General features: G+C 40.6%; 1 protein-coding gene across 1 annotated transcript; it reads right to left on the bottom strand.

Annotated features, from left to right (window-relative positions):
• Positions 1-26,106: 26,106 nt before the first annotated feature.
• On the bottom strand, positions 26,107-60,023 carry LOC131248947 (NADH dehydrogenase [ubiquinone] flavoprotein 2, mitochondrial). The gene is made up of 10 exons (XM_058249477.1): positions 59,776-60,023; positions 59,629-59,676; positions 59,479-59,544; positions 39,243-39,359; positions 28,229-28,306; positions 27,955-28,060; positions 27,747-27,793; positions 27,170-27,247; positions 27,002-27,067; positions 26,107-26,490 (listed from the first exon to the last, which is right to left on the bottom strand). The coding sequence occupies exons 1-10, from the start codon at positions 59,854-59,856 to the stop codon at positions 26,383-26,385; spliced, it is 795 nt and encodes a 264-aa protein (XP_058105460.1). The 5' UTR covers positions 59,857-60,023; the 3' UTR covers positions 26,107-26,382.
• Positions 60,024-71,980: the final 11,957 nt, after the last annotated feature.

A 71,980-nucleotide genomic window follows, 5' to 3' on the forward strand; every position in this document is an offset into this window, starting at 1 on the left:
AGGCTTCACGTTCTCGCTTTCCATTCCTCAGCTTTTTCTTCTTTTCTTCTTTTTTTCTTCCGTTCCTTCAAAGCCAACCCAGACGTCCAACCCAAACCACCCCTTGACAGCAGCCAAAACCAAGCCCTCCTGCTCCAGCGCTCAGCAGCAACCAAGGTGCCTCCACGGCTGCCCTTCCTCTCCCCGTCTCTCTTCCCGTTTCTCTTCCTCTTTTTTTATAGCACCCTCGTCGGCACCCAATTTCCGACCTCCATGCGGAAGTTTTTCGCATCAGAGACTGTGTTGGAGTCGGAATAGAAGAGCTTTCGCAGCAACTGAGTTCGTTTGCGCAGTAAAAACGCAAAACGACTTGCGTTTGGAGTGTCTTTGCGGCGTGATATCGACCTACCTGACAATTCTGAAAGCTTGGCTAGGGTATTGGCCTTCCTGTGGACACAATGGACGGTATGGATCACTAAAATTATCGATGACCGTGGCCCACTATCGTCCGCAAATCCCGGTTTTCCCGAACGTGCGTAAGGCGTACGCAGAGGCGCTGACGTGTTCGGTGGGCCCCACAGAGGTATTTTCGGAGAAATCCACCCCGTCCATTGGATTCAGGACGAAATTTCGGTCAAGAATGGGTAGTTTTGAACGTCCATTGACGCGGAATCAGAGAAGAAATCACCCAAACATCAATTTGAACGTTGCAGGGCAGTCCACTTATGGCCTCTGTATCGTGCACGTGTGCTTGCATGGGTCCAAAAGTTTAGCATGGGTTTGAAGAACTCATGGCCCTCTACAAGATGGACGGCTTGGATCATTCACGAGGACAATGTGTGGGGCCCACTAGCGTCCGCAAAAACGGACCGTGTCCGTTCGTCTCGCCGCGTGAAACGGAAGTTCCGTTTTTGGGAAGAAGATGCGGGTCAGCGCTGCTGACCCGCTTTAGCTTGTTTGGTGCGGCTCGGGTACGTGTGTACCTCGTATACACACGTTGTATATGTGGGGCCCATTGTGATGTTCTATCAAAATCCAAACCATCCATTTGTTTCCTCATCTTATTTAAACCGCCGAGACCAAAGTTGAGACAGTTCCAGATATCAGGTGGGCCCAGAATCAATGGTTTATGGGCTGATCTGTCAGTTGGGGCACTTCCATAGTGATCCGATGGCTGAAATTTGATATGTACGGCTAATTTATGGCCCTCAGGCCATGTATAAAGTTTTGAGCCAATCAGATGGCGGGAACTATGTGATCTTGCATTCTTCACCAATTTCGGGCCTCTTTAATGTGAATGGCCCGATTTCCTCGGATCCTTGATGCATAATTCCATCGATCTTCGTCCCCTGGAGTCCGTCCCTTGCCTTGGGTATCATCAGAGCGTTAAATTCATGGTTTAAGCACCATTTTTCAGTTCATGCTTGTAAATACACTCTGCATCACAAATACAATTAAATCAGGCTATTAAACGGTATCATGCTTGTAAATCCATGCAATAAATGGGTCTGATATGCAATATTTGACCCTCAACACAACCCCCAACCAGCATTTTGCTAGTCCCGAGCAAAGTATGCGAAAAGTAAGTTGAGAATTACAGAACAATTTCTACAAACTCGAGAAATTTATGAAAAACAATTCAGATATTCGAATTCTAAGATTTATGAATGTTGGCATTACTTTCTCCTAGAATCAAACTCACGGTACTTCATAATCAAGCTCAAATATTAATCCATTAATTAGAACAATGCTAAATATTGAATTCCATGGATGTATAGTCTAATCTCGACTTGTCAACATTAAGTTTTACCTCGATATTTAAGGATATCATTGGTAACAACTAAGAGAATTCACGATAACCCAACTTGGCTTACACATTAGCTCTTTATTCTTTTATTTTTGATTTTTTTTTTTTTTTTTTCATTAGAAGTAACGCCAAGAAGAGGGATCAGATCCTCACCTATAGGGAGCAAACCTAAGGTAAAGACTGTACACCCAACTTTTTCACATATCATTCATGGGGAATCAAATCCTCACTTATAGGGAGCAAACCTATGGTAAAGACTGTTCGCCCAATCTATTCAATTTCTCAAGTTGGTTCCTTTCATGTTTAGTGATTACCAAGTTAATCCTTTAATATCAAACTGAAACCTTAATATGCAAGTGAGATGTGTCCTGCGAATTCATGACTCAATCAATGTTTACAAATTCTAATAATGGATTAATAATTCAAACTTAGCTGTGAAATTTAATAGATAACTGAATCCAAGAGTCATGAAGTACCAACATCACGCATCTTGAAATTCTAAATGCCCTAGATGGCCGTCAAAATCACTTCGAATTCATCAGAAAGCCTGAAAAATTAAAAATTTTCACAACTTTTGCTCAAGACCAAGAAATACTGATTAGGAAACCTAATCTCCCACCCCAAACCAAAAATCTACATTGTCCTCAATGTAAAAGAAATAAACATGCAATGCACATGGGACAAAATAAGTAAATGAGAAGTGATAGGAAGATAATACCTGAAAAAATCAAGAGGCTTTCCATAGCTATTTACGTAAAAGGGGGTCAGTACAAGAGAGAAACCAACAACAGTAAAGACAAAATCCTACCTATACCACTTTCGCAGGTGCTCTCGATTGCATTTAGCATATGCAACAAGCCTTTAAACTCCTAGGTTGCCTCTAGTGGACGAGTTGTAGTCTCGTGAGGGTTTGCAGTAATGTTACCCACAAACATTGAACTAACTAATGATAAAAATGAAATGAAATGAAGAGCTAGGTTGCCTCCCAGGAGCGCTAAGTTTACCGTCTTCAGCCAGACAAATAAAGCAACTATCCTAATCCTAAGAAAGCAAGGAAAAACTACTGAGTCAAGCCGCAAGGTTCCTCTTTCGGCCAGTATCTTGATAAGTTTCTCAGTAAGTTCCTCAATAGGATCATCCAAAAGCCCTTTTTGCAATAGGCTTGGACGCCTTGGAGCATGACCTTCCATAGAAACTTATGTACCTCGTTAAAGTTTTGCTGTTGATTCGCTTGAGGTATCCAAAATATATATGATTCACCTGTGTCAGAAAAAGTTGCAAAGTTAGTATCCCATGGTGAATCAGAGACTACAGGTAGATCAAATTGAGAAAAATTTTCAGGAAGTGGTGTAGTCTCAACACATTCCAAAGTAGCAAACTTCAGTTCAATTTTCAGCTCCTCCTCCCCTAATGGTAAACATTCAGGGTCTGTGGAAGAAGGGGCTTCAAAGTAAGGGTTCTCTCGGTCAGTGATGACTACCGAGATGTTGTCTTGCAAGGCATTCACTATGTCTCTTATCATGGGATCATTTGAATCTGCAAAGTGTGCCAAACAATCATCAAAAGAGTTGGGACATTCAGCTGAGGGTGATTCATTTTTCACATTAAAGCTTGTGATGATCTGCCCAATGAATCCATTGTCTTTAAAGGTAAACGGAGGTGTGCTCTCTTGCTCCAGCCTTGCACAGATAGATTGAAAATCAATAAGGGAAGCATCGATGTGATCACTTTGTTCATTGAAACTACTCAATCGAGGTATTGAATTGTCAAACGTGTACAGCTCAAATGGTGGCCTCAACTTAGTGGTTTCAATTTCCAAGGTCGTAGCGAGCAACTCGTCCTTCTCCCGAATCACATCATCATTTAATTCAGAGGAGTGGTCCAAACATGTTTCACAAGAGTTAGAAGGGTCTATTGTAAGGGGCTCATCCTCCACCTTAAAATCAGACATGTCAGGTGAGGGGAGTGGCTCATTATGACCGACCACTTCATGTACGTCTTGATCATTGACCTGGACCAAACTTGAGATTGATTCTAGGGGACTTTGGGCTGTATATTCATGATCATCATCCCAATAAGCATCATTGTCTAATTTCGTGCAGTACACACTTGGGATAGGGTTGCTCTCCTCACATTCTACACCTAAGTTCGGTTGAGGTTTGAAAAAACTAACCTCTACGTCATCATTGAGATCCTGTGTGTCATGTGATGAAAGTGTGTCATCATCACTGTATTTGAAAGATACCCAAGCATCTTGACCATTCCTTTGAACAGTCATCGAGATCAACTCATCGAAAAATTGAACCATATGCTCATTCATAGAATCCAACTCCTCATTTGTAATTCCAGAGTTCTTCCAAAGCGAGTTAGGATAACTTTTCTCGCATTGTATTTCTGGAATGAATTGTGGTTGAGATAACCGAGCCTTCTCTATCTTATCAAGGCGCGAATTAAGCGCTTCCAACGATTTTCTCATTTCCGTGAGATAGGCAAGGCTACGCTGAGCTAAATCCTCTTGAATTGTTTCTGGTTGGATATCAATGGTAGGGTATCCAAGAGGATAATCATTATAACATATAGTTGGTTCATCTTCCAAATTTTGATGTTTCCCCTGGTAATAGTCATACTGATCATACATGGGAGAATATGATGGTTGATAATAATCCTCATTTCCATAATTACGATCATATACGGCCCTATTAACAGATGGAACATAACGTTTTAGTCGGTTCTCAATGTCTGTTCTTGATGGAGAAAAATCTTGAGGTATACGTTGAATTCCACAACCCTCAGGCATTCCCCAATATCTCTTATCCATCTCGGCATATGCATGTACCCACGCTTCCATGGTAGAACCCTAACTCTGAGTCTAATTCTGAGAAAAAAAAAAGAAGAAAAGATCCTACAGAAGTATGGAAAGTAAGAGAAGGGGAAGTTAGAAAGAAGGTACCAAATGAGAAGTTCCTATGTTAAGATCCTATAAAAGAAAACAATAGAAAATTAGTTTCTAAAAAGGAGACCTAGAATTAGAAAGTTTTTAAAATAGAAAATCGAAGCATAAAAATAAAATAAATGAAAGATGAGTTAGTTTCTAAAATTAGAAAGAATTTCTAAAAAGGGTAATAATTAACCTAGTTTCTAAAAACAAAAGATGAAAGTTTAAAAATAACTAGTTCCTAAAAATAGAAAAATACTAGAAAATAGAAAATTTTCAAAACTCAAATCCTAATTCTAAAAATAGAAAAAGTAGAGGAATTAGAAAGGGATTACCAGTTTAGAAGTTATTTCAGGATCCTACAAAACAGGAAAACAGGTTAGTTTCTAAAATAAAATAATAGTTTCTAAAAAAAATAAAATAAAATAAAAACCTTTAACCTAAAGTTAGTAAAATCCTAATCCTAACCTAATTCTAAACTAATTAATTTCAAAAAAACGTAACCGTCAGTCCCCGGCAACGGCGCCAAAAACTTGTTCACTCCCCAAGTATAGGGTTGTGATGTAGTAATAAACTCGGTAAGACCGAGGTCGAATCCACAGGGACTGATACCTGTACGTTATCTGAAACCAAGTAGAACTAGAACTAGACTAAGATGTAATCTAAACCAAATAGAATTTAAGAAATAATTGTGGAATAATTATCTAAAACTTTAAGGAATTCAGAGGAAGAAACTAGGGATTCAGAGGATCCACTTGTAGAGATCAGGGAGAAATTATGCCTGCTTCAGGAATCATGGAAATCAAACTGAACTTACTTGATCTGGTTTTCAAGAGATGAAAGGTATATGAATTAGAATGGATTCCATCATCTAACCATGCCCAGGAGACAAAGCAAATAACAGGATTAAACTAATTACCAACCAATCAAAAGTACATGAAAGTTAGGAAGGGTACGATCATCCAACCATGCCCAGGAGACGATGGTGAACAACAGGGCTTCCTGACGTCATAAACATCAAAAGAGAAAAAGAGATATTTAAAGCCATTGCAAACCCATTGTAATTTCAGTCACAACAGACCATTAAAGACTGAGAAAATATTCTTTTAATAATCAACTCAAAACCAAGTTCAGTTCAAAAATTTAAATGAAAAGCAGGAAATAGTGTCTCCCATCTCGCTACAGGCTTCACCTCTTAGCCCTAGCTAAGAGGTTTAGCCTAACATAATTATGATTAGGCTAAATCTCAAAAAGAAAAGAAAAGAAGAAGAAGAAAACAAAAAAAAAACTAAAGAGAACAAACAAACTCTCTCTCCCGTGAAGGCTTCACGTTCTCGCTTTCCATTCCTCAGCTTTTTCTTCTTTTCTTCTTTTTTTCTTCCGTTCCTTCAAAGCCAACCCAGACGTCCAACCCAAACCACCCCTTGACAGCAGCCAAAACCAAGCCCTCCTGCTCCAGCGCTCAGCAGCAGCCAAGGTGCCTCCACGGCTGCCCTTCCTCTCCCCGTTTCTCCTTCTTTTGTACACTTTCTCTCTCTCTTTTTTTATAGCACCCTCGTCGGTACCCAATTTTCGACCTCCATGCGGAAGTTTTTCGCATCAGAGACTGTGTTGGAGTCGGAATAGAAGAGCTTTCGCAGCAACTGAGTTCGTTTGCGCAGTAAAAACGCAAAACGACTTGCGTTTGGAGTGTCTTTGCGGCGTGATATCGACCTACCTGACAATTCTGAAAGCTTGGCTAGGGTATTGGCCTTCCTGTGGACACAATGGACGGTATGGATCACTAAAATTATCGATGACCGTGGCCCACTATCGTCCGCAAATCCCAGTTTTCCCGAACGCGCGTAAGGCGTACGCAGAGGCGCTGACGTGTTCGGTGGGCCCCACAGAGGTATTTTCGGAGAAATCCACCCCGTCCATTGGATTCAGGACGAAATTTCGGTCAAGAATGGGTAGTTTTGAACGTCCATTGACGCGAAATCAGAGAAGAAATCACCCAAACATCAATTTGAACGTTGCAGGGCAGTCCACTTATGGCCTCTGTATCGTGCACGTGTGCTTGCATGGGTCCAAAAGTTTAGCATGGGTTTGAAGAACTCATGGCCCTCTACAAGATGGACGGTTTGGATTTCCTACTGGGACAATGTGTGGGGCCCACTAGCGTCCGCAAAAACGGACCGCGTCCGTTCGTCTCGCCGCGTGAAACGGAAGTTCCATTTTTGGGAAGAAGATGCGGGTCAGCGCTGCTGACCCGCTTTAGCTTGTTTGGTGCGGCTCGGGTACGTGTGTACCTCGTATACACACGTTGTATATGTGGGGCCCATTGTGATGTTCTATCAAAATCCAAACCATCCATTTGTTTCCTCATCTTATTTAAACCGCCGAGACCAAAGTTGAGACAGTTCCAGATATCAGGTGGGCCCAGAATCAATGGTTTATGGGCTGATCTGTCAGTTGGGGCACTTCCATAGTGATCCGATGGCTGAAATTTGATATGTACGGCTAATTTATGGCCCTCAGGCCATGTATAAAGTTTTGAGCCAATCAGATGGCGGGAACTATGTGATCTTGCATTCTTCACCAATTTCGGGCCTCTTTAATGTGAATGGCCTGATTTCCTCGGATCCTTGATGCATAATTCCATCGATCTTCGTCCCCTGGAGTCCGTCCCTTGCCTTGGGTATCATCAGAGCGTTAAATCCATGGTTTAAGCACCATTTTTCAGTTCATGCTTGTAAATACACTCTGCATCACAAATACAATTAAATCAGGCTATTAAACGGTATCATGCTTGTAAATCCATGCAATAAATGGGTCTGATATGCAATATTTGACCCTCAACATTAAGCAATGTTGGCCTTTCAAATGACTTCAAAGTAGAAGCAATAAATATAAAACATTTATCAACAGGTCACTTAGCACAACAATATAGTTGAAAACTCCAAAAGATTATGGTCTGGTCACCCTCTCAAGTACTTTGATTTGCATATATTCAGTTGTCTTGTTTATGTTCATGTGAATATTGATAAATTAGAATCGAGGACAAAGAAGTGTAATTTAGTTGGTTATGTGACGGGTGGTAAAGGTTATAGATAATAATATTTTAGTGTTGAAAAGCCTAAATTCATTATATGAATGTTCGGTTTGATGAGTCTTTTTTGGAGAAAACAACAAAATGGGATGGGCAAGATAACATTTAGTTGGAGTTTGCTGTTAATGATCAATTAGATAGTAATACTTTGATAGATGATACAGAAAAATCAATAGATGAATCTAATCATAGGTTAAATATGAGAATGGGGAAAAGTTACGAACATATAAGAATTGAAAATCCAAAAGAATCAAAAGCCCAAGGTAATGCTGGATATGGTTACATATGCTTTATTAATAGAGCATGGAAATTCATCTGCGATAGAGATTCTAGTGAGTGGAAAGTTGTTACAGAGAATAAAATGAAATCTCTTCATAAAAATCAGACATTAGATATGGTTGAGTTGCCTAAAGGAAAAAATAATAATATTCGTTGCAAGTGGGTCCTCAGAACAAAAAGAGGAACATTTCTTTAATTTTGGAGATGTTGTGTACAAGGAAAAATTGATAGTGAAAGGCTATGCACAAAAAAAAAAGTACTGGCTTCGATGAAATCTTCTCACCCATTGTAAAGTATTCTTCTATTCGGATCCTACTATTCATTGATGCATTATTTGGCTTTGAACTAGAGCAGTTTGATGTTAAAATATTGTTCTTACATGGAAAGTTAAAAGAGAATATCTATATACATCAACCAAAAGAATTTTTGGTAAAAGGCAAGGAAGACCATATATGCAAATTCACAAAAGTCTTTGTACAGTTTGAAGCAATCCCTAAAGCAACGCTACGAACATTTTAACATGTTTATGGGCAAATAGGGTTACAGTAGAAACATGTATAATTAGTTTTGTTATTTTAAGAAGCTTCTTAATGATTCTTTTATTTACTTGATGATATATGTTAATATATGTTGTTAGCAAATTAATAGTTACAAAAGATATCTGAAATCAATGAGTTGAAGTCTCAACTTAGCAGAGAATTTAAGATAAAACATTTGAAGTTGGGAGGAAAATTCTTGGTATGAAAATGCATAGATATAGAAAGGTGGGCAGGTTGTGTTTATAACAAAACAAGTATATTAAGAGGGTTTTGACCTGGAGAATTCTAACTCACTTACTATTCCTTTTGTTGCTCATTTCAAGTATTATGCCAACCAATCACAAAGTACAGATGATAAAAGGAACGACATGTTACAGGTTCCCTACTCTAATGCAGTTGGTAGGATGATTTATGCCATGTATGCACACAGTCATATATTTCATATACAATTAGTATGGTAAGCAGGTATAGGCAAATCCAATAAAGATACACTGACAAGCTGTGAAATTGGTTATACACTACTTAAAGAACACTCAAGGTGCTATGTTAGTATTTGATAAGACAATGATTTTTATTTTTTATTTTTTTTAAAGACAATGTCATTAAAATGTGAATATTGATTTTGCGAGTGATTTAGACAAGAGAAGATCTAATGCTGGCTATATTTTCACTCTTACAAATAATTCGGTTAGTTTGAAATCAATGTTCCAATCGACGATTGCTCTATTTACCGTTGAGGCAAAGCATATGACTACTATAAAAGCTGTGAAAGAAGCTTTATGGTTAAAAGCCCCGGTCAATAAACTTGGTTTAAGGAAAAGAATATGTGTCTATTATGATAGCTAAAATGCTTTCCATTTGGCTGAAAATCAAGTATACTATGCAATGTCCAAACACACAAATGTTCAGTATCATTATATTTGAAAGGTGATGGGGACATCTCGCGCACACGCACGCCTCCCCTAACGCACATACGCAAGGAGGAGGAGGGCCCCACCATTGATTTGGATCAATGACGACGTCCAGGGAAGGCCTCCTAGTTAGAGGACTGTATTTTGGTTCCTTGGAGTGGACCCGATCATCATGTGAATCTCACCATTGGATCTCATGATCATGGCTCACTACTCTAAATGATCTAAGATTTTGAGTTTTGATTATTATTATTATTAGGAACATCATGAACGGTTTAGATTACATTGATTAGTTGTTATTTTTGTTACTTCGTCTCTAAGTAATAGGTGCGCACATGGCGTGGCTTTTAGGGTATAGGGTTTTCTTATAAATAGGCAACTTTTTATAGGATTTTTTCTCATTGAAGATTAATAAAATTCTGTGTTTTCCTGCTTCTCTAATTTTCTGAATTGTAGAAACCTAATTGGGTGTGAAACCCTCCCTCTTTAAATGGCTAACTACCATGGTGCGAAGCCACACCCATCCCAATTCGCCCCACCTCCTATCATCTATATTCATCATCTCCCACAGCCATCCACTCTTCAAATCTACCTTTATTTTGCATCCAATCCTTCTCTACAACAGATTTTCGAAATAGGCCCTGTAGGAGGGCCAAAATTTCGGCGGAGCACCGTACTCAAACCAGTCATCCGATTGCCCTGAAACTTGGAGTGTGGGTGGTTCATCCCTGGTCGACTAACCCCTAGTTGGCCCTTTTTGGGTTCGTGGGCCCCACACATGTGCAGGCAGCAACCCACGCATGTGCGTCAGGCCAGCTTGTTGTCCACATATGTGGACTGATTACAGGTTCTCTCTCTTCTCTCTCACTCCTCTCTCACTTTATTTCCCTAACCCTAACCCTAGATATCCTAAATCCCAAGTCCTATTCCACTTTTGCAAACCCTAGTTTTCCCAATTTGAAACATGTGAATCCTTTGGATTGGAAAATAATCTTTTGCATGTGTGGATGAATCTACTCTCCTTTGATCATTGTTTGGTCTATAATTTTAATTGATCCAACCCTAGTATGTATATGCTTAGACCCTTGTAGATCCCCCTTGTTGAATGCTTAACTTTATGTGGGATATGGAATTTTTGTGAATGTTTCTAAATTATTATGATCTAAAGTCTGAAATCTTGCATATCATATTTAATTTTCATGTCCTACATCAAATTTAGTATTAGAGCCTACATTTTTCATAGGGAACTGTTTTGCATGTTTAGGGTTTAGTCTACTCACGTTTATTTTACATTAAATCTCATCGTATATGGCTGTTTAGGACCCATCATTCACAACATAGACTGCTGAATTTTCTGTTGTTAGAAAATCTCTAATTTTCATGGCTGAATTTTCTGTTAACAAGCTATTTAGGCAGTTATGTTGCTCGAATTTTAGTAGTATTGTATAGTTTCCCTCATATAAAGTCTCGTAGGATCATTTAGCCCCATTTAGGCACATATTGTTACATTAGAGGATCTTTGAGTGAGTGGTTGTATGCCCACGCGTACTGGTCATGGTTTTAGTTTGCACCCGTGAACGATTGCAAGAATCCGTGAACGACCTAACTGGGTAGTTTAAGACTTTGGGTAGGCGCCTGGAACAATGTATTGACTAATGTTTGGATCAGCTTAATGTGTGCATTACCCAACTAGAAACCACCATTAAGGTAGATGTCCAATCACAAGTAGTCAAGAGGACAGACCATGCAATGGAGGTGGCCAAAGAAAAGGTCATGGACGCACACCCGTGCACCCACCCTGCAAGGGACATCAGGATCATTATGACCCAGATGTGCAACTCCTCAAGGAAGCTAGAGTAGATGCTCTTATGTTTGATGGCCACTTGGACCCTAAGGCTTTTTTAGATTGGCTAACGGATATGGATCACTATTTTGAGTGGTATGACATGTCTGATGCTCGTCGAGTCCGATTCGCCAAGATGAAGCTTGTGGGCCAAGAAAAGAGGTTTTGTGCTACTATTGAGTGAAAGAAAGAAAGGTCGAGGGAGCCCCTAATAGTCCATTGGGAAGAAATGAAAGAAACTCTTAAGGAGAAGTACTTCCCTTTCTCTTATCACTTGAGGTTAGTTGAGGAATAGCAATCTCTTCCACAAGGTTCTATGGGTGTTGCTGAATACAGTGAAAGGTTTGAAGAGTACTTGACCCGATGTGAAGTAGATGAGGACCCCGTACTCACTCTTGCTCGATTTAAGACGGGCCTTCGTTCTGAAATTAGGAGAGAATTGCTCACCAAGGACATAGACACTCTTGAACAGTTGTATTAAGTAATGTTGGAGGTTGAGCAATACCTCAAAGCATATGTAGGAAGGCGGTTTGAGTTTTGCGATTCTAATGCTAAGGCCAACCCTTTTGGGGCTAAGCCTAGCGCTAGATACCAAAACAAACCTTCCAGTAGTTCTCAGTTTAAGCCCAAGGACGCTGAGGGTAAAGGAATTGTAGGGTCTAGCTCCCACAGAAGTAATGCAACTAGGTGTTTTAGATGCTAGGGGTTTGGCCAATTTGCCCACTAGTCCGATACGAAAGAGGGCACCAAGGTGCTCCTTATTAATGAGCAAGTGGAAGTAGTGCCCCCAGAAGTGACGATAAGGAAGAAGAGTATGAGCCAACAGAGACCCCTAGTGATGAGGAAGAGGGAGCGCAAGAGTCTATAACCTTAACAGTTGTGCATTGCGCCTTTGCCAAGCAAAGAATACCGACGATTGGCGCCGCAACATGATCTTTTATACCTATGCAAAGTGTGGTGATAAGAGTTGCAAGATGATCGTGGATAATGGTAGTTGTGTCAATGTGGCATCAACTGGCACTGTGAGCAGTTTGAGCTTGAAACTCGAAGCCCATGCTCAACCCTATAGAGTGTCTTGGGTTGATAAAACTTCCATTCTAGTCTCGCACCATTGTCTTGTTCCTATTTAGTTTAAATCATATAAAGACACACTTTGGTGTGATGTTGTTCTCAAGGATGTTGGCCATATTATTTTGGGTAGGCCCTGGCTCTATGACAGAGATGTCACTATATTTGGTCTTTCAAATGTGTGTACATTCTGGTTTGAGGGCAAGAAAGTCAAGATAAATCCACTTTCACCCAAGAACATGACTGGAAAGGAGTCCACCACAAAGAATGGTGTGAGTGGCTTAAAGAAATTGAAGGAGTTGAAGTCCAAGTCTAAGCCTCTCAATATTCTAAATGCCAAAGACTTTGAGCGAGAGACTGAGTCGGACTCGGTGGTGTACGCCCTTTTTAGCTAGGGAGAGTGCACCGGAGGCTGGTATAGAGTTACCCACTGAAGCCATTTCGGTAGTGCATGAGTTCCGTGATGTCTTTCCTAAGGATTTACCGAATGAGCTTCTCCTATGAGGGATATACAGCATGTCATTGATTTAGTCCCTAAGGCGACTCTACCAAACCTCCCTCGTTACAGAATGAACCCAAAGGAGCATGCAGAGTTGAAAAGACAGATTAATGAGCTCCTAAAAAAGAGTTTCATTCGAGAGAGCATGAGCCCGTGTGTCGTGCCCGCCCTTCTTACACATAAGAAAGATGACACATGGAGGATGTGTGTTGATAGTAAGGCCGTTAATAAAATCAGTCAAGTATCGGTTTTTCATACTACGTCTTGATGACATGTTGGATATGATGGCCAACACTACCATCTTCTCAAAAATTGACCTCAAAAGTGGTTATCACCAAATTCGTGTACAACCTGGTGATGAGTGGAAGACAGCCTTCAAGATGAAGGATGGGCTATACGAGTGGCTAATCATGCCTTTTGGGTTGACTAATGCCCCAAGTACTTCATGCGTGTGATGACCTAAGTGTTGAGACCTTTCATAGGGAAGTTCATGGTTGTCTACTTTGACGATATTTTAATTTATAGCATGACCAAGGAACAACACCTCAACCATTCGAGGCAAGTTTGTGGGATCCTTAAAGTCGAGAAATTATACGCCAACCTAAAGAAGTATGTGTTTATGTCTAATAGTGTTATTTTCTTAGTTTTTGTTATGGTAGCTGAGGGTGTGTCGGCGGATCCAGAGAAGATCAAAGTCATTATCAATTGGCCTGAACCCCGCAATATTTACAAGGTGCGCAGCTTTCACGGCTCGGCTACCATTTATAAGCGGATCATTTGAAGTTTTAGTTCTATAAGACCCGTATCCTAGACCGTACCATTCCATAGACTCCCGCAGTCCTCCCGATCGAATTTCAATGACCCACGACCTGTAATTGGCATTTGCATGTGATCCTAAGTCGCATCTCGTATATCTAAGTCAGCTCGACTCGAAACTTGTACCCTAGCGACCGCGCCGTCATCGCAGTTTCAGCACCATGTCTCGCAAGCCGATGCGACACCCAGGCCAGGAGCTATGGGCCCACATTTATGTCACGTCCCAAACCCAAAAATCGGACTCACAAAATTTTTGATCGCCGAATTCGGTGCCGATAACCTCCGTATTACCCCATTCTCAGCTCCTAGCATCCATACATCAGATTCCGATCCTAAGATCTTACAAGGAGGAGTTTCCAATGTACATTTAACTCGTAATAAGCATAACCGCAAGTATACCCAAACCGTGAAGGCAACAACATCACATATCCACTAATATAAACATTTGAATACAATGCTAAAAGAAAAATACATATATCGAAATCAAAGCTCCAAAAGTCAGCTACATGCTCCAAGCTCCACGCTACTAGAACCTAATGCCACCTGCACGCATCTATCATACATAAGCTTATAGAAAGCTTAGAGGGTGGTGAAAGTGTGTGCACAAGGTAAGTGTCAAGCATATAAATATCAGAGTAAGCGAAAATATGCTGGTAAGTCCATAAATACCATCAGTTGTATCTAAGCTACACGATGTGAAAACATAATAAGCTAATATCATATGCTGAAGAAGCAATGTAGATCAGCTATGCAATGCGGAGACATAGTAAGCCAAATATCAAATACCGAGTCCATAAATACTGTCAACCTTAATCAGGTTATGTAATACAGAAGCCCAATAAACTAAATGTTATGTGCTGAGGATGCAATGCAATATGCGATGCAAATGAAATGACCAAGCTAGAGTGTGAAGTCGGGATGATAGTACGTAATATCACAGGCTACGGGGTTCACCATAAGGGACTTCTATCCAAACCAGTCTCATACCTAAATTTGGATGGTCAGACTCAATGTGGTAAACTCCTGATCTCAGGTTAGTCGCGCGTCCCAACCGAAATCCTGGCCATTGCGAAGGCACATGTAATAAATAGTTGCGCACCACCAGCCCAAGTGGATAGTGAATGAATAAATGAATGAGTATGTAACGCCTACTCAATAAGTCCACATATCAGTACTGTACATATTTGGGATCATCACCGGGGTCTAGTACACTCTACATGCAATCGCTGCCCACTGACTTGCGACCATGCAGTAGAAGAGACCTCACTATTCGCCTGGCCAGTAGTCAGCCAATATTTACCCGGCACGTCGATAGCGGACCCATTCACGAGCTGGTCAAACTCAGTCTAGCTGTGCCTCCTACACTCGGCAGGTAAGGCCACACCCCCTCCCAACCGACCACGACACAGTGGGACACGTGGCCTCTTGGTATTCGGTACTCGGGCGCTCATGTATCCACTCAGTCTCAACATTGGAGCGTCCTCTGGTACCAAGAGGGTTTAGGGATTTTTACCCAGGGCCATCTATGGCGACCCGATACTGAAACAGATTTTCGGTGTCCTATCTAGCCATCCACGATATGCCTGTGGAGGCTACGGCCCTGATGTCGCTATGGTGTACAGTAATCACAGCACATAATACAAAATGCATGAGTCATACAATCCAATCATGCATCAATCATGTGCATATCGTGTGCGCATGTGAGACAATCTCCGCCTATCAGGGAGTCTCATAATAACCGGCACTATGGCATATGCAATGGTCAATCATATCTCATAACAAACATGCAAATGATGTGTTTGGGCATGTATCATGATGCTATGCTGTCACATACTCATAATCGGTATCAATAACCGGCATCGACAATCGACCTCGACAATGTGGATATTTAACCAACATTGTCTCCAAGGAATGGTTCACATAGATCCTAACATATAGTGGACCCATGGCCTCACACAAGGGCCAAATATACAACACCATAGGCCTCACTCAAGATAATACACATCACGATAGGCCTTTCACATGGGCCTAACATACATCACAATGGGCTCCATCGCCTGGCCCTCAAATACATCACAATGGGCTTCATCACATTGGGCCTTAAACATGGGCTAAATACACATCACAACGGGCCTCGAATACGGGCCGCATATACATCACATTGGGCCTCGAACAATCGGCTGAATGCACATCACAATGGGCCTCAAATACAGGCCGCATATACATCTTACTGGGCCTCGACAATCGGAATTGGAATTGGAATCGGCCTCAACAATTGGCCTCGATAATCGGAATCGGCCTCGACACTCAGAATCAGAATTGGCCTCAACAATTGGCCTCGATAATAGGCCTCAACAATCGAAATCGATATCAACAATTAGAATTAGTCTCGACAATTGGAATCGGAATCGGTCTCAACAATCGGAATCGGCATTGATAATCGGCCTCGACAATCGGAATTGGAATCGGCCTCAACAATCGGCCTTAACAATAGAAATCGGAATCAGCCTCGACAATCGGAATCGGTATCGACAATCGGAATCAGCCTCTATAATCAGAATCGGCATTGGCCTCGATAATCGGAATCAACCTCATAATCGGCTTCGACAATCGGAATCAGAATCAGCCTTAACAATCGGCCTCGACAATCGAAATCATCCTCGACAATTGGAATCGAAATCGGCCTCAACAATCGGCCTCGATAATCAGAATCAGAATCCGTCTCAACAATCTGCCTCGACAATTAGAATCGGTATTTACAATCAGAATCGGCCTCTATAATTGGAATCAGAATCGGAATCGGCCTCAACAATCAGTTTCGACAATCGAAATCAGAATCGACAATAGGAATCGGCCTCGATAATCGGCCTCAATAATCAAAATCGAAATCGGCCTCAACAATCGGCCTCGACAATCGAAATCGACCTAACAAATGGCCTAAAGGGAGGTCACAATGTGGACATTTAACCATCATCGCCCATCAATGTGGACATTTAACCATCATTGCTCCCAAGGAGTGTCCCACATAGTGCCAAGCGTATCGTGGGCCCATGGCCTCACACAAGGGCCTAACATATATATCACAATGGGCCTCGCTCAAGGGCCATAAAAACATTACATCGGGCTTCACCCAAGGGCCGCATATACATCAAGTGGGTCGCATCAATGGGCCGCACCAATGGTCCTCATAAACATCAGGTGGGCCACACCAATGGGCCACACCAATGACCCTCATAAACATCAAGTGGGCCACATCAAAGGGCCGCACCAATGGCCCTCATAAACATCAGGTGCGTCGCATCAATGGGCCGCACCAATGGCCCTCATAAACATCAAGTGGGCCGCATCAAAGGGCCAGACCAATGGCCCTTATAAACATCAGGTGGGCCGCATCAATGGGCCGCACCAATGGCCCTCATAAACATCGGGTGGGCCATATTAATGGACCGCACTAATGAGCCTCATACACATCAAGTGGGCTGCATCAATGGGCCGCACTGATGGGCCGGGAATACATCACAATGGGCCTCGGCATATGGGCCGAAATTACATTACAATGGGCCTCGCTAAACGGGCCATAAATACAAAATAGGTGGGCCCTGCACATAGACCTCATATACATCACAGGTGGGCCCTGTACATGGGCCTCATATACATTAATTCGGTCACATTACATGGGCTGCATTAATAGGCCGTATATACATCACAGGTGGGCCCACGCAGCACCGTCCAGAGATGGAGGTGCAGGTACAGAATACATATATCAAGGTGGACCCCACCCCCACACGTGCAACACGTGTGGGGTGGGTCCCACGGCCTGTCCAAAAACAGGTGGACAGCATGGGCGTGCAGATACATCACGGCAGGGCATGCACACACAGCACCATCCAGATGGACGGTGCAAATATAGGATGCATACATCAAGGTGGTCCCACCTCCACACGCGCAACACATGTGGAGTGGGCCCCATGTCCTGGACGGACGGTAACTAAAACACATATATCACGCTGGCCCACTGAGCCTACTGACGCTGCACAGTAGCTACAGCTACTGGCCCAATCAGATGAACGGTTTGGATATACAGATGAACGGCGTGGGATAAACACATATCATCAAGGTGGGCCTGCACAGCACAATCCAAATGGACGATGCAAATAACACACATCACGTGGGTCTGCACAACACCGTCAGATGGACGGTGTAGATAACATATACATCACAGAGGGGCCCACGTGGTAGTGGTCCACAAGTCCTAAAAAAATGGATGGTATGGATAAAAACCATACATCATGGTGAGGCAGGTCCTACCTTCCCAGATAGTGGACGGTGAGGATGAAGGCATACATCATGGGTCCCACGTGAGGCCCACATGATATAATATTATATTATTAAATAATATAATATAATATATATACCACCGTCTAGCATCCAGAAACGATGGACGGATGGCCTGGAGGTTGCACAAGTGTAACGAGTGGGGGGGCCGCAAATGGACAAACGGTTTGGAGTATAACACATATCTCATGAAGGGACCCCCTGAGCATGCTGAGGTGAATGCAGCAGCAGCAACTGCATGCTGCATGGGACCCACAACGGGTGGACGGTCTGGATTTCATGCACGTGGCCTGTGGGCCCCACAGCCGCTGACAAGCATGGGTAAAGCACATAGATCAAACGGCCCCTCCACCGTCCAAGGTCTGGACGATGGAGATGCAAGGAACATACATCAGGCGGGTCCCATTGTGGGCAGCAAGGTGGCTGCCATAATGGACGATGTGGATCTAATTCATCAATCAAGGTGGGCCGCAAAAGGAAAAATAAAGAGAGACGGTATGATGGAGGGACCCCGCCACTATGGGCCCCTCTTTATAATGCATACATCAAGATGGGTGCCACCATATGTGGGCCCTCTAATCATCAAAATCATACAAAAATCACCCACCTCAAGATCCCTTCTTCGTTCTTCCATAAACGCGTTCTATAGCTCCAAAGAATGTGATTCAACGGTTGAGATGAGGATTGGAGGGTGGAGATGTGAGGTAGGAAGGTGGGCCACATTAGGCTCTCATCTCCTTGGAAGCCATGGACGTTCACTCTCCCTTGGTTGCTTGGGAGATGGAGTTTTGAAATGAGAGAGAAAGAGGATGGGATGTAAGAGAGAGAGGGATGGGTGAGTGAGTGATGGGTGATGGGAAGAGTTGACTTTAGGGATGGGTAGTTGTACTTAGGGATGGGTGTCAGTGATGGGAGTGATGTGTACTTAATTGATATGATTGATGAGATTGATGTGATGGATTCTCTTGGGAGTCCATCTAGGACTTATTTGGGCCCCCTAGGGCATCTAGCGGGCCATATGATAGTATGGCGAAAGAAGCCCACTCCGGATCCTTAGGAATATAGGTAGGCCACCTAGGCCCAACCTTGATATGAGGAGAGTACAACATCACCGTAGACGGAAGGATCCGTGTTATTTGATTTGGTATATTCACTGTCGAAGACCGATCCTCATATTATGAATTAGATCTGCTGTCCTTCTATGGACCCCGTCATATATATAGGCCGATCATTAATTACGACTATGTTGGTATACGCACTGAGTATGCGTTAGCATAACAATGTTATTATATGAGGCCCATTGTAATTACCTGAGGCCCATTGTAACCGTGTGAGGCCCATTGTATTTGTATAAAGCCCATCCTGACCATGTAAGGCGCATTGTGATGGTACGAGGCCTATTGTGTATGTATGAGGCCCATTATGATGTATGAGGACCATTGTGTTGTGATGGTATGAGGCCTATTGTGTATGCATAAGGCTCATTATAATGTGTGAGGACCATTGTGTTTTGATAGTATGAGGCCTATTGTGAATGTATGAGGCCCATTGCGATGTGTGAAGACCATTGTGTTGTGATGGTATGAGGCCCATTGTGATTGTATAGGACCCGTTGTGACTAGATAAGGCCCATTGCGATGTGAGAGGCCCATTGTGATTGTGTGAGATCTATCATTATTATGTTTAATCATGCATAGCATCATGTTGCATGCCCATACTCATCATCTGCATGTTTAATATGAGATGCGATTGATCCTTTACATATGCCATTGGGCAGGATGTTTATGGGACTCCCTGATAGGTGGAGTTGCCCCATATGAGTGCGTAGTACGCGCAGATTTGATGCATGACTAGATGGTATGATTCATACATCTCGCATTTTATGATATGACAACCGTACTCCCTAGCGACATCAGGGTCGTAGCCTCCACAGGCATATCGTGGATGGCCAGATGGGACACTGAAAATCTTTTCTACATAGGGTGTCATGATGTCCCTAGGTGAAAGTCTCTAAACCCTCTTGGTACCAGAGGACTCCCCAATGTCTACACTGAGTGGATATATATGAGCGCATGAGGGCCGTATACCAGAAGGCCGCATCTCCCACTATGTCGTGCTCAGTTGGGAGGGGGTGTAGCCTTACCCGCCTGAGGGAGTAGGCAATGTTAGACTGAATCTGACCAGCTCATAAATGGGTCCGCTATTGACGAGTCAGGCCCGATATTGGTAGGCGGATAGTGAGGCCTCTTCTACTTACCCAGTTGTGCGCTTGATGGGGCGGCAGGTGGCGTAGAGTGTACTAGACCCCGGTGATTATCCCAAATATGTACGGCACTGATATGTGGACTTATTTAGCAGGAGTTGCATACTCAACATTTTACTTACTCATTCATTCATTCATTCACTATCCACTCGGGCTGGTGGTGCGCAACAAATTTGATATGTGTACCTTTGAAATGGTCAGGATTTCGGTTAGGCACGTGACTAACCTGAGATCAGGAGTTTACCACATTGAGTCTAACTATCCAAATTTAGGTATGGGACTGGTTTGGATAGAAGTCCCTTGTGATGGACCCCATGGCTTGTGATACTACGTACTATCACCCGACTTCACGCTCTAGCTTGGTCATTTTATTCGCACTTCATATTGCATTACATCTGCAGCATATGTCATTTTGGTCGCTATGTTTCTGTATTATATGGCCTAAATGAGACTAGTAGTATTCGTGGACTCGTCAGGATTTGCATATTGCATTGCATCCTCAGTATATGATATTTGGCTTACTATGTCGCCGCATTGCATAGCTGATCTACATTACTTCCTCAGTATATGATATTGGCTTATTATATTTTTGCATCGCATAGCCTAGATAAGGCTGATAGTACTTATGGACTTACCGGCATGTTTCTGCATTACTCTGATATTGAATGACTTATAGCCTTGCCAGTATTCCGATTACGCTAATATTTGTGTGTTTGTCACTTATCTTACGCACACAGATACACCACCCTCTAAGCTTTCTATAAGCTAATGCACGATAGATGCGTGCAGGTGATGATAGGACGCGGTCGAGCTGAGGTAGGAGCGTGCGGCAGAGCTTCGGGAGCTTTTGACATTTACCTTGTATTTCCCTTTCAGCACTGTATTCAACTGTTTATATTAGTGGATATGTGATGATGATGTTGTCTTTGCGATTTGGATAAACTTGTGGTTATGCTTCTTACAAAATAAATCTACGTTGAAAAATCCTCCTTGTAGGATCCCAGGATCGGAATGTGGCATATAGGCGCTAGGAGCCGAGAATGGGGTACTACGGAGGATGTCGGTACCGGTTTCGGCGATTGAAAATTCTGTGAGTCCGATTTTCGAGTTTGGGGCGTGACAAGTTCCATTATAGCTCCCATTAAAGATTGTATAAAAAAAGGAGAGTTTCAATAGACGAAGGCTGCCTTGAAAGCCTTCAAGGAGATAAAGGTCAGGATGACCAAAGCTCCAGTCACACGACTTTTAGATTTTTCAAAAGCTTTTGAAGTCGCTTGTGACGCGTCAGGAGTCAGCATAGGAGGAGTACGTAGTTAGGAAGGGCATCCTGTCGCCTTTTTAGTGAGAAGCTGAATGAGGTGAAGAAAAAATACTCCACCTATGACAAAGAATTCTATGCGGTAGTGCAATCATTGTGCCACTGGCGTCATTATCTATTGCCACGAGAATTCATCTTGTTATCAGATCACGAGGCCTTAAGATATCCTTCAAGAGTATACTTTTGTGCTTAAGCACAAGGCCAGTGTAGAGAATAAGCCAACCGACGCGTTAAGTCGTCAAGTCGCGTTACTCAATTTAATGAGTGTCGAAGTCATGGGCCTCGAGCGCGTTAGAGAGGATTATTCTGAGTACCCAAATTTTGGAGTTGTGTACGTGTCATTGTTAGAGAGTCCGTCAAGAGCGAGCAATGAGTACTTGATTTTAAACGGATACTTGTTAAAGAGTGATCGCTATGCATACCGCGCACCTCCCTCCGCGATTTTCTTATCTGGGAGTTACATTCAGGAGGGGTCACGAGTCATTTTGGTCGAGACAAGACCATTGCCTTATGGAAGATAGGTTTTATTGGCCAAGTCTCAAGCGAGACGTGGTCAAAATTATACGGCGCTGTCGTACTTGTCAACTGGGAAAGCAAAAAAAGTAAAATACAGGACTATACACACCTTTACCAGTTCCATTCAACCCTTTGCAGGACATCAGTATGGACTTCGCGCTTGGACTCCCCAAGACTATTCAGAAACACGATTCCATATTTATCGTCGTGGACCATTTTTCTAAAATAGCCCACTTCATTCATTGTTCTAAGACCTTTGACGCATCTCATGTTGTCAAGTTGTTCTTTAGTGAGGTCGTCAAACTTCACGGGTTACCAAAAACCATAGCGTCTGACCTTGACATGCGATTCATGAGTTATTTTTAGAAGACACTATGGCATAGGATGAATACTAGGATTCAATTTTCTTCTGCCTACCACCCTCAGACCAATGGTCAGACTGAGGTGGTCAATAGGAGCCTAGGGAGTTTGCTCAGATGTTTAGTGGTGGAGCACACCAAGATGTGGGACACTATACTACCTATAACTAAGTTTGCATTTAATAGTTCTGTCAATAGGTCCACAGGTTTAAATCATTTTGAAGTCATTACTGGTTATAAACCTATGAAGCCTATTGATCTTGTCCCTATGTCATTGTCTCATAGACCATCAGAATTTGCAGAGTCCTTTGTGCATCACATTCATTCATTACATCAGGAAATCAGACGAAAGATCACTACTAGTAATGAACATTACAAACTTTATGCAGACCAACATAAAAATATTTCAAGGAATTCGGTGTAGGGGACTCTGTGATGCTCCGGATTAGGCCAGAGTGGTACCCTCAGGGAGCCATTTGTAAATTACACACGCATAGCGCTGGACCATTCAAAATTATACAACGAAACAATCTTAATGCGTATGTGGTAGATCTTCCACCTTCCATGGGAATTAGTTCTACATTCAATGTGGAAGATCTAGTTGCATTTCAGGGAACCCCTGATGCCTTGTCCAGCCCCTCACCTAACCATCCTGATTCCCTGAACCTTTTCCTTAATTCATGACCTCTTCCCAACCCTTCTTCTCAGCCTCTACCTCACATACCTACCCTTCCCACACCCAGGGAGGAGATAGAGGATATTCTGAACCATCAAATAGTATCAACGTCGGACAGCGGGTTTCAAAAGTACCTGGTCAAGTGAAAGTCACGCTCAACTTCAGAAAGTACGTGGCTCACTGAGGAGGACCTTCAACGAGTTGATCCTGACAATTTGGAGTGGTTCAGGAATTTTATTTCACTAGTGGCAAAATCTTCGTAGCCGGGGAGAATTGATGAGAACATCTCGCGCACACGCACACCCCCCTACGCAAGTACGCAAGGAGGAGGGTCTCACCATTGATCTGGATCAATGACGACGTCTAGGGAGGGCCTCCTAGTTAGAAAACTGTATTTTGGTTCCTTGTAGTGGACCCGATCATCATGTAGATCCCACCATTGGATCTCATGATCGTGGCTCACTACTCTAGATGATATAGGATTTTGAGTTTTATTTATCATTGTTATTAAAAACATCATGAACGGTTTAGATTGCATTGATTAGTTGTTACTTTTTGTTATTTCGTCCCTAAGTAATAGGCGTGCACGTGGTACGGCTTTTGGGGTATAGGGTTTTCTTATAAATAGGCAACCCCTTGTAGGGTTTTTTCTTATTGAAGATTAATAAAATTCCGACGATAGTGACTGAGTGGATGAATGAAGACCTTCTAAAGCCTCTTTCAATCGAAGAAGTTAAGGTAGCAGCTACCTCAATCCCGATCGATAGCTGGGCTGGATGGTTTTGGAGTAGCCTTTTACTCTTCCTGCTGGGAAGTGATTGGCAACGACATCTTTGAAGCAAGAAAAGATTTCTTTGTAGGAGGGCCTCTCCTCAGATCATTCCAATGCACCCAAATTTGTCTCATCCCAAAGAAGAGCAATCCTGAAACCATTACAGACTACAGACTTATTAGCCTTTGCAACGGCATTATGAAGATCTTCTCTAAGATTATAGCATCCAGGTTGGCCTATTTTCTCCCCTCCATTATCTCGGAAGAACAAGGAGGATTTGTGAAAGGTAGATCTATAGCGAAAAACATCTCCATCGCTAGAGAGATGATTCACGAGCTGGACTGCAAAGTATTTGGAGGCAATATGATTCTTAAGTTTGATATGGAAAAAGCATATGACCGGGTTGAATGGAGTTTTCTTGCTCAAGTGCTTAAGAAGTTTGGATTCGACCAGAGATGGATCCTTCAAGTGCAACGCTGCTAGATAGGGAGCTGGTTTTCTATTCTTATCAATGGTAGAGCTTTCAGTTTCTTCCAATCTACCAGGGGATTAAGACAGGGGCACCCTCTCTCTCCATCCCTATTCATTCTTACAGCTGAAGTTCTTAGTCGAGGCATCCGAAACTTATTCACTACAGGGTCTTGCCAAGCGTTCAAGCTTCCCCAAAACTGCATTTTCCTGCTTCTCTAATTTTCGCATTGAAGATTAATAAAATTCTGCATTTTCCTGCTTCTCTAATTTTCTTAGTTGTAGAAACTTAATTGGGTGCGAAACCCTCCCTTCTTCGAAGGGTTAACTACCGTGGTGTGAAGCCACAAACATCCTAATTCGCCCTTACCTCCTACCATTTATATTCATCATCTCCTACAATCATCCACTCTTCAAATCCACCTTTATTTTACAGTCAATCCTTCTCTACAACAAATTTCTGGAATCAGGCCCTACAGGAGGGTCGAAACTTCAGCGGAGCACCGTGCTCAAACTAATCATCCGATTGCCCTGAAACTTGGGGTGTGGGTACCTCATCCCTAGCGGGCCAACCCCTAGTTGGCCTTTTTTGGGTTCGTGAGAAATTAGTCTTCACGTGTACTAGTGTAGTGGCATCTCTTGTTGGGGGTAACATCTACACTAGGAAATATCTCTCATGTGGTGAAGCCTTCAAGCTTTTTTAAGTGAAAGATTCTTATGTGGTGAAAGATTTCTTATGCAGTGAAAAAATGCGAGCAAGTAATCCTTGTATTTCTAATTTCTATTGTTTTAATGATGAAGAAAGTTCTTTATGTTATCCATGGACAGAACAGCCATATTGCCTTAACCAAGTAAATTCATGTCTTGTACATGTACATGTAAATTTATGTGCCTTGCCTCTTGCCTTTTGTTTGACCTCTTGGGTTATGTTTTAGATATTTTCTATTGTCGTTTTGCAGAGTATAGCTGTGGACCATGACCATCTAATCATTGTATTGGTCCGATTTTTGCCCCAGGTTATCCTTATAGGGCAGCCTATCCTTCACATGTCTCAGATGTTCAACACAAGAGACACATTAGCAGAAACTTTCATACATTCTTTATTGAGTGGACCAGCCTAATTCCTGCACCTGGGATATACATATTGGAGCCCATCTGTTGAATGATTTGGATCTTGATCCAAATCATTCAACAGATGGGTTCCAACATGTACATCCCAGGTGCAGGAATTTGATTGGTCCACTCAACAAATGAGCCACAAATATATGAACACAGTTGGGCAACTGAAGAAAAGATGGCCAACCATTCAAATTCCATGCAAATGCCTACCCCACCTTTATAAGAGGGCCGGCCTGATTCTCGTTACAGGACATTGATGCCACCCCAACCTACGGGCTTATTCACACAAAAAGCCCAGTATAATTTTGACAGATGAACTAGAAACTGAAAGGACCAAAGTTCAGTGGCGGCACATCGTCGATGTTAGCATGCCCCAACATGCGGACAACCAAATGACCGTTCTGGACCATCTATTTAGTTTCACCCAACTTTCCTGGGCACTGAATGCATTTCAAAATACGGGTTTTTCAAAAAAGGCAGAAACCTGGCCCGCCAACATCTTCAAAGGTGATGTGTACACAATCCTCCCACTTTATTTCATGATCCCGAATTTCTGGTAAATTTCACCATATTTTCCGTCACTGATCTTTCACCGAAGGAATTCCCAAACTTGGGTCACCAAAAGAAAATTTCACAGAATTTCAATTAATCTCTCTACCTAAAGCCATGCTGGTAGGGAACCGAAAGCAGGGGTCCAGCACAAACACTACCAGAGCTTCCAGAACAGGGAAGCAAAGCCAAAAAATATTCCAAGTTTTGGATTATTGGAGACACATTTCCTGCAGTGCTCTAGCAGGCATCAAGGTCACGGCATGGAGGCGGCTTCGGCTCCCCCAGCAAAGTGGTGTTCCCTCCTTCAGGGCCGCTCATTATACGCTGTGGATTCTGTGTGCCAACCTGCAATATAGAAAAAGGAGTCACTGATGGTTCCATTAAAACCATAGTTTAAAAACACAAACTTGATATTCATCCAGGTTGGTCAACTTGAAGACTCAACCCGACTCTACTCGATAGTCAATAAATATAAATTAAACTTTAGAAATAATAATGAATACTTAAATAATTGCATATGGTGTAAGTATTAAAAAATCCGAAATAAGAAAGTCATTATTAGCTTGCTGGTGGAGCGTATATCCATTAATAAATAGAGGTCGTCGGTTTGAATTCCACGTTCCTTACAGTAGTTTTTTTCTTTTCAATTAAAAACCAATTTCGCAGGGCGAGTGACTTGGCCCAAAGCTCCACAAGTCAGGGCCAAGCCGGTGCCATAATTGAGTTTCTTAAAGATAGGGCTCAAAATCTCGCCAATTTGAGTTGACTCGGCCGAGTTTCGAGTCGTGAACTATGATTAAAACAACGTGTGATGAGAAATAAACTGAGGTTGACCAGACGTGCTCAGCCAACCTACCGGAGGGGCCTCTCCCTTTCTCAGCATCTCTACGATCTCGATAACTCTCTTCGGAGTCACATCTTCCTGTATTGCATGGAAGAAATGAGTTATGTTCAGTGAAGGCGATCACCAGAGAGGACTGGAATCCCCAAATTTGCTACAAAAGAGATTAAATTGAGGACCAACATAGTAGTTATAAGTGTATCCTTCTGAACTCTTGGAGTAGTCAGCCACGGTAATCATAGGAGCATTTACACAAGATCCCTGCAAAAACAAGAAACCAGAAGAAAAAAAAAAAACCACCAAGGTTAAAAGTGCATATGTCATTTTTCACCTATCTATGCCAAACCAGCTAGATTAGTCATTGAATACTTGGAACTTAGTTCACAAGGCCAACATGAGAGGCTAACACCAAATTACAACTGGCATATGTTAGTACATTGTCCCACTTGCATCTTGGAGTGGAAAAAAGATGTAACCAGCTAAATGCTGGTTCTTTTTTCAACACACCAAATGCAAGCCTACCATGTTGGATATGGCGCCTCACCTACCGCAGTTTGGCGCTACATCCAAACACACCATTGGAAAACATTTAAAGCAATGCCCTTTAGGAAAAAACCCATTTTCAGTGTCATCTGGGCAAATGGACCAAGCTGACCAGTATCATTGGAAAAGCTGGCTAGCTTCAGACTAAAAGGAGGTGGTTTTTTGAATTTCTATACAAAGAAAAAGCATCATGATGATGCTAGTGAAAAGTTCTTACCATGCACTCCATCTCCCCAACAGAGAACAACCCGTCCTTTGTTACCTCTGTACAGAAGAAATAACATGGGAGTTGGCACACAATCAAAGTTCAAACTTCATCCTATTTTCTAGTTACACCCATTGAGAAGTTGTGGAAGTCAAAGATGACTATGGTAATGCATTTCGATAGGTAGAAAAGGGTGTCCGCTGCATAAAAAATGACTCACCATTGCGCTTCACTCCCAGGTGCTTTAGCAAAGCTTCTTCTATTTCACGCGAACCACGTATCATACAAGGTGTCGTTCCACAAACCAATAGGTGATACTTGCCTACCTGGCCAGCACATGGACAAATTGAAAAAAACAAGCCAACAGATGCATGTACATGCATGCATAAATAAATGTGCACAACATCCTTTACTTGCAGCTTAAAGCAACCCAATTGATCATACTGACAAATACAACTGAAGCACAAAGGGAAGGGTCAAAAGAGAACGCGCACCTTTGTTCGGTTAAACATTGAATAAAATGTGGCGACCTCATATACACGAATAGGGGCAACTTCAATAATTTTAGCTACCTGGATGCGTCATAGTAACTTAAATTACATAGCATCCAAATGACCACAAAATAAGTAGAGATTGTTAGAAAATGGACAAAAAAGAGTGGCAATAAAATTCAAAGCAATTTTTCATGCAAAAGTCATCTAAACAACTAGTGGCTCGATTTACAAGAAAATCTCCAATATCATAGACATGGTTTCTAGACTTTGATGAACTCATTCGGTCTCGAGGTGAGTCGCGACTTGCCCCAACTCAGGGGGGCCTATCCGCCCAACTTGCCCAAGTTAGGGGTGACTTCAGGGAGCAATTCGTGGTATCGAACGGGATCGGGTAGCGCCAAATCCAAGTCAACTAGTCTGAGTCACACCCAACTCGGACGAGTCTTAAAACCATGATCATGGTTCGCGGGGTTTTGGAAAAGAAATGAGTGAATGAGCTAATATCATTCTAGAATAAGGAGCAGAACATGCTGTTTCTTTTTGAACCAACCATTACACCAACCTGATGGTGCTTTTTCTACATTAGTTCATGTAAGATGCACCAGAAGATGCTTACGAAACTCTGACAAATGTGGTGGGAAGGTGGAAACAGTCATGTTTTCACATGGCGTCCTTAGGATGTATCTTACAGCCTATCCAACAACAATATAAGCGCCCCATTTTTATTGAAGATCCTTCACCCTTCTCTAAGAGCATGAACCTCCACAGCTCCACCTCATTCACCTCCCACCACCCAGCCAGACCAGGAACACCCTGTGCACACTGCCCTTATCATCTCTATGGATGTTGTCAATGCCACAATAACCCTTTCCCAAAAGAGTCGTCGTCAAAATTTAACTCCAAACACCTATCGGAGGACACAACCACTTAAATGTTTCCACTCTTTTCCTTCACTATTAATAATAATGTAACACCAAAAAAGGTTGCTCAATGTATACACCCATAAATGAAAGTGTTCATTCTGTAAGTCTCTCTCTTTCCAAACCCTAACACAAGGCGTAGTTTGGCAAAGATGCCACAAGATTCTACCTGTTCCCTTAAAAGGACCCCCTACTCAACTTTGGAATCTAACAAAGAATCTTGCAAAAAGACGATGATTCCAAAACAACCAAGGCCAATAGTCTTCTGTACTAAATGGGTACATCCTAGCACCCACCCCTTGTGCGAACGTCCAACCACCCAAATGAGGTTTCTACTCTACAGATCCAACCTGCATCTTTCCACCCACTATGGGCACACTATTGTTGGCATCTTCACACTCTCATTGTGGCCACCCTGGTTAGTTTGCACTATTGTTGGGTTGCACCTCTCCATATTAGACATCCTTGATTTTGAACCCTTCGATTAAAGCACCTTTTAGAGTAGGTAACGTTTTCGCTCTCCAGACGTGCCACTCTTCTTCTGGCCATCCTAGGCTCCTAGCTGCACTCTTATGGGCCAATGGCTTGGTTCGTAGTGTATGCAACGTACACTACATTTTTTTTAGAAATGATAATTGTATTTTGTATTTTGTACTTAATACTCTCAACCAATGGGATTTTAATTTCTTTTCATACTCATAACTTGTGGTTTCAGTTAGACATTATTAATTAAAGTGGTTCACTTAGAAAGTTGTTGATGTGATAATGATTTCATTTGGTTTATATTTGTGGATTGGCTTTTGATATATGATAATTAGTAACTTGTTTGAACATGCTTATACTTGGAAAAAAAAAAAATCACCTTTTAGGGCTTTTTGTCTTACTATTTATCATATTTTTTTATATTTTTAAACTAAAAAATAGAAGTATCGTGTAGCTTACACTACATGCTACAGGCTGCAGCTACACAACACACTACCGCTATTTAAAACAATGGATCCAGAAAACCTAACATTCAGACATAGCTGATGTTGCTGCTCTCCAGGCCTAGTGCACATTTTTTATGGGCCAAAACTGCTACTCTCCAAACCTGATGGCCATCATTCTTCCACCGATCCGAGTTGCACTGTTATTTGGTTGTTACTCTCTAGATCCGACAACCCTGAAACTACAACAGGGCCGATGTCACTGGTTTTGAGACCAAAGGCACAAGCCCAACAGGGTAGAAATTGCCATTGAAGACCTGGCGCAATCCTTTCTCCAAAGACCCTCAACTCAAAGTGGTTGAAAGAAGAGTTCTGAGCATTTTCTTAAAGGAGTAAATAACATCATTTCTTTTCAGCAGTCTAATGTTGCTTGCCACTTTGCATGCAAACTGGCAGAGCATAGACCATAAGTTTGGTACGACATTTCTCATGGAAGCTTCCATCCATTAGAGTAGTCCCCTTCAAGCGTCATCATATGCATACCAGCATTAGCGGGATCTAAACTCTCATTGGTCCAACTGGCATACCAGTTTGTCTGCCATCTACAAGGGGACAACCCCATCATGTCTCTAAAGTGTCAGCATCCCATTTGTTTTATCCGAACATACTGGCAGTTATGCGGTTCACTTAGATTTGCCCAGCACCAACAGGCCCTCTCTGGTTATAAATAGCGGGATGCTCAGCTCTTCAGCAGCTTATCCTCTGGCACGAAAGGGGAGGCCCTGCTCATTTTACAGCAAACTCCACCACACCATTTCTTTTTTGCTCTCTATTGGCCAACAGGTCTACCTTCTAGCCTGCTCCTTTTGGCCAACCAACTTGTATCTTGCATCAGCGTGCTCTGTTAAGCCTGCATGTTTCCAGCAACAGTTTCTTAAGTTCTATCAGTTAGCCTATAATCTGTAAGTCAACCAGAGAGTAGAGTCGTCTCTCACAGCCTAGCCCAAGGAACGGAAACTGCAGTAATCCACCATCCTGATAATAAACCCACTCAGAGCAGGGTGCTTTGCCCAAATTGTTATTGTGTAACCAGCATCACTTCCGCACAACACCCTCTGCAACTTATCTCTCAAGGCCAGCGCAAGCACAGGAAAAATTTATGCTTGGGAGACTGTTCACTATGATGGAGGCAATCAAGCATCTTCTTGCCATTAGCCATCCAGTTGAATGGCCAACTGGGGAGAAGCTAAGAAACAAAAGGCTTTCAAGAGAAGATTCCTTGAGGAGACAACTACCACACTCTAGAATCCTCACCCACTCGAATGAATGAAAACCTCGGCAAGAGAACGAAGTAGCACAACGCCCAATAAATAAATTGCCCTTAAAACCTCGGCAAGAGAATGAAGTAGCACAACACATAGGTGTTAAGGAGAAGAGGATCGGAAAGCTGCCATGAGAAAGAAAAAGAGTTAGAAGAGGGAAAAGGATCGGAAAGCCGCCCTCCGCTGCATGTGGACCGGGTTTTGAGATCTTTGAGACCCTCCTCTAGGGCCTCCAAACGATCGTCAGCCCGCCATTCCCTTTCTCAATCCCACTGTAGCGATGAGAGTTTAAATGGAGATTTTGTGTGGGAATACCGCACACGCAAGAGCTCCAATCCCCATTCTAATAGAAGGTATGTTTGTAACCCTACCCTGCCTGTGGGTGATGGTGCTAAGGTAGACGGATCTGCCATCTACTATGGGCGTCACTCTGATCGAAGACAATCCTTTCCTTGGGGATTTGCAACCCCGGTGGAGGAGTGGACTATAGTGTGCTCGAAGAAGAGGTCTAAGCAGAGTCCCTATGGGAACCCCATCGGTCCTTTTCGGGTTCTCCGTACGCTGTATGTTGCAAACTTTTCGGAAGAATGGATGGAAATTCACTTCCAAAGGGTTTTTGGAAATTTTGGCACAGTTAGGAAGGTTGTGATTCCAAAGGAGAAAGAGACGGGTATCTATAGGGAATTTGCGTTTGTGAGATTCAACTCCGACGATGAGGTGCACTCGGCTATGGCTAAAATGACAAGTCAAATGTTCTATGGGAAGGAGATTCAGGTTAATGTGGCTCATTTTAGGCCAGTGAAGGCTAACCTTGAAACGGCCAAGGTGGCAGGTCCACTGCCTCCTTGTCGGTCGTTGCACCGTGTCCATTTTGCTACCACTTCACCAAGGTTGGAGAAGGGGTCTTTGCCTCTCTAGCTCACCGTGGGAGGCCTTTCAAGGAAGCCTTAATAGAAGAGGACCTTAATAATTCCTCAACTACAGTGTTGCAACCACAAGGTCCTAGCCTTACTCCCTTTGCCCATATTTCTTTTGATCCTACCTGCATTATCATCCCTTCTATGCCCGCGACATCTATGCCCCATCCGTCTCCTCCAACCAATTTGCATCCTATCTCTCCTTGCCCAAACTTTGTCTGCGAACTTGATCTCCCTAGGAGGTTTCCTTCCATTAGGGTGTCGGATTATGTTATCCTCAAAGTGGAGTACTTCGAATGGTCTGTGGTGGTATCCATTCACCGAGGAACCTCCATTCAATATCTCCTCATGTGGTTCCAGTACTTCTATTCGTTTGGTCCTAATAATGTTGTCATCTAGCCTTTGTTGGAAGATGTTATTTGGGTTTCCATTTTCCCAGGTGTTGATATTGATCAAGTCATTCCAATCAGTAAGCTCCACAAGGTGGTGCCTATGAACGAGATCTACAAGTGGTCGGAATGGTCGCCCCTTGGGTCTGAGATAACCCGGTTTGTCTTCCATAATATTACGATCGAATTTTGGCTTCCGGAGTTTTCGCCATTTTGGGGTCTTGTTTGGGGGAACTGATTTAGATCGATCGAGTCATTGAGATGTGGGAGAATCTCCACTTTATCCAGCTTCTCATCAAGGTGAAGAAGATGATCAATGCTCCTTCTTTCTTTATCAAGGTGGGACTTAAATCCCTTGAGATCCTAGTTAGTCACGAGTGCTCGGAAGGACCGAGCGAGGGATTCACGTCTGGCCAACCGCCGCATCCTCCACCCCTTCATCCGCCCCAGCCTTGAGTCCTAACCGCCATGGAAGAGGGATCACCAAGGTCGATGTCCTGTAGTCCACCAAAGGAGGATACTCATGCATGCGAAAGTCTTCCTCGCGTGTGCCATGATGTTGGCTATCCGGATGAAGGACACATACCTCTGCCCCTGAGTATACGGCCTCCCCTCTCGTCATGTGTGCACGAAAGCCTGGACAATTTTATCTGGAACCGCTAGCCTTCCCGTGAGAAAATGATGTACGTTTCGCCTGGCCATATGTTAGCTGTCGATATTTCAAGCGTTTTCAATTCAAATGTCCTGATAAAGTCAGAACCCTTCAATGTTAGTTTTTCTCGAGAAGATTTGGGGGTTACCTCGATGGATGAGCTGAAGACGTGTCAATCGGTTACACTGGCCTCATGCCCGATACGTGGTTGTATCCTATTGTTTTCCAGTCATCTCTACTAGCAGCTTCGGACATGTGGCAAGTCAAGACAAGGGCGATCAATGACGCTATTATTGTCGACTCCGATTCTTCTGAAATAGACATTTCTCAAGCTCTGGGACCTTTTGTTGAAGCAGTTGACTTGTTGAGGAAGGAAAAGGATCTAGTTGAGGGATCGATCTTCAGTTCAGAAGAAGAAAATTGGTTTGAGTCCTAGAGGAAGCCCCAACACATGGGTGTTCTTGACCCAGTTGAGTATGTAGATCCAAAGAGGTTCCAAGACCAGGTCCCTAGTGAATCCAGTCGAGTAACCCTAGAGAAGTTTGTTTTGAGCAGGGATTCCCCCTCTAGTAGCACAAGCAATCCCCCATGGACCTTGATGCTTGTCACCCCCAAAAAAAGAAAAATAAATAAAATAAAATTCGCTAACCCTTATGACTCTTTCCGATCCTTTGCTTGTCGACAAGGATAGCTCCCTGGCCTTAGTTCCAATGCAACAGGATCTGCTCCACTTTCAAGGGGACAACGATTTGTCGCAATTGTCAGCCGAGGAAATTTTGGTCATTTCTCCTATTCGGGCTTCCTATGTTTATGACAATCCCAGGGGTGATCAGAGTGTGGATACCCCTCCCTCCATCCTTACATAGACCTTGAAAGGTCTTCATAAAGAAGAAAGGATGGGTTAGGGAGGTAGTGGGCCATGTTGGGAGATCGTTGGGAGTGGTGTTTGGGAATAATGATGAAGATTATATTGCCCTCTTCAAACTCGTGGCAGAGAGTCTAAAGGTTACAGTTAAAGGATTTATGGGGGGAAGGGTGCAAATCAAAGGCATTCAGCAGAACCGAGAGTCGTCGAATTTGGGGGTTCCACCTCCTAGAAGTTATTCCTAGAGGTGAGAGGAAGGGAAGAAAGGGTTCACAAAGTGACCAATGAAGATCATGTCTTGGAATGTGCGACATTTGGGTTGCCCTCATAAGTGAGGCTAGGTTAAGGAAATGTGTTTTCGTTATAATCTTCCTATTTTGCAGGAAACAAAGCTGAGCTATGTAGATAGAGGTATCGTTAGCGGTATTCTTCTTATGTGGGGTATCTCCACTCGCTCTCTAGAAGATTGTTGGATAAGCCATTTTTCCATCAATGCGGTTTTCCGCGAGTCTGCCTCGAGTTTTAGATGGATGTTTTCGGGTGTATATGGTTCCCCCCGATAGAGCTTTCGTTTGTCCTTAACAGATGGAATCTCCTTGGGGGGGGGGGGGGGGCGATTTTAATGTTATTCGCTTTACTTATGAAAAATTGGACAGTCTGCCCATGGGGAGCGTCAAGTTTATTTAGTCTAACGGTCGATCGCCCCCTATTTTGTCCCTCCTTGATTGATTCTTAGTCTCCCCGGAGTGGATTCACTGATTTTCCTTTGCTCGCTAAAGAGGATTGTCGAGATCGGTTTCTAAACATTGCCCAATTTTTCTTGAAACCAAATAGATTAATTGGGGCCCCAAACCTTTCCGTTTTGAGCTAGCTTGGTTGGAAGTTGAGGGATTCAGGGAGCTAATTGCACATTGGTGGAATTCTCTCCATGCGTGTTGGCTTCTCTCTGTTAAAAAAAAAAAACTTCAAGGTTTAAAAAATTATTTAAAGTTATGGCATAAAGAGGTGTTTGGCCAAAGAGAAGTTGAGATGGAGAAATTGCTAAATGCAATTCAAGATATTGATATTCCAGAGGAAGCGGGTCAGATCTCTGAGGAGGAACTTGAATTAAGGAATTCCTTCTCAGCTGACTACTGTGCCAAACTCAAAGAAGAAGAAGAGATTAAATGGCATCAACGGTCTAGCGATCTAAGGCCACCTGGTTAAAGGAAGGAGATCGTAATACTAAAAGATGAAGAGATTAAATGGCATCAGCGGTCTAGGGCCACTTGGTTAAAGGAAGGAGATCGTAATACTAAGTTTTTTTCATAGTATGGCTAATGCTAGGGCCAGATCGAATTCAATTTCTTCCCCTTGCATTCACGAGGTCATTGTTACGAATAAATCTGCCATTTCTCAATCAATTGTTAACTTTTATTCCAACCTCCTCTCCTCAAATCAAGTGTCTTGCCCTTGTATTGATAACCTTCCAATTCGTTCTTCGGAAGAGGCAGATATTGGATACCTAGAAAAAAAAAATGTAGAAATTGACAAAATTAAGGAGGCAATTCAAAATCTAGGCGGCGATAAAGCCCCTGGCCCAGATGGATTCCCAATTGCCTATTCTCAAGATCTCATCGCTTTTGTGATGGACTTCTTTGAGAATAATAGGTCGGTCACATAATTGGATAGTACATTCTTTAGCTCTAATCCCTAAAATCGAAGGCGCGCGGAAGTTTAAGGATTTCCGTTCAGTTAGTCTTCATGGTAGTCCATATAAAACTATCTCCAGAATTGAGTCAGAGGCTCTCAAATGTAATTCCCTCTATCATTTCTCCCTTCCAATTTGCATTTGTAAATAATCGTCAAATCTTAGATTGTGTACTGATCGCAAATAAATGCTTTCATTCTTGTGCTCGAGCCAACAAGGTGAGGATCATTTGTAAGTTGGATCTCCAAAAAGCTTATGATCACGTTGACTAGACTTCCTAGATTACATGTTGGAAAGAATGGGGTTTGGTCACAAATGGAGGGTGTGGATTAGACTATGCGTCTCCTCTCCCAAATTTTTTATTCTGATCAACGGGGCTCCATTTGGGTATTTCAGACCTTCAAGAAGGCTTCAGCAAGGTGACCCTTTGTCGCCTTTTCTTTTTGTTATTGTTTCCAAAGCGTGAAGTAGGATGTTGTTGAGGGGTCAAGACATGGGTCTGTTTTTTGCAAGGTATTCCGCATCAGTAACAGTGGCGTAAAGATCACCATCGTTACTGATACGGGTATCGGTAGTAACGACCAATATAGGGATGTAACGACCTTTACAACCCCCGTAACGGTTCTAAAAAACTTTTTGTCTGAAATATTCTGAAAAAATATCTTAAAATTTTAAAATAATGTAAATATTCTAAATTTGTATTCATTTTTTGTTTTGAACATGTTTATGGTAGCATAATGGTCCACTCTTTAGTGAGTGTTGTATTGGGTTGTTTAATGAATTTATGAATATCATTGTCTCTAATTTTTACACATTATAATCAAGAAGTAGAAATAGAAATCAGAAAAAAAAAAAAAATGCATATATACCACTTTCATCATTTTTTTTGAAAAAATGGCCATCAGAGCTTCTATTCGCCCAAATCACTTCAATCTACCTTTTTAATCCTAAAAACTATAGTGCGAGGGGTCGAAATCTGCTGTAAAACGATGTGGAAATTTTTATGGAATGAGAAAAATGAAAAAATAAGGAAAAAATAAATTTTCATAGAAAAAAGTTGTCGTTTTTCAACAGTTATGAGGTTACGGTCGTTATGCCCCGTGACAATTGTTACGGCCCTTGTAACGACCGATACAGTTCCAAAAAATCGACTGCCCCGTTTCACCCCCGTATAGTGTAACGGTCACAATCGTTACCTATTCATATCGGCCTTTACGGTCGTATCATAACGGATATGGAATACCTTGGTTTTCTGGGTTCTCAATAGAAATTTTTCATTTTCCGATTACGCGCCTTCAGTTTGCTAATGATACTTTCCTTTTCTGTGAAGCAGATGACAATATGGTAACTTTTCTTGGGATGATTATTTGCTGGTTTGAAGTGGTCTCAGATTTGAAAGTTAATTTATCGAAAAGTGAAGTCTTTGGGATCAATATCCCTAATGAGGTAACTATCTCCTTAGCCTCTTTTTGCATCGTAAGCTCATTTCCCACCCTTTATCTTAGATTACCCTTGTGTATCGGCAAACCCCCTGCTATCTTTATGGGATAGATTGTTAGAAAGAATGGAGAGTAAACTCTCAACCTGGAAACTGAATCTCCTCTCCTTGGGAGGTAGGTTGTATCTGATTAAGGCTTCCGTCTCCAATTTGCCTACTTACCTCTTATCCCTGTTCCATTGCCCCAAATCGGTCATTCGAAAAATCAACAAAATTTCTAGACAGTTTTTGAGGCAATCTGGAGATGTGGGTGGTAAGTTTCCTTTGTTTAGGTGGACTGAAGTCTGTAATCCTTATTCTGAAAAGGGAGGGGGGGCAACATTAGAAACCTGGAAAGCATGTATGCTGCTCTCCCAGGCAAATGGGTTTGGAGATTTTCCAATGAAAAATAATCTTTGGAGGCAAATTATTACTGCCAAATACGGCATGCCTACTCAGGGCTGGTGGACTAAGCAATCTTCCTTATATCGTGCATCTTTCCTTTGGAAAGGAATTGTGAGAATAGCCCTGCTGGTCTTTCAAAGGTGCAATTTTTCTATGGGTAATGGGGAGAATATCAGATTCCGGTTGGATAGGTGGGATGGCAATTCTTCACTTGCTGATTCATTTCCTAACCTGTTTGCGGCTTCCACTAACCCAAATGCTTTGGTTAGAGATTGCTATCATATTATTGATAGGACCGGGACGTGGATCCCCCCGACCAAATGTAGATTGTTTGAATCTCAAATCCAAGAGTTAACTTATTTCCAGGCTGCAGGCCCTTGCTCCTTCTCCAGGAGCTGAGGATGGCATCAGATGATCTCTTGCAAGTTTGGGGCTCTTCTCCATCATATCCTTCTACATATCCAGCTCAGCAACAGATATTTCTTCCTCCTCATCTCAGACGGCTCTGTTGTGGTCCTATGGGGTGCCCCCTAAAGTGGCAGCCTTTGGTTGGTCGGCTGGAAGAAATAGTATCCTTACGATTGATAATCTTAGGAGAAGAGGGTTTGTCATCCTGAATGTCTCCTTTGTATGAATGCAGAGGAATCAATGGACCACCTCTTCATCCATTGCCCATTTTCCAATGACACTTGGTGGAGTGTTCTTTGTCTTGCTGGTGTCTCCTGGTCGATGCCATTGTCCCTGGAAGCTTTATTCTTCAATTAGCACAGAGAATCTGGTGAAGGTGTTGGGAAAAGAAAATGGAGAGTCATCCTTCTAACTGTTATTTGGGCGATCTGGTTGAGGTGTTGGGAAACAATCGCCGCTTCCGTAATAGTAGAGTGTCTACGGCCAGGGTCTTCTCTAGAGTCCTATGCCTGTTTAGGGACTGGGCGCCATAAAGTTTTGTTTTAGGTTGGGTTGGGTTGCAGTCGTGGGACATTTGTGTTTTGTTTGTTTTCTTCTTTGTGCTTCTTCCTTTTCTGTTTTCCTTCTGCTGGTGTGTTTCTTCTTCTTCTTTTATTTTCTTTGTTGTTTTTCTCATCCTGCTAATAAAATTCCATCTTTTAAAATAAAATAAAAAACACACACATAGGTGTTCAGTTCCCAAGAAACATTGTAAAGAGGCATGATTGTATGTAACAAAATAATCCCTCCCTCTGTTACCCTTTTTTTTTGGTGTTGGACTTGAACCCAAAACATCAAATGTTGAAACATGCCATGTCTGCCACTGAGCATCTCAAAATATGATTCCGCCACTCACCATGACTATATTAATGCATGAAAAAAAAAATGATATTCTTATTCTTAACATAACACAGACAAAATGCACTCTCCATTTTAAATCATTCTGGCAGATAACTGCTGCAGAGAAATGAATACCAATAATGGACAATTGATAAACTACATACAGTATTCATTGCTGAAACGGTTAGCCACCCTCCATGTTGTTGCTGTGCAAGATCCAGTAAAGGAATTACTGCTGATTGCTTGTAGTTTGAAGGATAGTGGGACAATATCTCTTTTACCTGGACATATACAAGTAATTATCAATCTCACATCAAAGTTGAGTCTACTAACAAATGGGAAACATCTCTACAGCAACTACTAAACAGAATAAGAAGGCAATATGTTCCTATATTTGTGAATAGAAAATCCTGATTATTATATATAGAACCATTCATGTCATCAAGGTGAATGCAGCAGTAAATTTTTCCCATATAATAAGATGTTTTTTTAAAGGTTCCCATAGAATAAGATGTTAAGTTCTTCAATTAATGGTAATGTGGTTATCCATCGACAAAGATCAGACACAGTCTGTGGCTCCATTAATTCCATGTTCGTGGGTTGTGGCCTTGGTCATTCATGCGAGGTGGGGAACACAACGAACAGGGTGATGTGTGAAGCCTCCAACTGATTAAGTTGGACTCCCTTCGACATAGTTTTAACATAGTGAAACATAACAAGTTGGCTTCCTAATGCATATATACTCAACATTTGAGATTGAGTGTTCTCCATCAGTTATAGCATTGGTCAATATCTATCCACAGCTGATTAGATTATTTGACACAACTGATTGTGATATTTTCACCATTTAACACAACAAGCATTGTTTGAGAAAATGGTAGTAAAAATTACATATATCAGGTCCACTCTAGAGGCAATGAAACCCATCTACCTCTCAATAAATCTATTTTATTTTATTTCACTTTTTCTATAAATGACAGTTTTGTTAAAAACCAGAAGAAAAAAGGGATAATGAATTCCTAACACACGGCTCCAACCTCAACACATCCCCGAGCTAAACAACCTGCCATCTAACTTTCCTCTCAAGCAATAAGCAACTCTCTGTGCTTTTCCAAATGGGAAAAATATTACTTTTATTCCCTATTTACATGTCTCTCAGATGCGGTATATTGCTTTCTCTTGGATGTGGTACATTGCTTTTCATACCCTATATACATAAGGGGATTACCGTTTTATCACTGAAAAAGGATGACCACTCATATAACCTTTATTTTAAGAATCTTAAGATCAACCATATCTTTACAAAGATTCTAAGAAATAGAACTTTCTATAAAAGTGTATGTTTTAATAATTAGAGATACAATTTATTAATTTCACAATATATACCTTTCCACAGAGATTTGCTAAGCCCATGTGTGTGTACCAAGCATGGTGTGCCATAAATGCTGTTACGTAAAGGTAACGGTGGCAACCATTACGTGTTATGGGGTCGTAATGGCTGTAACGGCCATTATGGAAAAAATGACCCATAATTGCCATTAACGGCACGTTACGTCCCCTATAAAGGCCATAGCAGCCCCGTAATGATCAATTACAGGGCAGATACAAGTTTTTCATACTTTTAAATCAACATTATGGGGCAAATACAGGCTTTTTGAGGTTTTTTTCAATTTATTTTTTTTTAAATGACCGTAACGGCCGTTATAGGGCCGTAATAACTGTTATGCCCCGTATCGTAAAGGTAACGGTGGTGGCCGTTACAGTCACCATTACCGTTACGGAACACCATGGTACTAGGAAGCCCATGTACACGCCGCACCATCTGGCAAAGTGACACGTGTGCAAGATCCAGTGTATCCATCAGATGGGTCCAACCATGCAGATTCCCTTGACCAAAATTCCAGACTGTCCACTCATCAGTTAAACTACAAAATCCAGTGTATGGATAAAATAGTCAGCCAAGTTTTTTTCCAAGCCATCCTTTTGTTTCTAGCATTGTGGCATGTTCAATGAAAGCTCAAACACGCATATGGCTAATGGCCATGTATGGCTCTTTTATACATATGAACATAGAGAACTTTTATTAGATAATTGTATATATGGAACAGATGATTCCCAGATGCTTAACTTTTGAAAAACAAGCGATTCCCTACTCCCACTCCCACTTTGAGTCATCCACATGTCACATGACCCTACTGTAGATTCATGTGAAGAAATGTGGCTGAATGATTGAATGAGACCCACATGGTAGATCCACAAATCCCTCCACCTCACAAGAATTCAGCCATTCAGGCTTTTTGTGAAGGTCGGAGTTTAACATTAGAGGTGAAGCATGTCATGCCGAGAGGACACCTCAACACTTCAAGACCTTTGCGCCAATGTATATATCTAAAACATCTTGATGTAGACAAAAACAGGGTCATATAAAAACAAGAACCAACGATCATTGGAAAGGCAGGACACACAAGGGCTGGTATGAAGCCACATAAACACTTAAATTTGTTATGACCACAATTGGATAGCTAGATTGTGTTTGGGTGTGTTCTTTTTACATATTAGATCTTAAGCATCAACTACTCAAATGGGGGTAAGAAGCTACCTTCATCTGTTGGTTTTTTGTCCTTTGAAAAACTACCTTGGTTCATCTGTTGGTGTCCCTAGGTCTTTGAGGTATTTCTGGGCGTGTTTAGAGATAAGAAACGCATGGTTGCCAAAGCTTTCTCCAGCATGGCTATTAGAAAAGAGCTGATTGCAGCAAAGGCCATGGATTTTTGTGAAGGATTGAGAATGTATGTGACACTCTTCAGACCCACATTAGAGAAGTTGATGTGGCTCCATCCCTCTGAACAAATTTGTTATTCTTCAAATGTGCTAGCTCAAGTGGTACTGGATACCACCATAAGCATATGGTGGTACCGGGCAGATGTGGGACCCAGACAATGTTGTCATAAGCAATAATGTCCGTGCATATGCCATTTGGAGAGCATGGATTGCATGTGCCAGTGGAATATGAGGTTTTTGGACTGTTGGGCTTTATGCAGTCACACAGAGAAGTCTACAACCACATAAGCCATCATTACGTGATTATGCCATAGCATACTCGGTATGCGATAGCATAGTGCCCTAGCAGTTCGGACTCTTTTTTTATGTTTCATTTTCTCACCCCTTTTGCCTACAAATACCCTTTACACTCTTACTCCCATAAATATGCATTCATTTGATTACTTGTTAGTTGATTTCTTATAGCCTAATAGTCTAATAGATGTAATAAATATAACAAAATTTCAATGAAATTGGTAATGAAACTATAACAAGTAATTCCTTGCCCCCGTAGAATTTTTCCATAGTTTTTTTAATAATATTTTCCATTTTGTCTTGATTTTTCAGATTTTGTTTTTCAATTCAGATTTTGTTTTTCCAAAAAAAAAAAAAAAAAGAGTTTTGGGGGCTGTGCAATCGCATATGCAGACAGTCGCCTTGTATCGCATGGGATCGCTTATGCCATTGGACAACATTGGACCCACATGATGAATGAAACCCATCCAACCCGTCCATCAAATGCATCACCTCATATTACTCTCAAGTGACAAAAAATGGCCTTATCAAACACTCAAGTGGGCCACAACACCGAGCAATGTGAGAGGAGATGCCTGCCCTTTATTTAAACAGGGGCGCCCACTTGAATTTTAAAACAGCCCAATTTTCTTCCTAACCCTTCATCCAGACCAGATGAAGGATCTGAATGTTATATGCACAACTTGGTGAGTCCTCCATGCAAATCAAGTGTTGGCATTCCCTCCCAAGTCCCAACTTGTTCCCTGTGTTGTGACCCACCTGATTCACTTGTCATCCTGATTTTAGAGCCCTAGAGTTAACACGCGCTGAATCATATGATGGACGGTTCAGATTCTATGCATGGATCACATGGGCCCACATCTTCCTGGTACCACATAGTTTTTGGTGGCACTGGTTACACTGAAGAGTGCCCCTTCTTCTAAAAAGAAAATCCAAATATATCTGGGTTGGATAATAGATAGGCCCGCAGTGCCACAACAGCTTTTCTTCTATCATTTTGCTTAGACTCCCAGAATCGGAAAAATGGGAGATTTGTGAGAATCCAAAATATGTATTCTTTTCTGATTTTGAACATGTATTTGATGGTGAAACGGGTCATTCTTTGCTAAGAATGTTGTCTTAGGTTGCCTAATACTAATACTATTAAACTGAGACCGACTCAAAGACAGCAAAACTCCCATATTTAGGTTTCGAAGTATTAATATAGATATTAATAAGAATAAAGATTATAAGCCCAAATATAAGCAATGATGAATTGATGAACAATTATAGGCCCATTACGTAAGCACCATTTAGGCTCCAAACACAATTCAAGCATGATTTGGTGGATTAGGGCCCGTTATATAAATACAAAAAAACAAAGATGGAAAAATGGAGGAAAAAAAGTGATTGTTTACCCCTTCCAATATCAGCCAGTATGGTCCACTCCACTTAAGTTCATCAAAACCCACTCAATTGAGTTTTGGTCCTCAAACTAATCCTATATCTAGTATAAACTTAGTTTCAGGGTTTCCTTTTAACATGAATAAAGAAGTGGAAAAGGAGAGAAAAATTGAAACAAAAAATTCAAAATGGGCCAATTTATGATCATATCATTCTATACCGGTGTATCATCCCCATGAGGGTGCCAACACAGAACATATCAGCCCATATTGGCTAATACAGGCCTATACAGCCCAATTTTTCATAATGGACTGATTCGCCCTGTATCTTGGAATGGGGGTGACCTTTTCCTTTACGTAACGGCCTTTACAGCCATAACAAAACCGCTTTTAATACCATGATAACCAGCCCAATTCCTCATGCATGTTCCTTGTAGGCACATCTACCTTAAATCACAAGACTCGCCACTTGGAGACTTCGACTTGCCATCCAATAGCTTCTCCAGTGACACAACGCCCTTCTTTTCTTTTATTGATAATCACACAGCGCACTTCTAGCATGACCCAGACCAATAATATTGTGGGCACATGTGATGGAACCGGGGGTTGAACAGAAGTTGCAGAAATCGAGCTTCTTAGCTATCCAAGTACTGCTCAACACATGGAAGCTAAATGAAATTAAAGAAAAAAAAAAAAAAGAGCCACGTCCCCACATACAGTGAGCATAATTACATGGATTGGATAACAAGGACTACCAAGTGATTGGGATTTTTAGGCTACAATCATTCTAGCGGCCACCAGGTCAACAGTCCTAACTGCCCTAGACAGTCCGACATGTACAGTGGAGACGCTGGAGATGGCAAACATCCATCGCCAAAGGCTCTTTTGAGCCACTTTAGCTTCTTCTTTTCTTTTGTTAAGGTCAAAAGAGTAAACACTGCCCATTCCCAAGCTGGCCCTAAAATCCAAGAAGGAAAAAAAGCAAACTTCAGTGGCAGCAACTTTGCACCCACAACTAGAGCCATGTTAATGTTGTCATCATCTGGGGTCCACCAAGAATCAAATTGGCTGGTGCATGATTTAGAAAAGGTTTCCATGGTGGATCCTAGAGTTAGAAACTAACCATGGTTGGATTAGTTGTTGGTCCAGTCAAAGTTAGTTTTTATTAGCCTAGTTTAATTAGTCTAAAGATTGGTTTAGTTTATTTCCAATACGGAAATATGTCCTCATATGATAGTAAGTTGAGTTATATGTGTCTTTGATTGAACCAAGTCAAAAAGGACAAGTTTTGAATTAGCTATGTTCCTAAGCTTCACGATTTACCACAAAATCCTCTTAAAATAGACGAGAGGCTGGATTAGATGTAAGCACAGTAACCTATGATAAAAGAGAAAAAAAAAACGGCAACAAATGCTTGAATTGGAGCAACTCATGCTATAAAAATGCAACAAATTCCAAGAGAAAGCAATACAGGCTTGAAACCAAAAAGAAATTTTATTCAAGCACACCATCAGCCATTCATATAAGATTCTTTACATATTTATATGCTTTTTCCTGAAAGGAAAAGAAACCCTAATATAGTCTAAAAGCCATCCAGTATTTCTAATCCTAACCATCTATTTCAATAAAATATTAAAATGACCAAAATACCACTGAATCCCACCACAACCATACACACTTTTGTTAAATTGGCCATAACTCACAAAATCATATGAGAATTGCATAATCCTGGCCTCATTTGAAAGCTAACTTAATAGGCTTTCACACAGGACCAATTTCACGTCATTAAGACATCGTTTGATAACAAAAAAGTGGCTCACAAAATAAGTGCAGAAAATACTAACGCAAAAATTGTGCAACAATCCATGCTAACTCTAACAACTAACTAAATAGTAAATCCTATGGACTTGTGGACCCCGCAGTCCAATCAAACCACTGATTTGGGTCCAGATCTGTCATCAGACATTGGATCTAATCCAGAACGTAACACAGGCCAATCTGGACCATTGACATGGTCAAGATCTTCAACGTGGACAGTTGGATTTGCCAAATCTTTTAACCGGTGCCCCTCCTCAATTGGTCAACTTGTGAGACCATTTGGGACCCATCTGAGGGTTGTGCGGCCAAGATGTATCCGTTTTCGGCTCAGAAACTTGGATATTAGCGCTGTTTATATGTTATGAATATAGCCTAACATAAGCTATGATTTAAAATGACTTACTGCATGAATAGAAGCTTTCTCATTAGGTTTCCTCTGTTTTTGTTTTAGAAGAGTGGTTCTTCTCTTGAAACTACTAGCAGACTGCTGGAATCTGTCCAGTCCTTTTTATTCAATTTGGAAGATACTCTTCATATTGGATGGCTCTTTCGAGATTAAATTTGGGTTACAAATATGGCATGCATATTGGAAAATTGGTTTCTTCAATTTAGGCTCTAATTTCCAGTGGTCAATGAGATGATGACCTGCTTGCTATGAACAGTTGAACAAGATCTTGTCTTTATATGGGAACTCCATGCTGATTACATGATGTTTCTATTTGGTCCGTACATTGTTCTCACCTCTTTCTACTTGAACAAAAAAATTCTAGCAAATCATGAAAAGGGATGGTGCATTGAATTCATCAATGGAGCATAGGAGTAGATACTTTAGAGTCGCTGTTGATTGGTGCTCGTGATTGTTTGCATACCTACATACTTTGTGTGTGTGTACCTTGTACACTATTGGAGCACCATTTGTAGTTTTATTTTAATGTTATGAGAGTTGTGTGGAGCATCGCATACAACTGTTGCCCTAGCCATCTTTTCCTTCTCTCTATTTCTACACTTTCTCTTCCGCTCCTACTGATTTCTTCTCCAATCTACTTCGGTATCAAAGCAATGATTCAACTTGCTGTTTTGTTTCCAGCCATTGCATTTTGCTGACGTTAGCATGTACACTATCCGTACTGCCATGTGGAAAATTAAGGGTATTGTTTGATAGATCTTGATTTTAGGTCTGTGGTGATTTTTGTGGATTTTTCTGAGCATGTTTACCGTGAGTTTCGGGCTCTCCAAGGTATTTTTTGGAAATGGTCCATTTCAAGTTTTTTCGGAGATTCCTTCTAATTGAATGGTTTTTTCGGAAGAATGCCATCATGGGGTTGGTCGGTTTGACTAGTATTGACCGCCCATAAGAGTTTTTTGCTCAAATATTGGATTGTTCATGGTTTTTTTGGGATTTTATGGTGCAGTTCAGCCGTTTGTGTGTGTGTGTGTGTGTGTGTGTGTGTGGTCACCAGCAGTTTTGGAGGGTTGTTGTCCAACATCTTTTTGGACAAGTTTCTTCTAATTCCTCTTAGCTTTAAGCTTGTTACGTGGAAGTTTCTAATATCTGGACTATGTAGGCTCTTGGCTATACACTGAAAATTGGATATATCTACCATTTGTGTGTGATTTGGATAGTTTGTGTGTTGTCCATATATCTACCCCTCTTTTCGACCTAGCATCTCCCCTTCTTCGACCTAGCACGGAAGACAAACTCACTACCAGTGCTATTATGGGGGCTTTCCAATTCTCACACCTCGTTGATTACAACCGTCAAGTTGAATGGAAACAATTACCAATACCTGCAATGGGCAAAATCCGTCAAGTTCTTTTTTGGGAGGAAGGAATTAACTTTCTTATATCTTGGACGATCCTCCAGATTTGACATATGAAGGATTTAAAATCTAGACAAACGAAAACTACCAGGTCATGGCTTGGCTTCTAAACAATCTAGAGTGTACCATTAGCAATTCTATTATGTTTTTAACATTGGCTAAGAAGATATGGGATACTATTCGAGACATGTATTCTGAAGATTGCGACATATCCAAGGTGTACAAGTTGACTTCGGACATACATAAGTTTCAACAAGAATTTAGAAACCTAGAGTACTTCACTATCTTACGTGGTATGTGGGATGGGTTGGATATATACCACCTTCTACCACCACATTGTACTCAAGATCATGAACTCATCCAACAACAACATGAAGAGATTTGGATCATGCAGTTTCCCTCTGGCCTCAATTCAAAATATCAGAGTGTTCGTGGTCAGATCATAGCCATAGAGCCCTTCCCCTTTATGTCAATTGTTTATTCTCTTGTTCGGAGAGTTATTATCTCGTCTTCTATTGCACCTGTTGCTATTGTTGATCTGCATTCATAACTAGTGATCGTCCTTCTTCTGTCACACCTATTGTTATTGCTTCTGGTTCTAGTTCTCGAGCTTTAAGTTGAACCACCCCAAGTGTTCCTGGCTATGGCTATGATAGTTGAGGCAAGGGACAGGCTCTTGACAGAGGCAATCGTGGTAATCATGTTTTTTTTGTGGACGTGGATGTAGTCGTGATGGTTCCCCTCGTACTTGTGCTTATTGTGGTGGCACTAATCAAACGATCAATTGATGTTGGGCTCTCATTGGGCATCCTTCATGGGGAGGAGCTTATATAACTAGTGACATATCATCGGATCCTGAGAAGACTCAAATACCTTCAGCTTTGCCTCATAGGATGATTGCTTCATGTGACTCAGTTACCATCTCTCGAGAGGCATACGATGCATTGATGCACCGCCATTCTCGTGACCCGCTCTCTTCTTCCAGTGCAAGCTTTAGCCCAGTTAGGTACTGCACTCTATGTGTCCTCTTCATCTCCCTCCTGGGTCATCGACTCCGGAGCCACATCTCATATGACTAGTAAGCTTCATCTTTTTCAATTCTATGAACCTACTAATCAGCCTAGTTTTGTTGCACTTGCCAATGGTAACCAATCTCCCATATTTGGGATTGGATCCATTACCATCTCTGCTAACATTCAGTTATCTTATGTTCTCCATGTTCCTCCCTTCCCCTGAATTTGTTGTTAGTTAGTTCCCTTACTAAATCATTACAATGCTCCATAACACTCTTTCCTACCCATTGTGTCTTTCAAGATCTCCAAACGACGCAAACAATTGGTGGGAGTGGTGAATGTCGCAGGCGGATCTTACTTCCTTGATGATACCCCTCCTAGTCATATGAGCGCTTTGTCATTAGATAGGGAGCCTGTATCTATATGGCATTGCCGTTTTGGGCATCCATCAAGACTAAAACTTGTTTTTCCTTCTATTCCTGCCATTAAACCTTTATGTTGTGACACTTTTGAGTTCTCTAAGTACCATGGAACTGTGTTTCCTCCCATATCGACTAAGAGGAAGCCTGGGTCCTTTTGTAATTGATTGACTTTTATGTTTGAGGCCCTGCGACTGTTGATTTTATCGTAGGGTACAAATATTGTATCTTTCATTGATGATCATTTACGCATGTCATGGATTTTATCTTATGAAATTCAAACATAAAAGTTTTTTATATGTTCAAGACCTTTTATAATGAAATTGTTACTCAACTCCAATGCCCCATTAAAGCATGGTTCTGAATGTCAGTATCGGTCGCGTGGAAAAATGATACAATACGACATCGGGTATGGTATTGGGGTCATATCGGCCTGTATCGGTCAGATTTTTTTTTTAAGCAAAAATAATAATAATAATAATTAATAAATAAATCAGAAAAAATAGGGGAAAATGAGATATTTACGAATCTATCATTTTTGTGTTTTAACCATGTATTCAATGGTGTATCGGACCATTCTTTGGTAAGAATGTTGTCCTGGTGGGTTGACCTACTGCAAGTTTTGGTGTTGATTTATATATATATATATATATATATATATATATATATATATATATATATATATATAAGGAAAAGGTACTATGCGGTCAAGCTCATGGGAAGGTCGAGCTGTGTGGGCCCCACCATGACGCTTGTCGACCATCAACACCGTGCATTTGATGGGTCCCCTTTAAATTATGGGATATCCCAAAAATCAGCCATATACAGAACTCAGGTGGGCCATACCATCTAAAAGCATGTGAAGACATGCCTAAAACATATAAAAGCACTTGGTGGGGCCCACCTGAAATTTGGATGTCTGAAACTTGGTCTTAACCCTCATCCAAGTGGGACACACATAATGGATGGGCTAGATTTGCAAACCACATCTCGGTGGGCCCAACAAATGATTATGAATTTTTTAATGGAGGGTAGCCCCTCTCAACTTCTGTATGTGGTGTGGCCCACACAAGTCACGGATTGACTTGATTTTTGAAACCTAGGCGCAACATGGAATGGTGCATCTGACTGATGGGGTAGATGTTCGACATGCATCATGGTGGGGCCCACACAGCTCGACCTCATGGGAAGTTCCCATGAGCTCGACCGCATAGTACCTTTTCCCATATATATATATATATATATATATATATATATATATATATATATATATATATATATATATATATATAAATTGTTGATGTCATACACTACTAATAGTCTGATATGACTATATACCAACTATTGGACTAATTAGTATTAACTATTAAATGTCCGAGAAGTATCACTAGTCAGTAGTCAGTACTAATATTTTAAAGAAAAAAAAAAACACCAAACTACTCAGCCGACGTAGATCTTATCAAAATTCCCCCCTTCCAAGTCTGAGATCAGATTTAATAAATTTTTTTTCCAATCAGATCTGGTGTAGATCTAATCGGAAATGGTTCCCCTCTCCAGGTCTGAGATCGGATTTTTTTTAAATGATTTTCAAAATTTTCAAAAAAATCAGACGTAAATGCCAAAAAAAAAAACCCCGAAAATGACCAAAACAATCTTCAAATCTAGTAATTTTTGGTAGATAAACATTAATATGGATTTCAACAAGGATCAACGGGAAAAAAATATATATGTGGACTTTTTTTTACCTTTTTTCCATTTTTTTTCAAAATCGACCCCAAACTGTTTCGATCCTTCAAATCGGTTGAAATTTGATGTTTTAATCCTCCAAGTAGTTGTTAATGGCACCGAAAATCCTTGTAGGTTGATACAATTGAGGGATTTGAAAGGTTGGATGACAAATAAAGGGGAGAGGGAGATCGGAAGGGGGGGGTTGCCCTTTTTATACCAGACCGATACAGGTACAGAATATCGGTACTGATATGGGTTGTATCGGCTGATACAGGCCCGTATCGCGTATCGTATCGAGCCCATATGTACACAATATGCCCGTATCGGCCAATACAATACAGATTTTTTTATCCATGCATTAAAGTTTTTCGCTCTGACAATGAAGGTAAATTTTTATCAAAGGCCTTCTTGACTTTTTTGGAGGATCATCGTATTTTATCTCAAACTTCTTATCCTCGCACTCCTCAACAAAATGGTGTTACAAAAATGACGAATCGTTACCTTTTCGAACTTACATATGCACTTCTCCTTGGCATGCATCTTCCTAAACGTTTTTGGGATGATGCCTTACTATTGTCTTTCTTATTAATCATATCCAGTGTTTGCATTGTCGACGAAATGTCGATAATATCGCCGATAATATGTCTAGCGACACCGAAACCCCAATTTTTCGCATCTTTCTGGATTATCAGCGAAATATAGGCGATATCGTCAATAATTTTGGATTCTTTGCGACGAAATAGGTAAAAAGCGAAAAAAAAATTGAAAAAAAAAAAAAACCTTTGATTTTGGTAGTACTTGGTTGATGGTTGATCGAAACTCGGAAGAAAAGAATCTCGTGGGCATCAATCAACAACTCTCGTCTTCAATAGAGGTAAAGAAATCTGAAATTTTCCCTTTTTTTCATTCGATTGGAAGATTGATGTCACGAATACATGATTTTGGCGAAAAATCGGGGATTTTGAAAGATTACCTTCTTATTTTTATTGGATATAGGATTTTGAAACCCTCAATCGAAAATCCCCCTTTCTTCACCGAAAACCCCTCTTCGCAGACGAAATCCCTCTTTCTTTCTTTTTTTCTTTTATGCTTCGGAATTATGGAAGTAGACTGCATTGTGCGCTTTAGCGTACTGAGGAAACTCTTTGGGCCCACCGTGAATGTATGTGATTTATCCACACAACGTCCATTCATTTTTCCAACTCATTTTAGGGGTAAATCCCAAAATTAAAGCATATCCACAACTCCAGTGGACCACACCACAAGAAACAATGAGAATAATGATTTTCACTGTTGAAACCTTCTTAGGGCCCACAATGATGTTTATTTGTCATCAAGCCTTTTTGTAAATATAAAAAGGCATGGATGAAGGGTTAAAACAAATATCAGCTTGATTCAAAATTTCTGTGGCCCCCAAGAAGTTTTTAATGATAGTGTTCAATTCACACAGTTTCCTGTGGTGTGGTCCACTGAAGATTTGAATCTAGTTCATTTTTCGGATCATGCACTAAAATGAGCCGTCGTATATGATGGACGGTGCAGATGTAAGGCACATACTTCACAGTGGGTCCCACAGTTAGGGATCCACCGACCTCGGTAGATTTTGGGATCCACCCAAACCGTGCCAAAACGGAAGCGGATTGCGTACTGAGTAAACTCTGTGGGGCCCACCATAATTTATGTATTTGATCTACTCTGCCCATCGATTTTATTAGATAATTTTAAGGCACAAGCCAAAAACTGAAACATATCCAAAGCTTAGGTGGACCACACCACAGGAAACTGTGTGAATTGAACGTTTACTATTGAAAATTTCTTGGGGGCCACAAAAGTTTTGTATCAACCTGATATTTTTGTTTTTAATTCATCCATGTCCGTGTGATCTTATGAACAGTTTGGATGACAAATAAACATCACTATGGGCCCTAAGAAGATTTCAATGGTGGAAATCATTATTTCCATTGTTTCATATGGTGTGGTCAACTTGAGACTTAGATATGCTTTAATTTTGGGCTCAAGTCATAAAATAAGATGGAAAAACAGATGGACGACATGAATAAACTAATTACATTCGCGATGGGCCCAACAGAGTTTACTCGGTATGATAAACTACTTACATTCGCATGGACATGGATGGGAGCGGATTAGTTGTTACCCGATAACAACTCAGTGGGTGTTACTCTAACCGTGTGGGGCCACCTTGATGTATTTTCTGTGTATCCATGTCGTCCATCTATTTTTACATCTCATTTTAGGAGGCGACCCCAAATCATAAGAAGATCCAAATCTCACGTGGACCATACCAATGGAAAAAGTGATGAATAATTATTAAAACCTATCCTTAGTCCACAATATTTTTGGATCAATCTAATCTTTCTACTTTCTCATCATCCGGATCTTCTTTACTTTATCAAGAAGTTGGATTGCAAATAAACATTATGAAAACTTTATGATGGGCCCTTTTGAATTTTTTATGGTGAGGCACTTAATCACCATTATTTCCCATGGTGTGGTCCACTTGAGATTTAGATATGCATAGTTTTTTGGCACCCGGTCCTAAAATGGACTGTAGAAACAGTTGGACGGCATGGATATTCAACAAATTATCAAGATGGGCCCCACAGTGGGGGGTAACACCCACTAAGCTATTAACTGCACAACACCTAATCCATTCCCGACGTAGATGACTACCGACGGTGCGTAGCCAATGGCTATTCGATGGTGCTCTTTGAGCCCCACTATCATTTTTGTATTTTATTTACACCGTTCATTCATTTTTCCAAATCGTTTTAGGATAATTTAGAGTGGGCTACAAGTCTAGAACACTCAATACTCATGTGGGCTACAACACTTAAATTTCGAGTTTTAAGATAGTTTTACACCTTTATTTGGCCTAATTAAGTGTTTTATTTGATATAATTCAATGATATATAGTGAAAATGTGATGGCCCACTTGATGGATGGGGTGGATCTAATGTTTGTCCCAACTCCCAAGTAGGATCAACATTCTACATTACCGTTAAGAAAAATATATTTAATTTTTTAATTCATTTACTTTTACATGTATTACTTATTATATGCTAGCTGCATTATATAAACACATTTTGGTTATTATTGGAGTAATTTCTTACGGCAACGTATGCTTTTTTGGGCCCCATTAAATGAAAACTTCTTATTTAATGCATTTTTTTACAAATTTTGAATTCCTAAATATGCAAATATGTGTATTTAGGCATGTCCTGAAGTTTCACTGAAAAATTCCACCGTTATCCCCATGTTTTCGCATTTTTCTCCGCATTTCCAGTTATCGGCGATATTATCGGCAATAATGATATTATATCTTTATCTTTGGCCAGCGAAACTTGTAGCGATACCGACAACTCGAACACTAATCGTATCCCATCTAGAATTTTACAAAATAAATCTTCCTTTGAAATTTTACATCCTCATGATAAAGCCTTTTCCTTATCTCCTAAAGTTTTCTGTTGTACATGTTTGGTCCATAAACTCAATGGCAATAATGACGAGTTAAATCCTCCGTCTAAAAAAATGAGTTTTTCTTTTCTTTTGATATTCACACTCCCAGAAAGGGTATAAATGTACCCTTTGACTCACAAAAAGCATATATCAGCAAATGTCACATTCTTTGAAGATGTTCGATATTTCTCATCTAAAGGCTGTTCGGTACATAATCATCTTGCCAATTAGGAGAGGACCTCCTTACATCAACCTATTACTTTTCTAGTCCCCCCATTTGATGAAGATTCCCATTCCTCTAATCCTCTCAAACCATTACTTGAGTACCAACGAAGGAAGAAACCCCCCATCAATTAGCCTCCCATCATTCCATCCACTTCTGATGGAGATCCAAGTACCATCCCTTCCATCTTCTGATGACCTTCCTATTGCTTTACACAAGCCTAGTCAATCATGTACTCACCATCCTATTCATTGCTATGTTTCTTTTCAGTGCTTGTCAGCTACTTTCAAGTCCTTCATTGCCTCAGTCTCCTCTTCTTCTATTCCTCGTAATCTTAAGAAGGCCTTCAGTAGTCCAGACTAGAGGCAAGCTATGATGGAAGAGATGCAAGCTCTTGACCAAAATGATGCATGGGAGCTAGTTCCCTTACCTAAAGGGAAGCAGACAACTGGGATGCAGCTAGGTCTATAGACTCTATACCATTAAGTACCTTCCAGACTTATCAATTAACAAATATAAGGGTCGGTTAGTCGCCAAAGGCTACACTTAAACCTATTTCATAGACTACTTCAAGACCTCTCTAGTGACTAAATCCAGATCGTGGGATCATCTCTTTGGCTGCAAATATGTCCTAGTTGTCATTCCAGTTGGACGTGCATAATACCTTCCTTCATGGTGATCTTGTTGAGGAAGTTTATATGGATCCATCACCAGGCTTTTCCATGACCAGTGGCTTACATTGGGTTTGTAGCCTCAAGAAGGCTATATATGGTCTTAAACAGTCACTCTGGGCCTGGTACAACAAGTTTACTAGTAAGTTTTTAGACTTTGGCTTTGTTTGTAGCCACTCGGATCATTCTCTCTTCATCTGTCACTGCACTACTGGGATTATGGTGTTACTTGTTTATGTAGATGATAATGTCTTGGTTGGTGCCGATGTTGCGGGCATTACTGCTCTCAAATCGTTACTTTAAACGCAATTGGCTATCAAAGATTTGGGTACACTTCGCTACTTTCTTGGTATTGAAATTACTAGATCCCAGTCTGGAATTGTTCTCCCGCGGCGAAAATATGCTCTCGATCACTTGTCTGAGACTGGCATGCTTGGGTGTCAACCCGTTTTTAGTTCCATGGATGTTGCTCAGAAACTTGGTCTTGATGGAGACCTATTATCTAACCCCATCATGTATCGTCGGTTAGTTGGTCATCTCATTTATTTGACCATTACTCACCCTGACCTATCCTTTGTGGTGAGCATCATTAACCAATTTATGTATACTCCTATGGTTCATCTTTTTATCATGTATCAGACCTCTGTTATTTGAAGATGGCTCCAAGTCGAGGCTAACAATTTCGGTGACATAGTCATCTTCATCTCTCTAGGTACTCTGATGTGGATTGTGCTAGGAGTCTTCATGACCGGTAGTATACGTCTAGCTATTGCATTGTTTTTATAAATAAATAAATAATCTAGCCATTGCACCTTTGTGGGTGGCAATTTGGTCTCCTAAAAAAGTAAGAAGGCAATTAGTGGTTGCTCTATCTATTGTAGAGGCTGAATATAGAGCTTGGTTACAAGAACTTGGTTATCCTTCTTCTGGTGCCATTCCTCTATACCGTGACAATCAAGCCACCATTCATGTTGCTAGCAATCTTGTGTTTCATGAACGCATTAAACACATTGAGATAGATTGTCATTTCAACCGTCAAAAGCTAATCACAAAAGAAGTTGAAGCCCCATTCATTCGTTCGAGGAGCAGCTAGCTGATATGTTAACTAAATCTCTTGGTCGGGACAACTTGCATCGTTTAGTTGACAAGTTGGGCATGATTGACCATTTATGCTCCAACTTGAGGAGTATTTGAGTACTGTTGAGAATATTTGTATATTTTATATTTATTTACTATTATTATTTTATATATATACCTTATATACTCTGTTGGAGCACCAGTTGTGCTTTTATTTAATGTTATGAGCGTTGTGTGAAGTATTACACACAATTGTTGCCCTGGCTCTCTCTTTCTACATTCTTCTTCCACTCCTAGTATCCAACTGATTTCTTCTCCAATCTACTTCAACTTTTTGCACCTATATAGAAAATGAATATCCTTCTCAACTGACGTAGGCCCAAGCCCCAACATATGCTGAATTCTTTTTTTTTCGAACAATGACAATTTTATTGGGAAAAAAAAAAAAGGTCGAAGCCAAAAGAATACAGAAAACCAAAAAGGAAAAAAAGGAACATATGCTGAATTATGGGTTGTTTATCACTAGATTTTGGGCCTAAATGACAAGGACTGCAATTTACTATTTATGGAATATACAGGGGCTAATTTAAATACATGATTAAAGATTTTAAGAATTATTTCCTAGATTTGCAATTAGTATTTTTAGACTTGTTGCCATCTTAGGTAGATTAGATTGAATTGAAATCAATTAGATTAATTCGAAAATCAATCAAATAGTTGGGGGGGGAATTTTAATTAAATATTTGTAAGGAATTTATCTTGTATTAGATTAGATTGATTTGAAATCAATTAGATTAGAAAATCAATCAAATAGTTGGTGGGGGGGGGGATGATTTTAATTAAGGATTTGTAGGGATTTTATCTAGTATCTTTTACGTCTATAAAAGGGATACTATAGGAGGTAAGTCATTCCACATTTTTCTAAGTTTGTGAGATAAGAAGTTCCAATATTAATAAAGTTATTTCTCCCTTTCTACTCAAATATTTCTTGCGAGTGTAGTCATGTACATGTGTTCGTTTCTTGTGAGTGCACGCCTATTCCTTCTTTGCCCACCTCTCCAAGCCCCTAATGTTCCATGATATTACCTTCATTGGCAAAATACCGCAAGCTCACTTCTTTCCCATGAGCTGGTTCTCGATGGGTTATTACTTTTGCTGTCGTTCACCAAAGAGTTTAAATGGAGAAGCTCCCTTTTTGCCTGCCTTTTTTTTTTTTTTTTGGCTTCAAAACCGGTGTTTCCTGCACAGGGTTCGGGGCATCTCTTTCTTCAAAAAAATGAAAAGATCTCAAAAATTGTCCTCTTTTTCTCCAAACGAAATACCCACCTGCTTACAGAAAGACAAGATCTGACCTTTGAACCACCGTTTTTGCACTTTGAATATCCTGCATCATCCCCTACAGAAATTAGTGGGACTCTCTTTGCTAGGTTAACCAACTTCCTAGACTGTCAATTCATCTTCAAGGTGCTCGATTTTGATTGGCTCAACTGCTGTAATCTCCTACAGGCTACAGCTACTGTTTGGATAGGTCAAACTATTTAGACACATTGCTTGCTGCACTGCTTCGGGAGATCCACACTCGACCACCTGAAGTGTATCTCTTTCATTTTTTTTTCCCTCATCCGGTTGTTGTTTAGGCTTGTTCCTCACCTATAATGATTCAAGGCCATCTTCCATCTTTTTTGTTCCTCCATCACTTTCGAAGACTGTCCAAGCAGGAGTGTACCACTTGCCTCTTCACGCTCTCCTAAAATCACTTGTGCAAAAATCCTACTCTCCATCAAAATAAGAAAAGACAAGGCTACCCTCCATGTTACTCGATAATTGGACCTGATTGCAACTCAATAGCAGTTGAGAGAGAAACATGTCACTGCAGATGTCCTCCATGTGAACCAAGGATGACACATGAGAAACTTACTCCATAAGGCATAGCCAGAAACAAGGCATCTGTCAACTTGCCATCTGTATCTCCACGAAGACTGTGAAAAGTCTCCCTATCTCGAGGCACCTACCGTTTGTATGAACAGCAAGACACCACATTGAGTGTTCCACCTTCTCTCGCCCTCTCCAATGATTCACGGTTTGCACGCTCTTGTGACTCCCTGAGTCATTTTGTCACAGCTTTGAAGTTTGAGTTCCAAGTGCCCTCCTCCTAACGCAGCAACCATTGGATCTTGCCAAGATCCCACTTTCTGTTTACCCTTATCTTCTTCTTCCTACTGTTGCTACCTCAACACTATAATTGTCAATCCATAGCCTAACATGGAGATTTTCAGGCCATGGACACATTTTTTATATATTTTTTGATACAAGCAAACTTCACAGCCTCCACTGGAGCCTACCTATGGTCCACTTCCAGCACTTACTCACCTAGCTATATCAATCAAAGATACCACTGGAAAAAAAATCCACCTGCATTCTGTTAAGAATTTCTCTATTTTCAAGTGGTCAATTGATATTCTCGTGGATTTCAACTTTTTCTTTGCTGAACATATCATTTGCTGATGCTGTAAGAAATTACTACCAAATTGGCCTCACAAATACAAAGTCAAACCAGTCATCCATGGTTCTTATATCATGATGTTACATCTTTTTCTTTAAAGATTGTCTTCATCCCAATAGTACTGTTAAACAATACAAGTGGAGAGGAATTTCACGATTTGCGAAACCCATCAGGACCAATTAAAAGATGCTAGAGTTCATCACTAGATAAATGGCTATTGTCCATTGTGTTTGACACAATCTAGTAAAATGTGGCATCTCATCAGGATGAAGCATGCTCCAAAGATCAGACTGATTGGACAATCTTGGCCATCATCTTATCATGACCATTGAATTTCAACCACTGATCCTTCTTTTCTTTTTCTTCTTCTTTCTTTTTTGGTTAATAGCATCGAAATTTGATCAACCAAGAGAAAATTACATTAGAGGAATAGAATGGCAAAAAAGAGTGAACCTCTCACCATTCCCTCTTAAGCAAGAGTATTGGCCCACACAACCCAATGTATGCCAAATAAGTTCGCCCCTCTCACAGTTAGGACTTAGGAGCCAAATGATCATTTCATTTTGACCACCCATTTAATGGCCATCAACTGAGTACAGTTACAACCATGCATTCACCTTTTTTTTCTTTTTCTTTTTTGCTATGCTCCATCCAAAATGAAGCCCATGCCTTGATTGGTGCGGATTGTCATTGTGCATTTACACCTACGCCGCAAATCAAGAAAACTGAATTAAGCATTGTGGCATGCCAGAGTATATGTCTCACTGAGAAGTCAAAACGAGAGAATCTACGACTCACTGAGAAGTCAAAGTGAGTATCATGGTATGCATGGGTGCATACCAAAATCCATCACGCAGTTCGCAAATAGTGAAATTCTGTGATGCCTGATTCCAAATGTATCATTGTTCTACGAAAACCTTACGGCACATTGCTGTATTCCACATCATGCGTGCGCATTTTAAATATTAAGAGAGAAAGAGGAAGATGCAGAGATCAATGCGACAGCGACATACATAATTCAGCAAGAATCAACATAGTTCAAATCGAATAGAGAATATATTAAAATCAGTAACGCATTCCTGATCTATAACAAATGTACCATTTTGTGAAATTTCAAGCTGAATCAGATCCAAATACAAGAAACCAATAGAAATTGAGGAAGGGAAAAAGGAATGCAAAAGAAGGTTAAGTTACCCTTTCTTTGTTCGCATCGGTGAAATCCCATGGGATGTTGGGATTGTTGTCCGGAGAGTCGAGATGCTGCGAACAGAGATCGAATTGCAGGGAAGGGTGAGGCGACTGAAATCAGAGAGAGAGAGAGAGGGGGGGGGGGTCTGGACTCACGTAGTTTAGGGCAGTGGAGAAGGATCGAGAAGTGGAGGATCCGACGGCCTGTATTGGAGAGAGAGAGAGAGAGATATTTCAGACAATTAGGGGTTTCAAATGGAGAGAGAGAGAGAGAGAGAGAGAGAGAGAGAGAGAGAGAGAGACCTGATGAGGAAGAGGTCGACGGAAAATGTGGCGGACCTCGAGCAAGCGTTTGGCGGCGAGGCGAGCTGCCGGTGCGAGCATGGCTGATGATGCCGATGATATAACAAAAGGGAGCGCGTGGCGACAGAGGGGAGGCGCGTGCTGGAGCTGGTTTTTAAGGTCTGTGATAGTGGTGCACAGTGCGCACCCCTGTTCTGGGTAAAGATCTGCTCACCCACACGCACCTCTAACTGCCTCACACGTGCTAACGTGGAAGTTGTGTAATACATGTGAGGGAACATTAGCACGGGGTTAACGGGGCCGGTTCGTCCGGCCCAACCTCTGTCCAGGGTCGGCCCATCTTCTTCAACATATGTGCAAGCCCGGCTTAAGCCCCTGATGGAATGGAATAGTCCATCCCTACCCTGGCCCGCGGTACATATGACTGGCTTCATTCTTAGAAAGAGAGACTGAATATTTAGATTTCACTCATTGCATCGACAGAGGGACGATTTATGAGAGAGAATCAAATGAACCACAAATCCTAACAAAGTAAAAACGAAAGAGAAAAGAAAATGCAGTAAACAGTGATCAAGCATGTAAACATTATCTCCAATTCCAAATTAAATAAACCAAAAGAAGAGACAACATGAAAAAAATAAAAATAAGAACTCTAAGATTTCTAGTCTTCTCTCTACTTATCTGTTTTTTCTCTCTTCCACTTAACGTTCAAGATCTACGTCAAAACGATCAAACAAACACAAAATGTGCAAAACAATGTTTTTTCTTTCTTTAGCTAAAATGCATTTCTACTCAACTTCTCATTCCATGCCTGAAATCAAGTGATCATACAAAGTTCAAACCACGGTTAATTTTGTTCTTAATATGCTTCAGCTCTACCCTTCCTCTATTGATTTCAGCAAAGAGAGAGAGAATGGGAATGGGTTTTAGGAAAAGAGGGCGGAAATTTTTTAATTTGAAATATGGAAGAGGAAATTTTTTAATTTGAACTTTAAATTTTGAAAATGTAAATGTTGGAGACCGTAGAAACACATGGATGAATAAAGGAAAGCACTCCAATCGCACAACCAAACTCAAACTCAAACAAACCAATTTTAACATGGAAAAACTCTTTCAAGAATAAAAAAACGATGGCACATAGCGACAATAATGCACTATAAAAACAGAAATTATAAGAGATAAAGATTATCGATTTGAACAAACCTCGAATCTACTTCTCACGCCCAAGCAATTCCCTTGAAACCCTTAAGGACGAATTTAGAAATCCTATGATACCTCTCTTGATACCCAAATCTCAATTACACCCGACGTATATAGCATAAAACTGTATCACAATCATAATAAGAAATAAATCATGCACTTTCACAATTTTGTGTGCGCTCTCGATGGGACTTCAATGGTATCAACGATCTGTTAATGGCATCGAACACCTTCGAATGCATCAAGAAAACACCAAAATGTTCCAACAATAAAATACAGATTTTTCATTTTTTTTTCGATGGCATCAACATCTGCTCGATGGAATTGAGTGGTCTGTTGATGACATCGACAGACTCTATTGTTTACGTATCTGAGACATCAACAACAATCTCCACCATATTTTCAATCTTCATTCTTCATAAGTATTTTTTTCTCATATCTAATCCTGTCTTGCATCATAGCTTCACCGTCACTTCTCATGCACTATGCGTCTTCTCGATTTTTTTCCAATGACATCGACACATGCTCAATGACATCGAGTGGTCTGTCAATAGCATCGACGGACCTTGTTGTTTACAAATTTGAGACATCAACAATAGTAAATAGGTTGGGCCAGGTCAACAGGCTTTTGGACGGTTAAGTCTAAGCCCAACCAACTTGAACAACGGGCTCGAACTTTAAGCTTGAACTTAAGCTCGAACTTTCAACAACTTGTATGCTTGAGAGTGTGAACAGAGTAAGAGTAGATTGAGAGTAAGAGTGAGGGTGAGGGTGGAGAAAACAGTGAGAGTGTGCCCAATTTATCCAAGCCTTTCAACTCGGTCTATACAATCATCTCCTCTTACGAGGAGTGTCCTAACTCTTTTTGTTTCCTCCTGCATCTCTGTGTGCACAGGAAATTATCTTACCATCCTTTTTTTTTTTCTCTGCATTTGCATGTCGCCTTTCTCTCGTATGCATCCTGCTTATAGTTTAAGTAACCCTTAATTGTATGCTCTACGCCTTACCGAACTAACGAATCCTAGTGTATCGAAAGTCATGTGTTGCTTGAACATTTTTATTTTTTTACTCAACAATGAATTATGTGTCACATATCTCTCCTCTGCAGCTATTATCTCCTCAAATCCAACTCAAGCGAGACTCGCAGTTTGTTTGGTGTTGGTTTTAGGTTGAGTGGTGGTTTACAAGACAACTTTTGATGTTGTCTGCAACCTACTAGTAAATCAGTATAAGGTCATTCAGAATCCCAAAAATTCTCAAATATTCTAAAATTCTATAAAATATAAACCGCAAGCATGTGTAGGGAATAATAGGGCCTAACCCCTTTCTTATTCGTCATCGAGGTCCTTGCTTAGAATCTCTAGTTGAAAATCTTATCCACGGGTCATCTTGGTTAAGGAGTCTCCGATTCCCCATCCCAATGTGATTCTATGGGTTATGGTCTAGTCGACCATATATTATGGGTCTATATCGGCCAATGATAACTCTAAGTCCCATAAATGTATCCTGGCAATCCATTGTAGACACCTCACCTCAAGGCAAATAGCCGATTTGCACACTGTATAACCCTGAAATCCAACCCAAATTCAAGCCCAAACCTGAGCCTAAGCATATTTAGCCTATGATCATAATAAAGTAAAATAGAAAAGCACGAAGGGATACCTGAACCTTATATGGTCTCCTAAATAAACCCGAACCCCATTGATATAGTGGGCGGCGCACGATGCACCACCTACCATCTATAATTGTATGAAAATCTGTGGTGAGATAAGTGGATGATAGAGAAGATGAATCCCCACGTTGGGAGTCTTACTCGGTCTAGAACGACACTTATGCTCCTGGTTTTTTTCAAAATTATGTCCCGATTACACCCGATGTATAGCGTAAAATTATATCACAATCATAATAAGAAACAAATCCTGCACTTTCGCAATTCCGTGTGTGCGCTCAATGGGACTTTGATGGCATTGACAACCTGTTAATAACATCGAACACCTTCAAATGCATCGAGAAAACACTAAAACGTTCTAGCAATAAAACACGGATTTTTTGGATTTTTCTAATGGCATCGACATCTACTCAATGGCATTGAGTGATCTATTGATGGCATCGACAAACTCTGTTATTTATAGATTTGAGACATCAACAACAATATTCATCATGTCTTCAATTTTCATTTTTCATAGCTATTTTTTCCTCATATTTATTTCTACCTTGCATCATAGCTTCACCATCGCTTCTTGTGCACTCTGCATCTTCTATTTATGCATTTGCCAAGCCTAAAGAAGTTACACAAAACTTAAACTTCTCTATGGAAACCACCTTAGTGAGCATGTCAGTCAGATTCTCACTCATGTGAATTTTATCTAGAGTCATGCCTCGTTCCTCAAGTACTTATCGAATAAAATGGTGAGACACATCAATATGTTTAGTACGTGAGTGATAATCAGAATTTTTAGCTAAATTGATCACGCTTTCACTGTCACAATTAACCGTCACGGCCTCTTGCTGAAGTCCCGACTAATTTATCATCCCTCTCAACCAAACACATTCCTTGAATGCTTTTATCATTGCCGTGTACTCAGCTTTGGTTGTGGAAAGAGTCACCGCAGACTGAAACTTCTACAACCAACTGATCATTCCGCCTACGAACACAAATAAGTAACTAAGAGTCAACCTTCTACTGGCTGCGTAATCAAAATCCACATAGCTTATTAACTTGGCCCCTGATTTTTCAAAAGATAAGATGTAATCATGCGTACCTTGAATATATCAAACTGGCCATTTCACTGCCTCCTAGTGTTGCTTGTCGAGATTAGACATGTATCTGTTAACAACATTCACCGCATGTGAAATATCCGATATCGTACAAACCATGACATACATTGAGTTGCCAATTGCACTCGAATAAGGCACGCGAGATATATTATACTTTTCTTTATCGGCTTTAGGACACTGTTCTCGAGATAACTTGAAATGAGCCATGTGGGGAACGCTAACCGACTTTGCCTTATCCATCCCATACTTAATCAATACCTTCTAAATGTATTATGCCCGAGATAACCATAGACAACTTCTCTTCCTGTCTCTGTGTATGTCAATGCCAATAACCCTCCTTACAACCTCCACATCTTTCATCTTAAATGTCCCCGATTACTAAGTTATCGGTAAGTTGGTCTAAAAAATATTATGATTAGCGATAAGCATATTATCAATGTACAAAACTAAGATAATAAATGCACATCATTTAGTGTCTTGTAATAGACACGATGATCATATTCACTCTTAGTAAACCTCCTACTCTTCCTAAAAGAATCAAACTTTTTATACTACTGCCTAGGAGGTTGTTTCAGGCCATACAACGACCTCTTTAACCTGCAAACATTGTTCTTTTCCCCTTATATTTCGTAAATGTATGGTTACTTCATGTAGATTTGTTCTTCCAATTCACAATGCAGGAAGGCAGTATTCACATCTATCTGCTCCGAGATCATATTGGACAACCAATGGCAACATGAATTTGAAAAATACTCACTTCACAACCGACATGCATATCTCAATGAAGTCGACACCTTCTCTCCAGGCGTGTCCCTTCGCTACCAACCTTGCCTTGTACCTATCTATTTTCTTATTGAAATTCTACTTGCACCTGATTGTTTTATTGAAAAGGCTGAGCTAAGAGTCCTAGAGGGGGTAGTGAATAGGATTATGCCAACTTAAAAAATTAAATGCGGAATTAAACAAATATAAATAAAGATAGCATTAAACAATCCAACAAAACAAAAATGAATAACAACCTCAAATGTACAAGTATTGAGAGGTTGATACAGATGTTATTCTAAGGACAACCTTACACCAAAAACCAATAGCTTATGGTAGGACAACCTGATTCTTAGAACGGTCTGTGTATCAAAATCTCAAATTGATATAAATGAATAAAGAAAGGAATAGCAAAAAAAGTAACCAAGCTATTACAACATTCCCACACTTACATAAAAAGGATTACAACATTCTCCACAAATGCATAAAGAAAAATTACAACATCCATACATTGCCACAAACAATTAATCACCACAAGACCAGAAATTATAGTGGTTCGCTTGTGTGTACACCAACTGTTTAGAAAAATAGCAACACAACTACTCCACTCATAATATCCCCACACAGTGGATATTAACGTTCACTATGAAATAGGTTTTTCAAGGTTCACCTAAAACCTTCACAATTGTGTCTTTCAAGTGGGCTTACACAATTTAAAAACCCCACACTGAGTTTTCTGGATCACTTCAGACAAACTAAAAGAAAGAGATTTTTCTGGCACAATCTCAAAGAAACCAAAAGAATAGATTTACAAAACAGTGAAATACTTATCTGAATATTCTCCTTTGATGCAGCTTGGAAGAACTAATTTGGAGTAAAAGTTCAACGTAAAAGTTCAATGTCCATACTCACTTATGAAAAGGCTCTAAGTTCTAAATGGATTTTAGATTAAATCACTTTGGGCTAGCTTGATTTGATTTTGATTTCAAGAAATGAGAAAATTTCAACCCCTTCTTCAAATAAGATTGGAATGTAGAATATAAAATCAAATGCAAAAAAGCTAATTAAAGAAAATATTAAATGAGCATTAAATAACTTAAGAATATCACAAACTTATTTATCAGAGTGGTGTCTCGATATTGCTTGAATTGGATACAAAACTCTGAAAATCATTCTCTATTTATAAGTGAAAAAACTACTTACTCGACTGGCCCAGAGATCAGCTCGACTAGTCAAAGGACCAACAAACTTTTGAAAAATTTGGGTGCGATAAGATAAAGTCGTTCCACAACTGGTTGAAGGGCCTGCTTGACTGGTCGAGTAGCCTCTACCACTGGTCGAGTCTTGTCCACAACTAGTCGTGTGGGACCCAATTTAGTTGCTGGACTTTGAGTCGAGCAGTCTCCGAGACTGGTCGAGGCTAAAACAAAAAATCCTGAAAATTAGTAACAAACCTTGGACTGGTCGAGCCGGTACTAGGACTAGTAGAAAATAGGCTAAGACTAGTCGAGAAACAGTCTATACACCTATAAAGTGACTCAATTAAAGTATGTAATCAATATGACCTAACCTAAGGCCAATCGAGGGTCATTCATACCTTATAAGCGATGTTTGAATATTGAAATATCTTTTGCTTTGGTTGTTAGTTGATCTCGAAGTACATGAAGCTTGACATCTTAAAGTACGTTGAAGCTTGAACTTGATGTACCTTGAAGCTTGAGCTTGAAGTACTTGACTTGTATTTCATCTTGACTTGAAGTAAAGAACTTTGTCTTAACATGAATGAAGCTTTGAAACATTTAACTATTAAAGCTTGAAAGATTGAACTAAAACTTGGTGCTGTGCTTGAACTTGAACTTGTATATCTCTTGATCTTGCATTTGAAGTTCTTGAGATAAAGACTTTTGTTCCTGTACATGAGATGCACGATCTTGTATATGTAGATGAGCTACATAAGACACAAATTTCAAGAGGTTTTGACAATCATAAGAGCTAGAAAACATATCACTTACATTTATGACCAACGGGAAGCTCCACTTACAAGGACTCCACCTCATCATCCATCACTGTTTTCTACTTTTCAATAGCTGGCTCGTCTAAAGCCTCCTAAAGAGTAGATGGATCCATCTCATCTATAACGAGGGCAAATGCGACATTTGAGTCATCCATGTATCTCGCTAGTAATATGCGATCCCGCGGCGGATTTCTTCTCACAGGTGGTTGCTCATGTACCTTTGTCTGCATACCTGTATCAGTCCGTGTCTCATCTTTGTCTAACCAAATATTCACAACCAACTTTTTTGATTCCTCGTGCTTATCCTTGTGGAACAAGGATCCTTCGTCGAACTTGATGTCACGACTAATAATGATTTTTCGTGTGACCTAATCGTATAACTTGTACCCATTCACACCACCACCATAGCTAACAAAGATGTATTTCTTAGCCATTTGGTCCAACTCATCTCTCTCAATTGATGGTACACGGGAGTAAGTATCGCAACCAAATACTTGCAGTCTCGAGTAGTCTACCTGCTGACCACTTGTTGAGTGTCAAATATTGCATATTTTCTTCTAGTTATTCCTTGGTTTTATGAACATGATAATGCTTAAAGTATATATTTTATACATGTTTATATTGTAATGTGGGTTTGAGAGCTTGGATTGAAAAGAATGTTAAAGGCATGGATTTAAGGCTCAAGAATCACCAAGGCAAGAGATGGATCTTAGGAGACCAATAATGGATAATTCACATGCCAAGGATACAAGAAAACCAAGTGCAGAGGATGAAGAAAATACTAGAAAAGATTTCTTGATCCATAGTAAAAAACAAGACACCACTCCACACTTCCTATGAAATCTTACATTCAATGACCGTATAAGGGGACCAATTCACCAAGTAAGAAGTCGTGTTAACATCCTTAGTCCACAATTCCTTACCGAACCCAACATTATTGATTATACATCGAGCTATCTCCAAAAAAGTCTGAATCATTCTCTCAGCCATATCGTTCTGTTATTGTGTGTAACACACTATGTTATGCCTCACGATCCCTTTATCATTACAATACCTATTAAAATCTCCAAAAAGTGAACTCCCTACCGTTATTCATCTTTAATACTTTCATATTTCGCCCTTAATGTTTTTTAACTATCGTCTTCTACTGCTTGAAGTTTGTGAAATTGTTGGATTTATTTTTCATAAAATAAACCCACACTTTCCCACAATAGTCATCAATGAAGGTGACAAACCATGACTACCATCCACAAAAAACCACAGGTAACGGCCCCATACATTAGAATGCATGTAATCAAGAACACCCTTACAAACATGTTTAACATACTTAAAAGATAACTATAAATGTTTACTATATATATAATGCTCGCATATATTAAAATCAATACTTTTAAAGATTGAAATTAAACAACAATCAAAGAGTACCTTCATATCCCACTCACTCATGTGGCCCAAAGCGTGCATGCCACATATGTATAGACGTTGAATTCGTTACAAACATTGTAACTTCACTTGATGAAGTGCTCCCGATCAACCTGTAGAGATTTTTGTTCTTCTGTGCCTTCATGATTATGAGTGCTCCATTTGAAATTTTAAAGACATGATCAAACCTGGTGAATCTACACCCAAGCGCCTCGAGTGCTCGAAGAGATATCGGACTCTTCCTCGAATCAGGAACACATCTCACCTCGGTCAAGATACACCCTATGCCATCGAACATCTTGATGTGCACTGATCCAGCACCAACTAGTTTACATGTATTATCATTGCCCATAAAGATATGACCACCGTTGCATTCATTATAACTAGCGAACCAACTCCGATGAAGGGTCATGCGGTATGAAATTCATTCTTTATCGAAGTACCCAGATTTTGATGTAGTGAGCACGTCACTACTGTTCACTTGCTCACTTGGATTCCGTAATGTTGGCCTCCTTATAAGAAATTTATAAATTATCTTCTCTTGCCTTAAGATTTGTGCAATCCTTTTTCATGTGCCTAGACATCCCATAGTTCCAACACTTCAACTCACATTTACCCTTGCCCTTGGATTTGGACTTCGATCGAGAAGACGCATTGTTCCGCTCATAATTTTGCCCCATCGTAACCAATGCATATGTAGAGGCACATACGTCACCGCTTTTCTTTCTTATCACCTTCGACCAAAGGGTTGAGATAACGGTTTCGACACTAATGGTTAATCTATCGGTGTACAGCGAGTCCTTAAACAACTCATATGAAGTCGATAGATAATCCAACAAGATGCATGCATGATCCTCATTTTTCATTGTTTTCTCTACCTCTAGTAATTTACAAATCAACTTCTTGAAGTTACTAATTCGGACCTCAGCACTAGCCCCCTCAACCATCTTCAAATTGAATAATTGAAGCTTCAAGTACAAACGATTCTTAGTATATTTATTTGCTTAGATGTTCTCTAACTTTGCCCATATACTCATTGTAGTTTTCTCTTTCATGACATTATAAAGGACCTCACCCGTTAAGCAAAATTGGACAGAGGTTTTCGCGTTGTTATTCATCTTGTTCCATTCACCATTTGTCATAGATTGCAGCTGCTTCTCAATAAGAGCATTATCCCATCCTTATTGAATTGGGAGGTCGGTCATCTTGACCTTCAACGGTTCAAAATTATTTTTCTTGTAATAGTTTTCAACATCGAACTTTGAATTATGAGCCATTGATACTATGCTTTAATATTCAATATGTTTCCTAAGGTTATCATCAATACCATTTGCTGGGAAACTGCAAGAGCACACAAAAATGAATCAAGCAAATTACTCCAATCGTGCAACCAAGTTCTAACTCAAACAAACCGAATTTAACGTGGAAAAACCTTTTTCGGAAAAAAACCACAGCACAAAGCAACAATAATGCAATATAAAAGTATAAATTACAAGAGATAGAGATTACCAATTCGAACAAGCCTTGAATCTACTCCTTAAGCCCAAGCTATGCCCTTGAAACCCTTAAGAACGAATTTAAAAATCCCCAAACACCTCTCTTGATACCCAAATATCGATTACACCCGATATATATATATATATATATATAAAACATAAGATCGTATCTCAATCGGAATAGGAAACAAATCTCATACTTTCGCAATTTTGTGCGCTCTTGATGGCACCTTCGATAGCATTGACAATCCGTCGATGTCATCGAGAAAACACCAGAATGTTTCAGCGATAAAACATGGATTTTTTTATTTTTTATTTTTCCCGATGACATTGACATATGCTCAATGACATCGAGTGGTCTGTTAATGGCATCGACAGACCTTGTTGTTTACAAATTTAAGACAAACAATAGTAAAACTTGTCATGCTTGAGAGCGTGAATAGAGTGAGAGCATATTGAGAGTAAGAGTGAGGGTGGGGGTGGAGAGAACAGTAAGAGTGTGCCCAATTTATCCAAGCCTTTCAACTCAGTCTATACGATCGTCTCCTCTTACGAGGAGTGTCCTTACTCTTCTTGTTTCCTCTCACATCACTGTGTGCACAGGCAATTATCTTACCATCCATTTTATTTTTTTTTCTTTACATTTGCATGTCCTTTTTCTCTTGTATGCATCCTGCTTATAGTTTAAGTAACCCTTAATTGTATGCTCTACGCCTTGCCAAACTTACGAATCCTGGTGTATCGGAAGTCATGTGTTGCTCGAACATTCATATTTTTTTACTCAACAATGAATTATATGTCACATTCTCTCCTCTGCATCTATTATCTCCTCGAATCCAACTCAAGCGAGACTCGCAAATTCTTTGGTGTTGGTTTTGGGTTGAGTGGTGGTTTACAAGACAACTTTTGATGTTGTCCGTAACCTGCTGGTAAATCAGTATAAGGTCATTCAAAATCCCGAAAATCCCCAAAGATTCTAAAATTCTATAAAATATAAACCGCAAGTATGTGTGGGGAAGAATAGTGCCTAACCCATTTCTTCTCCGTCATCGAGGTCCTTGCTTAGAATCTCTAGTTGCAAATCTTATCCACAAGTCATCTTGGTTTAGGAGTCTTCGATTGCCCATCCCAATGTGATTATATGAGTTAGGGTCTAGTCGACCATATATTATGGGTCTATATCGGCCAATGATAACTCTAAGTCCCACAAATGTATCCAGGCAATCCATTGTAAACACCTCACCTCAAGGAAAATAGTTGATTTGCACACTGTATGACCCTGAAATCCAACCCAGCTTCAAGGCTAGACCTAAGCCCAAGCATATTTAGCCTATGATCCTAATAAAGTAAAATAGAACAACACGGAGCGATACCTGAACCTTATAGGGTCTCCCAAAGAAACCTGAACCCCATTAATATGGTGGGCGGCGCATGATGCACCACTTGCCATTTAGAATTTTATGAAAATTTGTGGTGAGATAAGTGGATGATGTAAAAGCTGAATCCCCACATTTGGAGTCCCGCTTGGTCCAAAATGACCCTTGTGCTCCTGCCATCCAACCAATCACCAGGTGCCACGTGGTACACCCATCCTCCCATCCAATCATACCCTTTTGAGCCTTCTTTAACCCATTTACTTTCCAAAAATATTAAAATGTCGCCCCTTGTACATATAAATACTTTTCTTTCATTCACTTCCACCATCACTCATCAATTACCAACCTAATCACCTCATCCATCACCACTCATATGATAAGGATAGTAAGATAGTAATAGGAGAGGAAGCCCTTTCAGCCCTAGGTCAGATTTTCCAAGTTCAAATACTAGTCACCAAAGCCACAAAAAAAAGAGACTGATCCGATCTACTCTAATCAATCATTACGACAACTCTTCACCCTTTTTACCCAGTTCGAGATCAATTACATTTGTATTCACGTCGACATTCTGCATCATCGTCTCTCTTCTTAACTCCATTGCTTTTTTATTCTACCAGGGTGTATGTTCCATGGCTTGTTGGCTTCTTGGATCTGCCCATAAAAAACTTGGATTGACTGGGACTTTCCACTTCTTTACTGTCACTCATAAGGCATGCGGATCCTGTTGGATTGATTTTTCTTGAGTTAGACACTGCATTCGCACAATCACTACATTATGTGCGTTTACATATGCATGCATTGCTTCAACCCTCCTATTATTCTAGTCAATTCAAGTATATGCTATGTGGCTTGCCCATTGTTTAGATCATGCATATCAGAACTCGAGTTGACTGGAACTTTTCTTTATCACCCCTCATTAGGTAAGTGGGTCATATTGGACTGCATTAGCCAATTCCTAAATCCATCTCTTGATATGGGCATTTCATTATTACATTATGCATCATTCATCATCTCGCATAATTTGGACGCTATAGCTAACCAAATATCTTAGATTCCGTTGTTTTATGAAGTAGAAACCGCACATTCGCATAGGTAGAGAAGGTGCCTGACACATTCATTCTCTATTACCATGGTCTCCTACTTAAAATCTCATGTTA

This window comes from Magnolia sinica, chromosome 6, assembly GCF_029962835.1.
Source record: "Magnolia sinica isolate HGM2019 chromosome 6, MsV1, whole genome shotgun sequence".
Classification (NCBI taxonomy): Eukaryota; Viridiplantae; Streptophyta; class Magnoliopsida; order Magnoliales; family Magnoliaceae; genus Magnolia; species Magnolia sinica.

Coding starts and splice junctions, on each gene's coding strand:
- LOC131248947 (XM_058249477.1), bottom strand. CDS start 59,856: ATGCTCGCACCGGCAGCTCGCCTCGCCGCCAAACGCTTGCTCGAGGTC. Junction 28,307..39,242: donor CCGTTTCAGCAATGAATACT/GTATGTAGTTTA, acceptor TGACGCATCCAG/GTAGCTAAAATTATTGAAGT. Junction 27,794..27,954: donor CCTGGGAGTGAAGCGCAATG/GTGAGTCATTTT, acceptor TCTTCTGTACAG/AGGTAACAAAGGACGGGTTG.